Here is a 72089-nt window from a genome sequence, read left to right on the forward strand (position 1 = left end):
CTAGCTAATGGTGTTTTAGGCATAGCATTGATTAGCCTAGATTTCATCCAAGCTTTCCTGGAACTATTCATCCATAGTAAAGAAGATTTTTCATCCTCAAATGCAAATAAGAAACAGTTTTCTTTTAAAATAGTAACTTCCAAACCACATTATCCCTTGTACCCAGAATTTGACAGTTCAGCAATTAAAAAAGATAAGATTTCTTGACTTTTGATAAAAACATGAAATTGAATTTTTTTTTTTWTATATATCTACTTTTTTCAATTCCCCCTTTAACTTTCTTGCCAATAAGGGCAGTTATCTAAAAATTGGACAGCTGAAAAAGACACATAACACATTCAGAACCAATCCACAGTGGTAAGTATCAATGATATTTCGTCTGACTCCATGTGAGAGAAGAAAGACCTAGTTTGCCTGTTCCTAGAAACCTTTTTTATTTCCTTTAGGATACAGAGAACAATTTACATTTTGCAAAAACTGCATCACTATCAGAAAGAAATGAGTGCTACTCACAGAGCGTAATTTCTAGCACAGCTGCTCTGTCACTGTGCAATATTCACATTAGAATGAAAAATGAGTGGGTGATATTAGTTTTGCATTGGAGACTTGCCACTAGCTATTTCATTGCTGTACTCTGAAAATGTTTGTAATTAAATCTATCAAGCACGAGAAATTACTTAACATTAAGCTAGTACAACACGGAGCACTTGAGGAAGGCCAGAGCATCAGATATGCCTATTTCAGGCTTCTTTAGCTCTCAATGAACAGTGTCTAAAGTACATCATTGCATAAGTACCTTTTGTTTGATGAATCTAGACCTTGATTCGGTCTGTCCTCAGATAAGACATTCAGTTACCACAAAGCTGTGTGTTCTGGCTACATAGTACAGAGAAAAGTGAAACAGCAGGTATATACATATATATACACACATACATATGTACATATAAACACAGGTACATATATATGTGTGTGTGTGTGTGTGTGTGTGTGTGTATTTTTTGTACTAGTTAGGTTGTGCCAGGATGCTTTACAATTGAGATACAGGTGATAAAAAAAAAAAATCATGTTCACCTTATGTCCTTTCTGGCAGTGACCCTTTTAAGGCTACGTCCAGTTCATTTTCGGTTTAGCTGGCCAGCTGTTATGCACTGAGAGTTGAAGAAAGACAACAATTAATAAAAGAAGAAATAAATGCACAAAGCTTCCTAATGATTGAAACTCTAGAAAGGTGTTGTTGGTGGTGGTGGGTTTTTTTAGTTTTTAGGGTTTTTTTTAGTTTGGTTGCTTTTGTTTTCTGCCAAGGATATTGCTCTTTTTCTGCTTCTACCATTTGGTTTCTCAAGTCTAGTTTCTCTGTCTCTCTCTTTGATACCAGCAACATAAGAAGAGAGTATAAGAGAGAGAGATTTAGATAGTCCTAAAAAAATCTTGCCCTTTTTCTCTCTCCATGTTCCCAATTTCTACGAGTGTGCAGTGAGAACAACATGAGGGTGAATGGGAAATCTAGAAAGCACAATGTTACTCTGGCTTTTGAGTTCCAGCTTCTCAAACCTATTTCTGTGAAAGAGTTCAATGAATCTAAACTAGCATTTCTAACAAGAAGTTTTAAGTGCTTAAAAATATGGGGGTGTAGGGGCAGGAATCAGAATTTTGCATAATGGGTATGAAATATTTTAGCATTGGAGCTTGTGACATGGACTTATTCTATGACTTGCTTTTGCTTTATTCCCTTACCATCTCCTCTGGGTCATATGCATTCACTCTTTTTTTCCAACAGTTAGGCAACAGCGGCACAGAGAGAAGCCATCATCTGCAACACAAGGTGAGATTTTAGTTACGCCATCAATACGCTCTGCTGCTTAAAGATGTCAAGGTTTTATTTTAAACAATAACTCATACCATGCTCAGCTTGAGGATTTTAAAGGAACGTGTGTTTTCAAAAACATGCTTGCGTGCTCCAAGAGCTAAGCATCTTCATGATGTCTTGCAATGTTAACTTATGTTTTTAAAAATGACAACTAGCACAGGAGTAGCACTAATGCCTCGTGCAGTAAAATCACGGGTGTTTCAAAAGATGAATACGTAAGCATTGATATCTGTAAGGTACTCTGCTGCCTGCATGTTGCTTGAAAGTTACTGGGATATAGTGGGATTTATTTTTTATTTATTTATTTTTTTTTTTGTCATCAGGAATTTTTATCTTTTCTGTAAAAGCAACAATTTGATTGTAAACCAAAGCTTGTCAGGTGATTTAGCTTTCTAAAGAAAAAAAACAATGGGTCCTATACATTCTGATACCAGAAAAAAAAAAGTAAAGAAATCATTGTGATGAATTCTGAGAATTATTTTTTAAATCCCTACTTTTAAAATGTGGTGGTCTTTCTGTGAAAACAAAGTTACACAAGAAAGAAAAGCAGACAGCAAATTTCTACTGGATAAATTTTTACTGATGTTTCCTTAAGTGTCTGGATTATCTGTTGTCATCTCAAACATTGGTTCATACGACCATAGGTTAATACAGGTTGGAAGGGACCTTATCCAGCCCAACCTTCTGCTCAAGTGGAGTCAGCTGTGAACATGTAGCTTTTGGAGTAATTCTCTAGTTTTTGTTTCTGTCTTAAAACACATTTAAAACTAGAAAGCAGCCTCTTTCTTGCCATCAAACTTTAGAAAAATTACATTTTACATTAAAAAAAAACAGGGATGTTTAAGGGTGACAGAATATGGAGGTTTCCCATCATCTAGTACTCTGTTAAGAAGGCAGGGAAAGACAAACTCTCTCAATAAAGAGATATATTAGCACATACAAGGGAGGGCAGGTTGAAGATTTCTGTTGTCACATCTGACCATTGTAGGCATGAAGGCAGTAGGCAAAAAAATTGCTATTGCCTTCAATAGGATTGGTCGCCACATGATTTTATCCTATGAAATTGCAATTGTGTTAGCCAAGACCGAGATCATAATCAAGCCTTTAAATCCAGTCAGAAGAGTTTTGGGAAGAAATAGCATTAACTAATAACTATATTTCAACTGGGGCTGTATTATGAGCAAGAAATAGCAGAGGAATTGGGAAAGAGAAACAAACCATCTCCCTCCCTACTCCAAGCTTCCTCCAAAACAAAATTTTTATTTGCAAATCTGACTTCTTTTAACATGTTTTTGTTCATGTAGCAAGCTTGACTTTAAGCCCAGAAGAGCTTAAGAGTTCCCAAAAAAGAAAGCAGTTCAACAGCAGAGCAATAAAAAGCYAAGAAGGGCCACATCACGTGTCGACCTCTGAACTGAACGTCTACGTGGGGAGTGAGCTAATGCACAAGATGATGAGTAGGAAGTTGCTTATGACAGATGAGCTCAAAACGGAATGGTTACTAGGATTCTCTGGTGCCTACCAGATGAATAAAAACTGTAGCAAAGGAAAATGTAAGAAAATGTTTGCAAAAAAGCCTATTCATAGGGTCTATTAGGTGCGGAAAGTCTCCGCAGCAAAGAGCAGTTGCCTCATCTTGAGGCGCTTGAAAACTGCTTTAACAAAGCTTTAGAAAATACACCTCCAAAACAAACACACACACACACACACAAAAACAGTATTGCATTGGCAGGGGGAAAAGACAGAAAAGACTCTGTGGATCACCCTGTTTCTAATCACCGTGACCTCAGCTGGACGTACCCAAAAACTTTTAGAAAGGAATGCACGTTAACACTTACATGAGGACATGGGCCCCTAGAGAGATGAATGCGTAATTGCTCCAGTAAAGAAACATCATCTAACTAGTCAGGAATGAAGAGATATTGTGCACCGAGCCAGTACTAGTTCARTTGTGCAATTTTTATTTGTTTCTTTTTACTTACCATCAGCAGACTCCTAGTGTAATCTAGGTGACGGACAAGTCTTTCCATCCCAGTTACCAATAAACCTCACCCATTTTAAATCCTTTTAAAGTTCAGATTAACACTTCAACTCAGCAATATTTTGTAGTAAAATTAAACAATGCACTAGATAAGTCTAAATTCATTTTGGAAAGAAGTTGCAGTATATTTCAGATATTTTCTTCATTGAGTATGCCTGACCTCAAAACTAATGACTGTGGTAATAATTAACTGACTGAATTCTTGTTGTTAACACTACTTAAAAATAAAAACTATTTTTTGAGGCACATTAAAATGTTTATCTTTATATCCTGTCTGCTGGAAAAAAAAAAAAAAGTTGCAAAAGAGATCTTGGAAAAAATATTTCAGTTTTTACATGGTTTTAAAAGAGTAAACAACATTTTTTAGAGATAATTCTTTACCACAGGTTTTCAGCAATGTTATGTTTATGATTTTCCATTCAATAAGCACATTAAAATGCCACAGGAGATTAAAAACAACAACAACACTTGAAACCACATCCATTAAACATTTCCTGAGAGGGAAAAGGAATTACTGACATTTTTGTTGTTTTATTTTAATAATAAGAAAGCAGAATGGCTTTGCTTGAATAGCATGTTCTGAGGACTTGTCAGAACAAACATTACTAAGTCCTAAAGTGGTGCTAGTTGACTGCAATTATAGTGCTCCAACCTAAAGAGCTCATTGCATAAACAACATAAACCCACATGGTTAGATCAAAAATTAACATAAAGTCAGCACATGAGCATATAACTATGTCAAACTGCGGCACACTAGTATGCAAGGCGAAGGCCTGGGAATAATATCAGGGGTAGAGTTACAGAGAAAGGCCAAGAGCCTTCCCAAATCCCAGCTCAACACAGAGCCATAGGATGCTCTCTAGCAGATGTCGTGTAGTTACAGGGTATTTCCCACCACAAACTCTGCCCACCAACTCCAGGGTAGACTTAGGACCTAAAACTTGTTGGGACTGAGATGAATGGAAAACAACATAACCAGGAACCTGTCGCTCATGGTATCAGCTTTGTTAAAACTGAAGATAAATGCCTCAAGAGAACAAAACTTGCAATTTGGGATTTTTCTTGTGTTAAAATAAGGGGAAAACTCCCTGCTAAGTGCTCTGCAGCGATATGAGCATTTTTTACTCACTTACAAAATTCAAATTATTTTAAAAGCTATAATAGGGAAAGACTATATTTAAAAGAAAGATCAGGATATGAACTTCTACCCAATCTCAGAGGCAGGTGGGGATTTTTTATTATTACTCTTATTGTCTTTGAGCTTAGCCTTAACAACAAGAGCTATTTTTGAAACTGAAACATGAGCGATAAACGCTTGGGTAGTGAGCGAGGGTTTCCTACGGCACTGTTCCTTAGCTGTTTTTGTTAACATCCTAGAAAATGCCTTTTTTCACTTTTTTTCCCCCTTTTCTTAAATGACACATGCTGTTAGCTGCACCTTGGTGCTCGATGTGGCTGAACCAGAACTGAGAAGAGATGTACCCCTGCAGCTAAATGCAGAGGCRTTCCTAGCGCTGGCAGCAGGAACCTCATGCCTTTGGCACCCTGCAGAGGAAACAGTCCAGCAGAGGCACCTTGGTCTGTGTCTCAGGACAGTTTCTCCCTCTGGGTACRCCGTGGCCAGAGACTCACCAAACCACGCTCTTTTAGGGTCGCTGACCTACTTGGCAGCACTTGTATTCCCCAACGTGCAGCCCAGGTAGATACACATCCCTGACGTGAGTGCAATAGCTGGAATAAAGTACTCCTTTGCTCTTCTTTTCCTAAGAGACCCCCAAGAGCTATATGATTTGGAGCTTATGTTTTATATTACCCAGCCTACACCCACTACAAGTGTTAATTTTTTTTTAATGCCACCGTAGTTCTGTATGCTGCAGAGATTTCATACGTACATGCGTGTCCACAAGTATTCTAAAAATCACTATGCGCATGCATGTACTGACTGCAGAGTGGGCTTTTCGTACGAAAACTGCTCTTAGAAAACTTAGCCAAACTGTGTTTCTTAAAAATCACAAACAAGTTAGACTATACACACCAAGAAATTTAAGAAAAACCCACCTTAAACTCATGGAAGACATCACGCCTACAGCTAAACGTGCACTTAAGCATCTTGCTAAAGTGGGAACTTTAAGATTTGCAAGGAACAGGTATAAAATCAATCAGGAAGTAGAATTTTACTTACTGTTCCCTTTTGTCAAATGTGAGTGCATGATTAAAGTTTGAGGGACAATTTAATAAACAAGTTCAGTAGAATATAAGTCAGAAGAAATGCTTCATCTTTAATGCACATTATAGATTCTCTGGGATGAAAAATTACATTTGATATACATTTGCTGAAATGGTTTGGAAATMAGAATTTTTCCTAACAGTAGAGTGTGACTTTTAGGTCATTCTCCTATGCAGAGAGAAGATAGTGGGCTTTCATTCCCGAGAATATGACATAGCCTTATTTGTGTCCTTAATTGAGATATTTAATTGAATGCACACTGGATTAAAAACATTATTCTATAGGGATCCTGCCAATTCTACAAACGTCTCTATGTCTACAGCATGGCCATTCGAGAACTGTAAGAGGCCTTGATAGCTGATAATATATTCCTCACAAAACTGAATATTGTAGCAGTAAAATAAAAAGACACCCAAAAAATTGGCACCTGCCCATACGTATGGTGGAAATAAATTTTGAATCTGCCCTTTGCAAGTGGCTTCAGCCAATGTTTTGAAAGCTGACATTTTGTCTGYTGCCTTTTGCGTTTCACTAGGCTCCTCTGCACCTGTTTCATACTGTACATACCTGAAATTCTTCTGTATTCTTTATCATTTCAAAGACCGGAACATAAACATCTCTGCTTTTCCTGAAATGCCTGTCAATGTGTGTATATACATCACTGAAACTTCCTAGACTCAAAGGCTGTTTTCTCTTGCCAGACACCACTGTGGGTCTTCCTGAACAGCAGGCATTTTTTCAATAGCAACTTGGAGCTACTAAGGAAGAATAGAAGGTCATTTTCTAAGACAGGATGCCAAGAGGACAGGAATTGAATGGTGCTGGCTGGCCACAAGACGCCAGGCAAATCAAGAATGCAGCGTGGACCCCAGGGAAATAGTTCATGAGCCTGGGGTGTACGATAAACCTGCAAATAAAGCCTTCTTAGGCAACCGTGATAACAATGTGCCACATTCCAGAGGGGTAAAAAACAAAGGTTGCAAGAGTCCTTGCAAAGCAGTGCTCCTATAGATATCTGTGCTTTCAAGGAAAARAAAAAAAAATTGGCAAGCTTTTCATTCCTGGTTGTTTTTTTGAAAACAAAAACAGAATAGCTAAGGGTTAATTCCTCTCAGAACCCTTAAGTAAGTGATACCAGAAAGTAAATGTAATGCTCTTTCACCTTGAACAGGCAAAAAATAGTGTTACTCCAAAACCTGAAAATTTAAACACACAGGAAACACCTACATGCATTTACAATGTGTTGGGGAGGGGGAGGTAAATGCCATAAATAAGCAGGTGATAAACAAATAGTTCTATAGTCTAATACAAATAACTACTTTTCTGAATAAGGTGTTAACTGCCAGGTAGGGAGATTAAGCCAGTCTCTTTAAACTGGGTTTCTTATCCTTTTTGCTTCGGCACTGTGTTGCATTTTGTAGACRTATTGCCTCTTCATTGCTGCTCATAAATTGAGCATAAATGGTCTGAGGTACTTACTCCTCCTTTTATTGCTYGCCTTTGTTCAGTGACAAATCCGTGCAAACAGACAGATTATTAAATGACTGCAGCATCATTAGTTATTGATGCCGGCTGACAGGCCAAGTGTACAGGTTTGGGGGGATGGCGGGGTGGGGAGGAAGAAAGGAATGGGACAGCAAATACAACAGTTAAGGTGGTAGACAAAATTCTACAGTGAACGWATGAAATATGTGATGCAGCATGAGATTTAACAGGAGAAGCGTAACTTATCATGATACAAAGCCAGAAAACAGAAATATATATTAATCTTCTTTGGAGATACCACTTATTGCTGAATGTATACATTCATCACAAAACTATGTTAAATTTGACTCTTGGATTTCACTTCCTCTTACTCAAAAACCTCCTATGCAGTTATTTCCTGTATGGTCCTTTCCTTCCCACCCTCCCCAGCCCCTGATCTTCCTGGATGTAGGCCAGCTTTGTTATTGTTCAAAGATGAAAAACAAAATCTATCCCAGCAACTCACTCTGGCAAAGTCTAACCTAAAATATTAAATTTAAAGAAGAGTGGAACACCCCAGTCCAGGAGCATCCACACACTGTCAGTAGACTCTGCTTGGCAGGAGGGAGGGGAAATCACTGTCTTTCCACTTATTTTACAGTGGCAGAACTCAAAGGCCGGCAAGTACAGAAAACTAGTCATGCTGAAAACACCTAAAAAATACATACTTATCTGTATCTACCTTCTAGGCAAGTAATTAATGAAGTTGCTGTAAGGACGCTATGGGTCCAAGAACAGAAGGGTGGGTGAACCCTTCAGTCATGAACAGAAGTGACACTTCCCTCCCACATACTCCAGCAYGCAGGTAAAGATTGTACACCTCGTCCCCCAAAAATTTCAATATCAAAATTTCATACATCCCTTTTCTGCTTACAAGATCAGTGCCCTGGTGATTCGTTACTGTATTTTTTCTAAGAAAATAAGCAGCTGCTCTATGGAAGTGAATTAGCTTTCATTCAACACATGCTTTGCAAGTGGTTTGATTTCATCCGGTGCCAACCAGAAGATAGACAGTGAGCTTATTTATGAAGGTCGGATCCATTGTCTAGGTCTAATTAGCTGATTATTATACTTCCCATTTTGTTATTACAGATCCTTAATTCTTTTCCTAAAGTGATGTGCTTTAAAAAATTGTTTTCCAGAGAAAGCAGAAGACATTTCTATTCATTCTAACTGTTCAGGAAATTAAAACAGGCCAAACTTTTTCAGCTAATTAGCGTGAAGAACCTTGCTGCTCACTGCCAGAGCTGACCTCTCTCACACTAAATTTCCATCCATACATTAACTTCCTTTCACACTCTTGCATCGCTACCTTTTTTCCACAGGATATTTTTTCTCATCAGTTGTTCATTTACTCGTAAGAGAATATATGCTAATGGGTACACTGAAGTTTGTTCTTCAGATATTGGCATAYCATGCTACTGTTAATGGCATAAGTTATTTCTTGAGGGAAAGGAAGATGCCACTTCAAAAGGCAAACGGGAGTATTGATCTGTGTGTGACATTCCCCCGTACTGCAGAGAGAAACGGTARGAAGTAGGTAGGCAAACAACTACTGTTTCTTTTTTCACTACATTCATTAAATACTGTGATCATAGGGAAAAAACGTGAAGAGTTTTAGAACTTCAGATTAGTCATTAGCCACTGTTTTGCCCAGTAATGAATGCAACTGAACACTTTGGGGGAATTGTCTGGGTCTTCAAATCATTCCTGTTAGCACCRTATGAGACCAGTTAATTAAATCCTTTAAATATTGACCTTTGATATCTCACTTGTTTTGACTAGTATGTAACAGGATTTGTCTATGCAATCTAGGTTAGTCATTCCCATCTAACTCTGTATGTGGACCCTCTTACTTCAGAATTACTTCCTTCCTCACTTTAATTTCATATTATGGAAAATATTCAAAGGAAGCCAAGCCCTATATGTCTTCAAACTTCTCTGCTTTTTGAAATGCTCAAGATAGGGATTGCCCACATACAAACTGATTATGTAGCCATTGCACAGTGCGTTTCATCCTCGACCAGTGCCTGAAATGCTACCACAAGAATAATGATTTACAACAAAATTGATCCTTTCTCTTGAAACTGAATCAATGCACCCACAAAGTGTATATCAACAAAGAATTATAGGTGAAATGCATTTACTAATTTATGCTTTGCTTTTACTGCTGCTTCAGCAAAACCTGGAATGCTTGCCTATGAAAATCCCCGGCATGAAACATCTGTCCAAAACTTTTCTTGGAAAATAAATCAGAACATGTTTAAAATAACAGTAATTCTCCTGAAGGCTTACAAATATTATTTAATATTGAGACAGGGAATCCTCTCTTTACCCATAAGTCACACATGCTACACAGAAGAGCAATTAGGGCTTCTTCATATTCTCCTTCCCTGCCCTTTCAGCCCTACTCTTAAAGTGTTACTACACTGCAAAAATGAGGAACACTTACAGGAAGAAAACTGTTCTACCTCCAAGTCCATTCAACCTATGTCTCCTTTTAGAACATGTTAATAGCTTGTTGTGGCAGTACTGACAACATGAACAGTCATCTGCAAAGCACAAAATCATCAATATACTTCAGAAAATATCTTAGGATCACCACGAAGTTTTGAAATGGCATGGGTTGCCTTCCTTTTTTTTTTTTTTTTTTTTTTTTAAATATTTATTGGCTTATAAATTATGTACCAGTGGTTGAAGATGCATAGCTCACCAAAAATAAATTCAAAATGCTGTTATGGTCTATAACTAAAGCTGTGACACTGCTCATCTAGCCAAGAAATATTGTTAATCTAAGTTATTCTCAGATACTTGCTATTTTCTAAAATAACACTGAGTTTCAGAATAAAAAAATGAGACTAAATCAATATACCCTTTCCCCTTTCTCCACTCTAGCTCCAGCACAAAACATACAAAAAGCATGATACTATAGAGATCCCTACAAAAATCTCACACATTCTTAGTTTGAATTCTCCTATTGCTTCCCAGGAGACTGTGTCTTGTTATTATGAAGAAAGCTAAAAGCAAGAAGAAGTTGAAATTTTACTGTTGTATGCCTGCAAGTCCCTCACCCCCCCGCCCCCAAAAGACAGTTCTATGCAGTGTTGGTGCAAGTCAGTTATCACATTTCTTTATTATAGCTAAAAAGAATCAAAGGACGCTTCAGTCAGCTGACTGCTGCATCTGTCTTTAGAGCACCTGGGAAAAGGATTCCTCTAGGTTAGCCACCAGACAGCAAGTACTCAGCATTAATATCAGGATCCAATGATAATTTTGCTTGTCCCTAGTACTGTAGTAATTTAATTTATACTTTTCATAAAGTTTTTTGAATTTTTTTTTAGGTTATTTAATTTATATTTCAGATTGCATAAAGGAAAAGTGTCCTTTTCAATAGGGTATTTAAATAATCCAGACAATAAAGCATAGCCAAAAGCAAAGCTAGGAGGACAGAAATATTTAATAATGCTTATGTATAAGATCGTATCTGCAACACCAATTGCACCAGGCAGTTATTGACAAATAATTTAGATATTTTGAGGCAAGCTCCACCGGAACTGGAGGGGAGTGATGTAGAGAACATAAATGAAACCATAAAAAAAAAGCATCACTGTAATTCCAATAGGAAGTTAGTGAGAAAATTCCAGGAGGGATTGAAAGCAATTCTAGAGAAGAGTATCCTCACTGAAATAGAGGCTTATATTCAGCCTAGCTGCCACATATACAGCAGGGATATGCCCAGGCACACTTCAGAGTTAAAAAAAAAAAAAGAATCAGGAAACATTAAGCAGAATTTTGCATGTTGCAGGGATACTAGGGATTATGCCATCATTACAATTCGTATTATCCTCAATATGTATGGGACAGTAAATAACACTGTTTTGTATCAAAACAAGCTGACTATAATAAGGAAAGAAACACTTTCCATATTTTTGCTTAATATCGTACTCATTGTAAACAGCGAGTTACAGGAGGCCAGAGAAACCAGAAGGGAAGAGAAACCAGAGCAGGTAAACTACAGCCTTTCAACACATTGCTGCTGCATTAACCACATCAAGAACCCACAAGTTAAAAGGCAATAGAGTAGCACCGTTTACTGAATTGAAAACATTGAGAAACAAGCTACATTTAAAGCTGAGCTCACACCTAAAGCTCGGATGTGTCTTTTATGACACACTACCGTTCACTGTGCTTTCTATATAGCACCTGAGGCATAAAAGCACTATGAAGATTTCACAGAATTCACTGCCATGGGAAGGAACACCCAAAACTAACATTGGGTTTACATTGTGCAGAGCTATTTCATTATGGTCTAGCAATAAGTTTTATGACGCTCCCACCTCCCCTAAGTCATGTGTGCTTTTATGTTCTTGAGATGCCTGAGTGCTCAGCCTTCATTTTCACGTGGCAGTACAAGCTGAGCAGTTCAACCATGCTCMTATTAAATGACATGTTTGTGAAACTGAATCTGGAAAGGGAAATTTCAGCTTCTCTTCTACAATTGTCAGGAAAAGATCAATTGATATAACCCAGTCTGACCCATCTATTATTTAGAGGAAGTAATTGGGCAGATAGTGTTACAATCACTAATACTTTCACACAGGTGCAGTACCATCTGCTTCTGCTCTTTTTGGCATGGTTAGATGTTCAGTTTTAACCTCACAGTTTAGATATATGCTAAAACTAGCATGTTGAATCTTGATGAGCCAAGAGAGACTAGTGTCTAATACTTTAGACACTTGACACAAGACTGTACCTTGCAGACATTCAGTTTAAGACTTCTAATAACCATTTTATCAAACAGCCAAAATATTCTTTAAAAACCTCAGACGCACATTTTTGCAGTCAATAGGGTTTCATTGTTCAGCTGACTCAGGCATCATAAAAGAGATCATTGCTTTCTCTCACGCGGRCATCCAAAGTTAAGGGCAACAATCCCTTCATCAGCTATAGCTGCGTATTTTCATACTGGTCATAGAATCATAGATYGGTARGGTTGGAAGGGACCTCTGGAGATCATCTAGCCCAACCCTCAGTGTAGCYCRTRKGGGGGTTGAACCTGTGACCTTGGCATTAGCAGCGCCATGCTCTAACCAACTGAGCTAAATCAGTTAGCTAGTACTAGGATTTTCAGAGGGGCAATGCTGGACTGTTTGGTCTTAAAAGGGGGGATAGCTGTCAGTATTTATTCCTTTTGCACTTTAAAAATTCAGTCTGACCTTTGGGCAAGGAGTTGTTTTGCAATAGGTCAGATTGTAATTTTCTTCCCTTTTCTTTCTTTCTTTCTTTCTTTTAAGGCAGTATTTCTTTGAAATTTATAGCCACACAGGTTTCAAGTTCAAAATTAGCTGTGTTTGAAGTCATTCAATGAATCTACACACTTCTAAAGTTAATGTTTTGACAGCAGGAACAATGGCCTATCAAACAGCTTGCAGTTTCTGGCATTTAATAAATGCTTGCTTTACACTTGTTGTTTAATTATTGGAGTAATAAATCTCTCCCTTAACATTTATGTAAGGTACCTTCCAGACACTTGATCCACAGACTACGTGACCAGAAGGCCCTCAGCAAAAATAAGAATATTCAGCTATTACACTGAAAACCTGCTAGAAAACCAACCCCTCAGACCTATGCCAAAAAACAAAATTCTATTTTCACTAGTATTAAAAGTTTACAACAGGGACTCTACTTTTTCAACCAGAAGTTTCCACAGCATACCTTAATGATGTTTATAGCTTAGATTTAACATATTTTTCCTGCTTAAATAATTAACTGAAGAGGCACTCCAAAATACTGAGAAGATCAGCTTAGCCTGGAAAAACAAAACAAAACAAAACATACTTTTAAAGAAACAGTAATCTAAAAAGTCTTTTCCAGGTGATTAGCCCACTTGATATCTAAATTGGCAGTCTTTATTCAGAAGCTGGCAGAGTCGCATATAAAGGAGAGACTATCTCAGAAATCTTAAGAGAGTTTACGTAAAATTACAAGGGATCTCCAAAGACTGAACCTTCTCCTCCCACCCCCTTTTTCATTATAGGATGATCCATTTTTATAAAATAGCATGAACTAACCTAGCCTGACATGTGGGTTAATACTGTATCATAGAGCACATCTCAATCCAGATATAAGTTGTCAGATACAGAAAGGAAGGTAAGTGCTGCTATTTTTATTGTGATAGTGCCACAGAGTTTCAATAAAGTCTGGGATTCCAATAAAAAACATGTTTGATAAAAAATCCCCTTCTGCATTTGATCACCTATCATTCATTCTTTTGCTCTGAGACAAGTCTGAATTTCCTCTGAAAAGATTTCTGCAACACTGTGTCCTCAAATCTCTATTTTCTTCTGCAGCTAACCTGCTGAAGTGATCACTCTGTTAGGAAGATACTGGGCAGACAAGTTCATCAAGTCCAGGGCATTCTAGTTGTTCAGAATATCTATTTCTAAAAGACTGTCTCAGAGGTTGAGTTCAGCTTGAAACCTAAATACAAAGCCCTAACTACGAAAAAAGTTGGCTCTAACCTGAGTAGAAGTATTCATTATGAATAGGTGACTGTTTGGGCAGATGAGTAAAAGTATGATTTTCAGGCTCACACTAACAATTTCAGGTATTTCATTCTCCACTGTAATTATTGGTGGGGTTGAATTTCACTACACAAGGGTTCAGAAACTTTCCTGCAGGATATTAGGTCCTGTAAAATAGGTCTACCTACTTCCAATAGGAATTAGTGCATTTCTTGGTCAAATCTGAGACTTGAATGTTGTTTTGGTTGATCTACTTATAAGGTTAATCTTCTTTGGACTGACCAGTCAGGACACTAGTGGTGGTTTGCAAATAAATTATTCTGATTGTCACACTTGATAAACACAGTTAGTACTTTGCAAAGATTAAAATGCAAGACACTGTCTTGGTACTAAAGTGTTTCTTTTTTGAGCATCTCATGTCTGAAATAGGGATCTTGAAGTCCCAGAGGTGGAAAGCCTCTGGGAATGAGATACACAAGTCTACAATCCACTTTTTTTTTGTAATCAGTGAGCAACCTGTTAAACATTATTCTCTCTCTCACACCTCTCACACCCACACAGAGTCACTCTTGCTATCCACAGAATGGCAGAGAAGTAGGGTCCTGAAAGCAAAGGAGAGTTATTTTCTGTATGGTACAGAATAAATTGAAAAGTGGTTAGGTTTATTCTATTTCCACATTCGAGAGCTGAAGAGAAGAAAGGTGTGAGGAAACCTGTGGTACAGCAGTTACTCTGTTAGCCAAAAGATCTGATTGTCCTCAAGCTGGGTATATAAGGCCAATAAGATTCATTAAGACAAAGTGTTCGAAGAGAAACCTGTACCGTAGGAGAAAGGGATGAGAACTGTAGCCTATTGAAATTTACTTTTTTTTTTCTTTTAGTTTCTAGACCTTTTCCTTRCTGTTCACAATGTTTTCTTGTGCAACAAAACAGCTAGTAGTACATATACAAAGACCAAAAGACTGGAATTTGACATCTGCTCACATTTTAATCCCTCTGAATACTCTGCTTCAGAAATGTATCATATTTAGAAGCAGAGGAATCTGATCAACTCTTAGAATGCTAATACACACTGAAGCTCATCCTGGAAGTAAGATAACAGCAASTTTTAATGCAATAGCCTTGCGCTGACAGAGATGAGCTTGAATCTGAGCTGTGTTCTGACTTGAACTAGCAAAAGCAAAAGCAGGAAAAACATCATATTAAAACACTACAAAAAAATCCAGTTTGTCAGTGGTCTTGTAAAAACACCAGAATTAAAGCTGAGCTGCACGAGAGCAGTGATAGAGTGAAAGAGGGAAAGGAAGAAGGTGTAGCAAGCAGAAAGAGAACACCGTGGTATGTCAGACAGAAGGAATATCTCAAGGAAAGATTCCCCTTTTCTCCCAGCTTCTCCAGCCTCCATTCACTTTTATTATTTTCATACTACCCGTCACTGGACAAAAATTTCTGTTCTGGGTTCCAGAAACAACACATTGCCACTCCTTATAAAAATCCACTTCTTACACTAGTCACATAAAGAGCAATTTAATATATTTAACATTTAAGTACTAAGATTTTTTTACCTCTGCAGACATAGTGTTCAAAAACAGTATTAAAACAAAATAAGTGAGGATTATTGTTCAGGTCACAGAACACATATAGAAATTCAGTATGGGAAGGAACGGGGAGAGAAAGGAGGAAGAATAAAACACATGCACAGGCCGAGATCACCATCTAGTGACAGAGCTCTTGCTCTGCACAAGGTGTACTTAACTACTAGACAAGTCATTGCCTCAAAAATAAGTCATTTAACCCTTTTGCTGTAATAACCYTCTAGCGTAAGGATCGTTTCTTCCTTGAGAATTAAAAAGCAATTCAGAGCATGTGATCCGATTCTGTAAAGTTCTTAACATTTTTGTTAGTTTTTACAATCAAAGATAAAAAAAATAAATACAACAACCACCCTTTTCTTGAATTCAGTTTGGTAAAGCACATGTCTGTGGATAACTCAGACAGACTGAGCTCCAGGGTATTTGAGCTTGAGGCACCCAGTAGCGCACACAGCTCCATCGTTTTGTGATTAGATATAACCATTCATAGATGCATGCATTTTGCAGGCATGGAGTTTAGAAAAATCCACAGAATTCTTAAATTCTCTGAACTACYGATCTAGATAACTAATAAGTTATGTATTATCAGAATCTGAATAAATTAATTATTCTGGACTACTCAAAATAGGATTGGAATTTCCTGCACTGAACAGGTGATATCCTAAAAAGCAGAGCAACAGTCACTGTAACTGGAGAAGCATCCCTCGTTCTAAATGAGCTATTGCAAGCGGGCCCTATGGTAATGTCCCCGCAGCCGTATTGCGGCTACTGTTGCAACAGTTTTGATTCAGCCTTCTSCTGAAGGGCAACATCCCTGGATGTGTACCTTTTTGCAGCGTCTGTGAATGAGTGCCAGGAGAAGTACGACAACTCCCTATAATCCACCGTTCTGCCAGCAGAATACATCGCTGTTTGCTTTCCTATTTTGCTACTTACTTTTGTCGTYGCTCTGGACATCACTACCATCATTCAACATGGCCATCCCAATGCATCATCTTCAATGTGGATCTCCACATGTTTAAAACAACAACTCTCTCCTGAAGAAAGGACAAAAAAGATTTGAAATCCAGTCTCTCAGATGAAGCTCATGCCATCTACTTTCTTGTTATTTCAATACATTTTTCTCTGTTCTTGAGAAATAGATCTTCCCTTGCTCATTCTCTTACATGTGCTACAAAGATCWTCATCATAACCCATTGCACCCTTGTCTTGAGCCTTCCTTGCCCTCTTTCTTCTTTTCTATTGCATTTAAGTACCATATTTTTGGTTTTGAGATATTCTACAGCTTGTGCCACTCAAATCATCTTATAAATCATCAAGGCATTTTCACAAGCATTTATTGGGTCAGTCATGTCATTATCCAAAAGCTATTAACTCTTCAAATATTATCATGCTTTATCCCTGATTACTTAGTTACATAGTCTGTGATAATGGGATTAATTATGGTGTTTTAAGAAAGCTTTTTTAAACCCTACTGTTTAGCATGCTAACTAGTGTAACTAGTGTCTATAACTTTTATTTCTCAACCTGTCCATAGATAATTCTTTTCTATAGTCATAGTCTATTTGGGGTAGGTTTTGTGCATGCTACATGCTAGCATAATAGAGTTCCAGTCCATGACCAAAGCTCTAAGCTATCCAGTTTTAAGAATAAGGCCACATATAACTCCTAGATAGAATGGCTAAATAAGAGTAAAATATTGGTTTATGCTTAATGGTTTGTGGACAATAATAGCATGTAATTCCCATAGCATAGGAGGGTACTACAAATTGTACTGAAAGCAGAAGCTACAGACACAGCAAGCTTCTGAAATAGAAAAGCATGTATTGATAAATGCAATTGATACTGATATTGAATTGATATTGATAGATGCAATTGATAAAACACTGAAAGCAGAACAAATCAGGCATTAGAAACAAAAATTCTTTTTTTTAAGGTAGAAACTGTTCGAAAGAGTAAATGCTATGGACACTTTAGAGTGCTCTGAAGTAAAGTGCAACCACARTACAAAAGTACTGTTCAGCTGATATTTAGGACAGTTTTGGTTTTATTTTTTAGAAAAACTACGCTGAAATATACACATTAAATTTGAAACCAGATGCACAGAGAACTGATTACTCTGGTTCCATTTCTACTTACAAGATTTTAAGCTGGTATTATAAAACAGTATTTTGTTAGCTTTTAACAATTCAAAAAGCTGCTGCTGTGCATATCTATCATTACCAGGAATGTTAATAAACAGCATTGTTCTAATATCTGACATTGTACAGGTGAGCAGATTCATGCCCTAATACTTACATCCACAAAGAACACATCTGAAATAAAAATTAGGTCATTACACTGTCTGAATAACTTAAACATGTATCCTATTTTACTACAGATATCACAGAATCAGTAARGTTGGAAGGGACCTCTGGAGATCACYTAGTCCAACCTCCCAAAGCTTTCCTGGTGCTGGTTCTACTGGGGCTTGAACCCAGGACCTTCAGCATGCAAAGCAGATGTGATAACCACTACACTCTCTCTCTRCACTAAAGACTCTGTTTATGGCTCTAATGATCCACCTGCTACTGCCAAGGTTTGGGGGCRCCACTTGCTGAGCAACGGGGMAGGCATTGAGTAAACAGCAAGAATGTTGCCTGAACAGGGGCTTGAACCCTGGACCCTCAGATTAAAAGTCTGATGCTCTCCCAACTGAGCTATCCAGGCTTCCAAATAGACTCCACCTTTACTATGTTTTTGTACACAACTCCTTAGAAATATTTAAAGTAGAAAAYAACTCATACTTTTTAAGGAAAAGAGTAAAAATATTGTATAGGAGTCATTCACACTGAGTAAGAGAARTTCAACCAAATACAGGTATTTTTTAGTATAGAGATTTACTCTACCAATATTCACTTTGCCAGGCTAATCTGTTTTGGTATTAAAAATAACAGTATCTTGTGTGCCCAAGTGAATCTGATTGACAAGCCTCCCTATGATGCAAGGTAGGATGTAACTGGTTAACAGGATCCCTCAGAAGCCAAGTCTTCCCCGAAGAACAGACTTTCTTGCTTTCTAGAAGAGGGACCCTTAAAAATAAAGGCATATAATTTCTCAGGAGGGAAAAAGTGTCTGAACCAGTTTTGAATGACCTGCTTTATCACATTGGGAACTGCCATTGACCACTGCTCTTCCCAGCAAGAGGGCTCCAGTTTAGAAGGGGGGATAACTTACCTGAAAACACCTCCAGTGCTGTCAGCTCCTGTTCCCCTAGTTCCTGATGCAGACACAGCATTTTTTCCACAGACTCTCCTGCAGCAGCTGAAGGTGCTCCAGGAGTCAGCCAGGAATCGCTGTACCTCTAGGGCATCCTTGAGGTCATAGTCAGATCCCAAAGATACCCAGCTGTTCTGCACAAGCAGTTAGCCCCAGCAGAATACAAAATTAATGTAGCTAGTTGCTTCTGGCAGTTACTGTGAAAGCTTATGGTTTTGCACAGTTTGGCATTATACCTTATAAAAGTCCATCCAGATTTTAGAGTCACAAGATTCAGGCATTTTGGATCTCTTCCTCCAGATCTATTTCCTTTCCTGCGTCTCTATCACTGAAACATGTTTTTTATTTTGAAAGCAATTTCAGCTAACAAGTGTGTTTTTTTATTAAAAAAAGAAAAAAGAAAAACACTTCAAGACATAGCAAGTCTTTTTCATACTTTGCAAAGCCCTTTAAGCTTTTCATGAGAAACTAGCCATTATGATGCAATCTATAAAACCAGCACTTTCCATTTACATTAAAGAGATACAGATTTACTGCTGAATATTCTCAGACTGATTTAGTAAGATATAAAGATAAGAGACTTGCATCTTTTATTTAAAATTAGCAAATATAGTCCTTAAGTTAAAATTTGTCAAACTGGCATTTCCAAAAGCTAGTGACTAACACACTCATAGTGAATAGAACTTCCTTGAAAACACATATGACAAAAGCAGGAATAATTAACATCCATCTCCATAATAAATTTTAGCAAATCACACCTTAACAAAAACAAAAAAAAAGCAAGCAGCAAAAACACCCTTACATCAAGCTGATTCAGCATAATTTTTTCCCGAACACCAACAAAYTGTGAATTGACTTCTTAATCTGATGATGAACTATAGAAGTCAATCTGATTTTATTTTCTAACAGACTTTGTTTTCTAAACTATGGTTATGTAGCTGCATAAATAATTACTCTAACTACAAAACACGCACCTACATTTCTGCTTTAACTAGCCACTTACATACATTTAGTTTACTCAGGTCTTCCCTCTCTCTTCYCCCCCTCCCCCCATGGAAACTAGCAGAAATAGTATCCATAGATGTTAAGATAATATATGAAAAATAGAGAATTTAGTCTTCCTCAGAACACACTTAAGTCTAGCACCAATATAGGTCCCACTGAGACACCTGCAGGAACATCATATTATAGCATAAAAGAACATACATCACAAGTTAAATATTTAATTTTAACTTTATTTTGTGTACATTTAAACCAGGTTCACAACGTGTAAAAGTTAGAATATTTTGTACGTAGAAGATTAATGCATAGATTTGTGATGACTTATAAACAAGTACATGCAAACTACAGAAAATTTCTGAAAATATTTTAATAAAAACTTCAAATAAATGAGCATGATAAATTGAATTTCGTTTGTAAATTTTGTACATAAGCCATTACAAATATTTCCTGCTGCCAGAAAAAGGATAAAAACCTACTTAAACRCTCTTAAAATCTTACAACTAGACATGTTCCACTGTTCATCCACACTAAAGCAACCGAGTGGAAACTGTGGAGAAGTGTTAGTTTAACTAATTGTCCAACTGTTATTGCTGCTTTTTGAAGAACTTGAAAGCATACAATGAAAACATGGAATTAAAACAGTTGAATGGAAATATTTAGATCATTGGTCCAATTAAAATGCCAAAGTTAACTACAAAATTTTGTCAAATTTTTATTACATACATAAAAATAATTGTACACAAAAAGGGAAATAAAAAGTTGCTTAAAAATTAAAAAGTTAATAATAGTATACAATATTTACAGCTTAAGTGTCATCCACTAGAGTACTACTACTTTTTAAATTAGAGTTGAACTATTACATGAACATGCAGTACATCTACAATTCAAAATGAATAGCTTTTTCATGAACTGTAATATAGTCCTACACAATGCATAAGTCAACTCGATGTTAAATTACTCCTCTCCATCACTGTTCTTTGTAACTTTGAGCTTCATAACAAAGCCTGGGTCAAATCCTCAGCTTAGGTAATTTCATCAAGTGAARAGATGAGCATTTATTTCTAAAATACAAAATAATCTTACAGAAGGTGTTCTGTCCCCAAAACAATATCTTTATAGAGAGATATTATGCCTAATGAAAAGCAGCGTGTGKGGGGGAGGGAGTGGTGGTGTTATTCTATACATTACTATAGTCAAAAATTGAATTACATAAATACCTGGTTATCCTTTAAAAATAATTAAAAACTTGAAGGACCTTTGAAACTTCACTATCTTTATAAGTGTTAAGTGAATTCTGCGTAAYGACAATTCAAACAATTAAAAAATTCCAGTCAATTAATTAAAAGGAGCTCTTAGATTTTAGCTCTGATGAATATACCTGCAGAAACAGGTTAAACAATGACAATTAATAGGTGAATTAATTTTTTTWAAAAGTTGGCGCTCAAATCAAGGGATGTCACTTAAAACCAGTTAATTGTTTATTTCACTGAAAACAGGTCTTCAATATTTTGCCTTAGAGTTTCTTCAACCCACAAGAGAAGTACAAAAAGACTTATTATGCATTCCCATTAACCGCTGACCAAGAACCTTACTAATATTCATGCAGTAAAGCATTCAATAACTGCAAGATAAACAATCAGAAGTGGAAAAACTTGTGGTCCTAAAAGAAAATATTCCTTCAGATCACTGGAGTGCCTGTTATACTAGGAGAATATCCTAAGAATTACCATAACTGCAGATTTTGAGGTATCTGTGACTATGTTTAAACATAACCCACAAACTGACTCCAAGTAAACCTCTAGGCACTAGCGTGGCAAACATGCCACAGTCTTTCTGAGGTGGTACAAAAGAGTATTCAGGTTGAAGCCTACTTTCTAATCCAACTTTTCTCCTCACCGAAGGATGTGCAGGTAAGTACACAGAAAGTAATGACACCTAGCTAAGATTTTATTGCTACAASAGTACAGACTACTTTTCCCCCCATTGACCTTACATTAAGAAAGAAAGGCCACAACAAATTTGACTTTTAATCCAATAGTTTTTTTCATCTGTGCTAAGTTTGCCTGTACACAAAGCAACAGCTGAGAATGTGAACAGCCTTCTTATCTTGGGCTGGTCCAATACAGAGGTTTAGGAATAAAAAGTATTCTGTCAATATGCCGATGCACTTGTATATTAAACCGTAGTTATACTTCAAATAAAGTCATTATGTTTCGGCTTTTTTTTTAGTATTTTGARTTAGTAAAATCAGCAATTTTCTATTTAAATATAGTGGACAAGCAGCTTGCACCCCCTTGTTTTTTGACATCTATATTTACTTTGGCAACAAGAACTTCTAAGCCAAAAGAATAAAAAGCTGTAACATAAAATGACTTAGCTGATTCTGGTGCAGATATCAGAATTATATTTTTTAGCCTTACAATAAATAGTGAAATCATCACTTGTAAGTAGAGAAAACTGATTTTGATATACTTATAGCTGGATTGCCTGATTTGTTTAAACTGAAAAGCAACTCCTTCAAAAATAAATTGGGCTTCAAGTGTTTCTTTACATAATGTAATATTATGAGAAATGAGATTTGAGAATAAGCCAAGATTTACTTTTTCTGAGTGTCTCATCATTAATTTCAGCCTGGATAGCTACAATACATACAAAGAAAAGATCGCGTACATAGTAGTTGACAGGCCAATACCAAAAAAWAGTCAGTCATACTGGTTTCTTGGAAAAACTGAGAACAAGTCTTATGTTGGTTAATATCAGATCCTGACAATCTGTGAAARTGATGAAACATGTTACTTTTCTCAACTAATATAGGAGAAGGTATTGAATATAGAAGGAATGAAAAGAGAAAATAAGAGTATTTTGTTTGCGTATTTAACACCATGAACAGCAGTTCCTATTGCTGCAAAGATGTTAATAAAAACRGGCTTTTAAAATATTTTAGTAAAAGATAATTCATTTGGAGGTGAAACTCAAAATAGTTTAAGTTCAGAAATCTTTGAATTGTTCAAAATTGCTTTCCTGTGCTCTGTCTCAGCAGCAGTTTTATGGAATGTCCTTTTGACTCCATCACAGCTTCTTATCAAATAGTCTTGTATATGTCAACATTCACACAAAACAATTCAAATAGATATGAACTGATCATAACCAAAAATAAATATCAGTGTACAATGCACAAGGAGGAACACTCTTTTCTTTAGAGTTATATACAGTGCACATTAAAATAGAAAGCTACACTACACAAATTTCACAACTATCATCTTTGGTCCATATTGAATGTTTAAAACTGGTTAAGTTATTGGTTTCTTTAAGAAACTGCAAAGACCAAATCTCAAATTACATTATTAATCATGATTATGTGGATTAGTTCTGCAACTGTAGAATTACCCACAAAATAACAGGTGATATTTGGAAGACCGTCTGTATACGGCACAGATGTAACGGTAAGTGTATGGAACACAAACTACAACACTTTCTAGCAAAGTAACAGAAGCTTCCTTGCACTAAATAGTATATTCACTATTCCCTCCTCCTCCAAAGATTAAATTATGTTAATAGGATGATAAGTTGTGTTGATTTGTTCTCTACGCTACTGAAAATTAAGTGAACAATGTAGAATGTGCCTAGCAACATAATGCAGAATCATGCAGAGCTATTTAAGATAGCTCTAAAAGACCCTGTTTGGTTATCTGCACAGCTCTGTATTTTCCACAGCAGTGCTCCATTACTGCCATTTACAAAGAGATATTTTTATAACATACTAGAAAGAAAAAAGGTTATCCTAGTGTAATTTCATTTTTCTTGGGCAAGTTATCCAAATTGTTAGTATATATTAGGTCTAGAATAAACCTCTCAATCATCATACATATGCAAATATAAATAAAAGGGCATCCACAGCTATATGCATACACTTCACTGACAATGGACAACACTACGTCTAACAAAGGTGTTTGTAAGGACATTGAATGAAACAGTATTTCAAAGATAAGGCCACTTGAACCTCTTTTCACAACTTGAGTAAATATGCAGTAAGTTAATGTCATCATCATACAACACTTTGTAGAAAAACGATTCATCCTCCTATGTTCCTAACAAGAAATAGTTAGAAACAATGTTCTATCCAAAAATGCAACTTTCTCTCTGTTAAGCCACTTACACGTTGTATTATCTGCCTATTCATTGTTGCTAAGCAATACCACCATATAAAGCAGAGACAACTAAGTACCCAACAATGTTTTAAAAGTGATTACAAGGCTTTATGGCACAGGACTTATTTGGAAGAGATTTATTTGACAACTGCAAAGACAGGAGATAAGGACAAGAAGGTAAGTTACAAAGGTAAATGTTTCATTGGCACTGCAATTAAAATAAAGTATGGAGTTCATCAATGACATTTTATTTATCATAAGTTCCTTAAGTTAGCAATACTTTGTTATAGATTTATTTAGTGAAAGATAGCCAGATGTTGAACAGTGATAGAGTAATAACCCTTGTACAATAAATAAGAACTCAAATGCTCAAGGGAGTTTGGAAATTAGGAAGAAACTAGGAAGAAGTGTGAGATAAAGTCATGAAATAATCTAAATTACTGAGTATAATGTTTCATGAAAAATCTGGCTTTTTTATTTAGATAAGCATTTCCAGGTTGTAAACAGAAATGCTTTAATGTCTGTTGAGTAACATACCAGGTAGCCAAATTCATAAGTAAATAGCAAAAATAGAACAAGAATTAAGAGGCAGACTTTTTCTTTTCTTTTTTTCATTTTTTTTCCTTTTTTTTTTTTTTTTTTTTTTTTTTTAGATTCTCTCCTCCAAAAATATAAATAAACAAGGCACATTAGGAGAATTTTCTTCAATTATTTTATTATTGACATTTGACTTAAATACCTGAAACCAATTTTCTCAAATTGAGACAATGGAGAGAAATTTAAATTGCCTTTTACAAATGTAATAATTTCATTGCCTGTTAAAATGCAACAGCAGCTATGCCAAAAAGTTTCAGCAGAAAGACTGAACTATGAAAAATAAATTTTTGAAGATGCTTTAAAAAATTAGAACATGTATTTAACCACATTTTAAAAGTAATTCAATGCCAAAATRTTTAACACTGAAAAGGTTTATAAACTTATTTTTACCTTGTTTTCTACAAAGCCTGTAACTTTGTACATCTTCCAAACAAAAGCCTTAAATACTTCAAAACAACAAAATTAATACTAGCTTTCTTAGCTCTTAAGAACATTTATAGGGAGGCAAATAATGGCAGATGGGTTAATTCATTATAATACTCTGAAGCACTAAGCAATGCAGTTGGATTGCAAGCTGTATTTTAACCATATCCTTTTAGGTGACTTCAACAGTCCTGAAAATCTTTTTGACATTGTAACAGCAATACCTTTGGGTTATTTATTCTTCCTGCCAGCATATTATAACCAACTGTTGCTGCTCCATTCAGTTTCCTTATTCCTCACACAGAACTTCGTGCCCTTTAAAATTTTTCATTTCATAAATTAAAGAATTTCTATTCACCCCAAAACATTTCACATTTAAGACAGTTCACATGCACAACACTAGTGTTCCTTTTAAACTAGGAAAACAAACTCTACTGGAAACTAAGCATTTGAAAATTCCACATATATAACCATTCCACAARGTGTTCAGAAACAAGGAAGTAAATAAATTATAGTGCTCCACTTCCAAACTTTTAAAATAAGGTAACTGTATTTTATTTAATAAAACTTACCATTTTGTTCAATAGAATACTGATATATAACTTACTTTTATCCCTTTGCATTCTCCTTATAGGTGTATTCTCTTAGACTATGTTATACTTTCTTGTTCTTTAAAGAATATATATACAGCGAGAGAGAGGGATTAAGGAATCCTATCAGTACTTAAATGAATATAGGAAGCTTATTTGCAACAAGCAGCCTTTCTGAAGGCTGGTGACCACATGTATTTAAGAAAACATATTTACAAGGAAAGTATCAATTTAACATTTGTTTGTGCATATACGACAGATTGTACTTTGTATCCCTTATACAGTCTCCTTAAACTAGTGAGGTCTGAACATCTCAGATTTAATAGGCAGATAAAAAAATGAAGAAATGCTGTGCAGAGCTTCAGAGAACTGCCATGAGTCACACACTCTACAGATAATACCACTTACATTAGTGTTGCTAAAGCTGTAGCTCTTAAATCCCATCAGTGTTCATCTTCCTTTCAAAACAGAGCAAGTAGTTGCTTTCAATGCTGAATAAGAATATTGAGCATTCAAAGAGATTCTGCTAATAAACCAATATCAGTTGCCTGGTTTACCTGAATTCATGTAGAGTTTATGATCACAGCACTCTTCTATTATTACATTTTCAAAATCTTACACAACCAACATTTAAGAATTAACTTCCAAGTCTGGCACATTCTTTAGGAGCATCCCTTTGTTTTATTACAACACCCATAACAGCAGTGATCCCATCATCAAGCATTAACCTGACTGGCAGCTATTCAAGGTGCTTTATCTCAACTTCACACACATGAATTGCACCCTGCCTATGATCGAGGCACATAAGGCGCAGTGCAGAAGTACAACAGTTCAGACACTAGAGGACAGTCTGCTCACTTGACCGAGCCTCTAGATTTGTAGTGCACATTCCTCATACTTCCTTCCTTGTGCACTAATTCAAGTTTACAAGATGATGAATCGAATCCACTTACAGGAAGCTTCTCTTCAGATTATAGATTTCTTTAAACCAGGTGAAAATCTTCACAGAAGTCTCAAAGTGTTGCAAGAATTCTTGAAAATGAGATAATTAATGTCAGTACTGTCTGTCCAACACCAAAGACAAGAGCTTCCAAGGGAGCCATATTCTTCCCTGCTACTCTGTAAATTCCAGCCACTGCAGCACCTAGAAATCACAAGGGTGTGGAATGAAATTGTTGAGGAAAAAAAGTGCTTAAGTAYGAGAAATGATTTACAGTGTCTATGTATTTATTTCTAGAACATTACAAAACATTGTATTATGTTATAGCATTACATAAGTATTAGCCTTGCTTGTCTTTATTTTTCTAGTTGTTATGAAAGGCCTTCAGGGATGATTTTCCCAACTGAATCAGATTAATTTCAAACAAGAAAATTAACTTTTGAAACACCAGTTTGGTTTAACAAATAAAACAAAGAACTTGTTGTTTCTCTGTAGACTTCAATTTTTTTCCCCATTTTTGTCTTCTGTTAGTTTGAAAAGATAGCAAGAAAAAGCCCTCTAAAGGTTTTCCAAGTCCACAATCTATTTTTATCCAGTTTAACTGTGCTTGCATAAGTCTGAAGACAATAATCTTATTAGTGTCTGTAAAATAATTGTAAACACTTACATATTTACCAGTTTTAACATTTCAGCTGAATGACCAGTTTAGTTCTGACTAAACTGCTAAAATGTTAATRGCTGTTCAGTAAATCAAAATGTGTAAAGGATCATAAAATCTTTCATTGACATCCATGAAGGTGTTATGTGAGGGAATATCTAATCAATATCATTAAGTATTGAGCTCCAGCATATTAAAGAGCCAAGACCAATTTTTTTTATATAATTAGGTGCAAGTTCCCATTTAAAGTACAACACCAAAAGGCTAGGATAAACTAGAAAAAAAAAAAACATAGCATTATAAACAAAGCCAGTTACTAGTAACTCCTTCCCATTGCCTTTCACATTCTGAAATTGTATTTGAGGAGCAAAAGACACAGAGCAAATGGATAGCTGTGATGTCTCAGAGCAAAAGACCAAGCAGAAGACATACTTTGCATAAATCCATCAAAAAATATTACACTAATGACAAGCAACATTTTCCCTTCAGATGACTTCTGAGCCTTTTAAAAGATACTGGGCTTTTCATTGGAGAAAGAAACATAGACTTGTTCACTACAGCCCTGTTTCTATGGGTAAAAATCTTATTCAATCTACTTCTTGAAAATTCCCCTAGAAATAAGTTTTCTGTTTAATACTTTCTGAATTTTCTGTACAGTGCTTACTTTTCTTGTCTAAAGATGACACTGGACTCCATGCTCTCTATTTCAAAATTAAGAAAAATTTCCTAAAGATCAAAACTCTAACTATAGACTTTCAGCATGTAACATCTCAGACACCTTTTAACTGTAATTAAACAGTTTCAAAGATCACAGAGGCTTTTTCAGGCTCAAAGGGAAACTGAAAACCAAGCACAATTTTTTAAATCAGTGCAATAAATTAAAAAAATGGAAATTCCTTAGTTTTGAACAGCTCCCAATGGGACTTGTCTGCTAAAGTGTTCATAAAGCCCACTAGTTATAAAGAAATACATTAAGTCCCAACAGATTTTCTGCAAATACAATCCATATCTGAATATAATCAGACATATTTTAAAACTTGCATTTTTACAAACACTTTTAGAAGAYGAATTCACTAATTATTCTGGCTATAACAGCATCCACATAACTATTAAGATTACTAGGTTGATAAGTTTAACATGTAAAGTATTATTTTGTCTAAAATATTTCATCAGAAAGTTAGCCTTACATTATTTCACTCAGCTACCTTGTATAAGCTTTTTCCTTTGTTTCTTGACTATCTGCTGTCAAAAACAGATTGTTTAGGCAGAGCTCAGTACTGGCCTTAAAATTATTTTGGTAAATGCAAACCACTCAGATTTAGTAAATTATGTCATTTCTACTCTCCCAATAACTAACAAATTTGACTTCCTAAGAAAACAGATTTTCTGGAAAATATTGACATTAAAAACATCCAAATTTGGTAGTTTGATAATTATTTTTATTTATACTTTTCAAATAACGGTACATAATACAACCTATAATGCATAACCCAGCAGAATTGGTAGAGTCAAAATATAATAAAATAGGCTGCCAAGCAGGGGAATGAAAATGTGTAACCAAAATAGGAGGTGGGAGGGGAGGGGAAGGGAGAATTGTATGTAGTGGGGGGGGGGGGACAAAATAGACTCTTTGGGATAAAATATAGCTAAAAACGTTAGCCTCAAGAACAGCTTAACATTTATCTGTTCTTGTTTGCTTCTTGACAGTAGCCACTGCTATTCAGTCAGTGTTTTACAGCTTCTTTATAGCCAGTAAGCTTCATGATTTCTAAAAGCCTAACAGAAGATTTTCTTGGTTTTCTACATGCTGATAGAAAGATTCCCGTAGTCCAGAAAGTTTGAAAGATCTATCATCTGTAAGATTAAACTTGTATTATTTAATAATCTATATCACACTCATTCAGCTACACATAAATGATGCAGAGGATTAGAAATACAAACAGAAAATGAAGCCAATTTGCTATTTCAATTTCTTAAGCACTGGACTGGGTACACTGAAAAGATTAAATACTTCAACTTGCATCAGTTTGCAACACAATAGCTATTAAAAAAAAAAATCTTTCCTTTAGTATTTCATCACTTTATTTTGTCTTCAAGAGCTCCCCATGGATTTTCAGTCTGAAACAATCCAGTGTGGTCCAGAAACAAAAAYAGCAAAAGTAGAAAAATATTCAGCTACCCAAGTTGTGATGCTCTGTGCAAAATCTTTGGAAACAGCATGCAAGCATCATCTAAACTTGGAGAAATTCGGACAAAATGCATTATTTACACAGAAATAGTACCACTTACCTGTTAAATGTTTTGACCTGTAAAACTGGATGCCATAAAGCACAACTGCATTGCTCCTCTCTTTATGCATAGATAAATGAAATGTACTTTCATCTGAGAAAAGGTCAACCTTCCCCACCACAAAATATGTAAAAGTCTCTGCTTAGATATCTAGTATGATGCTTTCTGTCTTCTGCTTATAATATTCAGAAATAGTCTTGCCTTTTGGACCTCCTAACAGGACCATTRACACATCAATCAGAAGACATTTCAGTATCAGTGTAATGTGCAACATAAGACATTTCATACATGTCATAGCTTAGCAAAAAAGGTAGAATTTTATGGAACCATACAGTAGTAAAATGATGGAAATTCTAGGTTGGGAAATAAACAGCAATGAAAATGCCCTTTTCAGGAAAATGTAATAAACCTTAAATTAGCCTTTACTATAATGAAACATTTTATAACATCTTCACTTTTATTTATCTTGAAACAAAACTAACAAGAAAGACTTTCAGCAACAAGGAGAAAACAAACTGTTACAAGTCATCTATGAATGTGTCTAAAGACAATGTAACACTAATCTGATATTCTGGACAGTTCAAAGAAAGAGGGGAATGAAAGGCAATAAGGCTTGCCTAAAGACTTTGTCATGGTCCCTAGCTTTACAGTTCCCAATTCTCAACAAAAGCTTTACTGTCCTTTAAGTTGGACTATTGTGTCAACATTGAAAATCTTTCAGTGGAAACTACTGTTCAGGTTTATAGGCTTTAATCAACCCATCGATTTTAACATTGAGCTCTCCTTAACAGCATTGTTTTGAGCAACACATTGCAAGCTTCTTTCCTATGAAATTAATGTTCACTATTTATTGATTTTCAACAGAAAGCTCACCACGCTCCTGGATGCTTGGAAAAGGTAGTGTTTGATCTAAGTGATACAACTAAAGTGGTATAATGAAGACAAAGACTGAATAAAGTGACTCAGTGATCTTTAACTGACAYGCATTCCAGTATAAACATAAATACTAAAATTTGGAAATGTGTAAAAACAGCATTTGAAACAAACAACTGTAGATGGAAAAAACTAAGCAGCATTTCCTTCAAATTGTTCTCAGCAACATCACTCGCAGACTACATTTGGTGAGGTGTAGTGTTTCTGCATTTAGTTAATTACTAGCAAAATATTTCTGTTTTCTGCAATGTTTTAATCATGACTATAGATTTTTAACTATAACTCTATGGACATCATATTAACTCATCTTTCAGCATACTGCTTTAACATAAAATGCATTAGCATCTTATCTGTGGACACAATGTCAACAAATAAAATCTGTCTCAAGTGATGTGCAAGAGACTAACACTATGAGAAACTTTAAGACAATTGCCATGGAACWTTATATCTAAGACAACAGCATAGCCTAAATGTGTCAAAAAGTCTAATGGCATTTCTTCCTCTTTCTTCACTGCCCCAAATAAACTAGAAGCTACCATTATGGCCACACAAGACAGGAAAGTTCTTTCAAATCCGTAAGCTATGCGTAACTATTTGGTCTGTTCTCTTGCTGACTGGCATGTGTAGTTCAGATTGTTACAGTCATTTGTTAAAAAAAAATTTAAAAAATCACTACGTTTTTGCGGTAAATCACTATGTAGTTTGCATCTTCATTTTTTAAAAAGAGCAGTATCCTATTCAGATGCRGTTTAGGGGTATTGAAGAGGTTGTTTTGATCAAAAACCCTTGGCAAAACATCTGTAGCAAGTACAACAGGGCAGGACTGCTCTTATAGATCCCCCAAAGCTATTAATTGCTGAGTATACATCTGTTGAACAGCTAAAAAGTTTCCAAAATGAAAGAACAGGAGTATTTTCTGCTCCCTGACAGTTCTATAGTAGTTTTATCTTTACACAATAGGAAGAGCAATTCAGCTGGTATTTTCAGACACACTGCTACATGACTAAGGCAATTTTAACAAACAATTACCAAACAACTATAAAAAGTTTTTTTTAATAGCTGAAAAAAAAAAGTGAAAAAGCGAAAAAAGACAGACTTACTGGTTATCATTGCTCCAGTTACAGAACCCAGAAATCCAATGCTGACCATAATGACAGAAATCAGCCTTCCCTGCCTATGCCTCTGCAGCATCACAAACATTAATACTCCCACAGCACCATGGACAAAGAGAGAGGAGAAGAGAGCCCAGAGGAAAACCCAGTACCACATCTCTGAAAGAAAGCAGTCAATAAAGGGTTAGTAATTCTGAGCAGATAATCATAAAGCAAGAGATACAGAACTACTGCATACAATCAACATTAAAAGTAAAAAGAAAAGCAATACTGTCTTCAGGCTTTAAAAGAACCAGTGTGAAAATACCAGAACATGCTCAAGATATTTTTTCCTTTTAAGAGTTCTATCGTAAAAGGAATAAAAGTCTACTATAATCAAAAAAACCTCTGGCTTTTATTTAAGAATACACTTAATCTCAGTTTCTCTAGGAGTTATATTGGAGTGTTCCATCACATTAGCTTCAAAGGAAAACTAATGAAAACATAAGTTAAAAAATTTTTAATAAAAACACTATTTTTAGTATGAAATTTCAGTATGTCTAGCTGCTTGCATCTAATTGCTTAGCACAGAATTTTACAAATAGTAAATAGCAGTGACTACCTAAGCTAGGACAAAAGACAATGAGAATGCATGGAATACAAACGTGTTTCTYCAAAGCATGCCACAGACATGATCATTACTTTGAAAGAAAAGAGTGGAAAGCATCAATGAATCTACATAAGAACTAAATAATCTTTCTCACACAACGGTAATTTTCTAAAAATAGTTTGTACAACTCAAAGGGGTGAGAAAATACCCCAAAAGCAAAGTTAAAAACTAAGTTTAGTCACTTTTTTTTTTTTTTTTTTTTTTAAATCAACAATGGTTGGTTATGGTTTGCTAAGTATCATCATAGGATTCAGGAAACTGGGCTGCATTTTTCTCATTGACACAATCCACAAAACTGTTACAAATGTTACAATAAATGTTTTAAATGTTATAAACTGCTAATAAATTCAGAGTTTCTGCAGCAGTTCCCCCTCAAAAAAAGTCATACTGCTTCCTTAAACTTGAAGTACCCTGCTGTTTTATCAAGTGAGTCTGTATTATTGGAACTTGATACATATCAGTCTTTGAGCAGAAACATAATCCAATTAGTAACAATAAGTTGCACATAGCAGATGAACAAAAATGCTGTGAGAAGATGCTAAGAACTGTAGTCCTTTAAGCCCAACAATCATATGATCCAACATTCACGGTACATACTCACAGTGCTAAAAAAAAGTTTAAGTTTCTGGTTTAGCAGCACTTTAAGAGTAGACTTATCCTTCCCCCTTCACACAGGCATAAAAGGCAAACTGTGTCATAGAATTTACAATTTCTCTAAATAAAAGAACCAAAAGATTCTCTAAGGAGACAGCGTAGGAAGGTGGGTGGTGAACATACATGCAGGTAATAACAGCTGTAGCTGAAGATTACCCTCTCTAAGTGCTTGGGTACACAGACATGTATATTGAAGGTGTCTCCATCCCTTCCCCTTGGCCCTGTCCCAAGAGGATAAGGACTACACAACTACCCTACTGAACGCCACACTCTTGGAAGCTACTATGATAGCACTATGATAGCGACAAGAGYACCAAGCAGTCACACTATACAAAACCTTTCTACAGAAAGGCTGATTGTTGATCTTGCCTACCATCTTCATGATGAGTTTCTGACGGGAAACACTCCTGCAGTCTCCTAACAGGTCTTTTATGTTACTAGCGTAGATATGGTGTCCTTGTTGTTTTTGGTTTTTTTCTCTAATGGAAACAAACAAGCAAGGAAATCAAGCGAAGGATCTGCCTCTCTAGAACCTGGCAGCCCTTCTAGCCCCTGAAGCATGTAAAGCCCCTGAAGCATGTAAAGCCCCTGAAGCATTTGGCCACTGGTAAATAAGCCAGAGAGGATAAATAAAAGTTTATTTCCTGGCAAAGGTAAAACAGACTCAGGAAATGGATGCCTTTGGTTGGGAAAATAATATCAGAAAGAAACACTATGGATGATCTAGCACAAGGGGCTGGATCTCTTCTTCTGGCAAACATTAAAAGCGCTATCAAGTAAACCCTTTCACTGGAAAATGTCACAAAAAGCAGATTCCCAATAGATATTTCATCCAAATCACAAAAACTAAGTTCATATCCCACAGGGGATCACTTCCTTGAGGACTGGGTAATCTGCTATTAGACATGTTATAAATTTTAGTTATGGACTGAGCAGGCTGTAGTTCAGTAACAAACTGAACAGTTTCTCAGGTCTACACTGCTTTGGACACACTGTTGATAAGAAAGATCACAGGAACTATACCCCACTTTACCATCTGGATAACTCAGAATAATAAAAATTAGAGAAAAACACTAACATGGAAATCAAGATGCATCTATAAGTACCTATGTCTCCTCTGCACTCTGCATGAACTTTTGTCCAAGTTTGTTGAATGAGCGTAGCTGAAAGCTTTTCTCTATAAAGGTACTTGATGGGATTATGAGCAGAGATTAGCAGATCCTTTTTGTTCATCCCTCCTCCCATACATCCTTGTTAAAAATATTGATCTGCTGCAACAAAAAACTAGTTTTTAGAARCAATGAAAGATAAAAGTTTCCCTGAACAGCAAGCAAAATACAACTTTGCCACTTGCCATGCTGAAATTATTCTAGTGTCTCCCTCAGTGCAAAAAATTGTCAATCTGGATGGATGGAGATGGAAGCAGTACAGCCAGCCTTTTAAACAAACTAGAAGAGGCTTCCAGCACCATAAACCTAGAAGGCAACTTAGTCATTCTTATTCTGACAGATTGAGGGCAGAGAGTTGATGCATGGGTATTTCTGAGTGAAAGAGTTTGAAGTTGAGCATCATCTAACTCCAGAAGTGTGAAGAGAGATGGCCTTAAGAAAAAGAATGCTGGAATAACACTGAAGGAATCAAAGCACATACTGGGGATAGTATTCAAAGACACCAACAGAGAATAAAGGAGCAGAACTTGGGTTTCAGGACAGCAAGGGTCAAGGCCTTGCTTGTTCAAGAATAACTGAAGATTTATAATGCCTATAATCCTGAAGAAGTAGGATTGAAGTGATTTAAAAAAATACTGATACAATTATTCTATGTTTTAAGATATACAACTTAGCATCGTGATCATCACTGCCAAACAAAGCATTCTGACAGAATTACTCAGTATTTGTGTAGCTACACTAATTACCTTGCTCTTCTGATGATACAAGCTGCATACAAAGAGTATTAGGAGTATTTTGCTGGTGTGATAATAACGACTTAGCTACACTTGGCAAAGAGTACCAAATACAAATCTAGCCTTGGTTTATTTAGTCAGTTCCTTTCAAAGCTGTCGTAAAGAAASAGGAATAAAATAAAATTTTGAAAGAAACTTCCTGCCTCTTTGGTCTACCATTAAAAAGGTTTTGGAGCTTACTTTTAACATAMTCAAATTACTTTAACCAGAATGCAACTTATTCATATCAAAATTCAGCAGTTTCCAAAAGAATACACTGACTAGGAACTAGAAGAGATTCAGGTTCTTACCAACTTGTGAGAAAGTGGCATACAATCTATTGCATAGAAGCCACAGCTGTTCTAATAAGGACAACAGAGATCTGTATTTAAGCCTATTTAAAATCCTAGGCACTTAAACTKAAGGCAAATTTAAAAATGGTGGTTATGTTCCTTTCCACCAGCTTTACTTGAATAGGGTTTTAATTCTAGAGTAGTTGCTTGGCTCAAATACTTTGCAATTCATGCCTTGTCATGCCAGATTCGGAGTAACTCTTTGTTAATTTAATGATTTATACATATCATATGGCTCTTAAGGCACACAATCTCAATATTAAAGTTCAGACTTTTTCTTAAGGTTACAGAATTCTTAAAGGATGCTAAAGTTTAGAATAACATTCATATCACTTGTAGTTCAACTTACACAATTTGAAGTTGTGCTACATTAACTGCTTTATCTCAGGTAAATAAACACAGAGTCAACACAGTAACTGTGTAAACACTAATATTTACAATAGTTATAAACACATATATCTGAACATCCTGTGTTATTGCCACTTAGTTACAGTAACAATGCAGTACTTGCCTAGTCCTTCACTTGCAACATTTTCTTCCTCTGCTTCTCAACAAGTATTGTCAAATTAATGATTGCCTATAACATTTCATAACCCAAGACCAACTGATTACTCACAAACCAAGTATGATCTCTCTTGAGATTCTAAGCTATGTAGCCAGCCTACCAACATTAGCTATAGAAGTATCTGTGCTGTGAATCTAAAGATACACATTACAGTCAAAGTTTCAGAGTTTACTTTTAACATATTGAAATTACTTCAACATATTCAAATTACAGTTATCAAGGCAAAACATCAAAATTTAAGAAATTATACAATGTTATATTTCCATAGATTTATAAACTAAAGCACTCAGATTGAGAAATRTCAGGATATTATACCTACAAGCTTAACTCAGCTCTTTATATATTACAGTATTTTTTCATCACTGGATTCTTTCCTTAATTATTGCMTTAGCTGGTACTTTGGAAGTTACCAAGACTACACTGTTAAACAGTCTGTTGTTTGGAGACGCTGATATTTCTGCTGTATTAACTGGAGAAGAAGCACTTAATGGWGGGCATTTAAATCATAAATTACAGACTAGTCACCTTGCATAACAGGGACAAAACYACAGTCTGGACTATTGAGGAACAAATAATTATACAATAAAGGTCAGGAAAAATATTACAGGCATGAAGCATCTTCTGTGTGATGTCCATAACCTCTTACAGATTTTCTTTCATCAAATTCAAAACTTACTGCTGTGCAGTACTTTTAGATCAAAGATATTTATTGTAAATAGTTATGGAGTCATGACTTCATTATCTTGGGACACCAAGGAGGCAAGAGGAARATTGATTTTGGAAGCCACGCAGTACCATACAAGGGCTTTTGTTTGTTTTTTCTCCTCCTCTTAAGAATTGCAGAGGCACATAGAAGATGACATTCCCCAACTCCTCCCCTTCACCTCCCTCCCCCAAGTGGCTAATGCAAAACCCACTGAGATTAGAAACTTAAATCTTTGGAACCTACAATAACTAGGCACACACAAAGATCTACAGTAGTTATGCAAAGAGTAGAAATATTAAAAACATCTGTAATACGGAGATAGTCTTTAAACTTTTTTATTATTATTATTATTACATATTCAAACTAGGATGTATTTTTGGTTCACATTTGGCTATTGTCACACTTGTCACCCTAAACCCTGCTCTATCACTAATACTAAAACACAACCAGTCCACATGAAGGGGCTACTGTTGAGATTTGCTGGAGAATAAAAAAATTGGGTGACATAAAAGCCTCCTCTCCCATGTTCACTATATCCTTACCTCCATCTTCTGCAACAATGCTCCTCTCCCTCCCAGGTTGCTTCCTAGGTTCAGCTATAAAGAGCAGTGCTTGAAGCCCTAGCTGTCATAGGGTGAAATGCACAGGTGTCAAGAATGAAATTTCCCAAAGTACCATGTGAGACTACAGACAATGTGTTAATATAAGTTTTTTTTTTTTTTTTTTTTTTTTTTTTTTTTTTTTTTTTTATGTTAAACCTGAATCTGGTTTTTGGTATAAAAATAATGGTTTGGCTTCTTAGTAAGAGAAAGAACAGAAATTAAGCCATTAATGCTCAAAACACTTTCTGGTTTCACCTAGAGTTCAGATCAGCTCCCTGTTGAAAATTTTGGGGAAAAAAATGTTTTAAAGAAGAATGAGTGTGCTGGTAGTTTCACAGCTTTGTGCAAATACAGTCCACATTGTTTATTTAAAAAAGACAAACTTATACTTGCACAACTTAAGACCCAACTCCAAAGTTCAAAAATAAACACAAAGTAGTCTTAAAGGATATTCAAGCAATATTGTAGTTTCATGAATCTTTTATCAATACTCAGAAAAAGTTTCTTATACTTTACATAGATAACTCATTTCCTCATGCATCTAATAAGATGTTTAAGTAAACTCATTCACACATCTTTTCTTTCACCATGGAAAAACAGAATTTGTCTTTGAACAGACAGATTATATGATGAARGTCAGGAAAAAAATATTACAGGCAAGTTCTTTAGAAAGGATTTACATAAAATAAGTTTCATAACAACTATTCATTAATATCAAGTACTAAATGAAAAATAGCCTCCTAAGGTATAATCAATAACATTGTGTCTTACATAAAAGATGTTCACCCAGTGAAAGTTATTTTTGTTGACAGTTCACAAAAACATACAGCACGACAAATTATGGTGGAAAGGATAATCTGAATTCAAGTATTGATTCAGAAACTATAGGGCATCTGCAAATGACACTAATGTATTCWCCAGCATTACAGTGGATAACTATTATCTCCTATTCTTTAAAGTGAAAAAACCCAACCCCTCCAGCATTAAAAAAAATAAATAAATAAAATAAAAAAGCAACTCTTCATTATATTACAAAACCAGCAGGAAACAGTGTTTTTCTTACTTAACACATACCATTTAATCCCATACAAACACCTGTTTTGCATAACACTCTAAGAAAAACTTTATAGAGGATGTTTGCCACAAAGAAAAGTTAAATCCATTGTTAATCTTTTCCTTTAGGTAAACACCTCGCATTTTTACAGAAGCATACAAGAATAACTATTCAGAAAATGAGCCAGGCTASTACTTGGAAACTTTAATCAGACATTCATTAAAAGTGAGTGAAAAGCTCACTGATCAAATTAAAAAAGTATGACCTTTTTCTTTTTTTTAACATTAAAAAAGTCTCCTAGAAGTTAAAATAACAAGATGTGCTGAAATAGAACCTAACACAATCAATTTGTATTTACTACATCTTAAGCTTTAGCTCCTCTGTTTCCATCCCACATCTTCCATCATTGATATATTTGATACTTTTAACCATTTATCATTAATATAGACAGTAGATGACATAGTACTTTTTCATGAATATCAGAAACACCTACCCATTTTACTCAACATTTTCTATTAAATTTGTTACTCGCTAGTACATCCCTATACAAAGTAGAAAGAATTCACCCAGTAACACCCCCACTAATATTGGCTCGTTGCAAGTCCAGAGTTAGAAACTTACGCTCTGTTTAAACCTGGGCAGAAAAGGCAACCAAGAGATACATCCTCCACCATATGCTTTTGAAATACTCTCACAGTGCTCCRTAGGTCCATATCCTTTTTCATTACAAGACTCAGAGCAGCAGGAAACCTATTCTTGCCAAAGCTARTTAAAGCTTCCTTCTCTTAGCAAAGAAGGAAGACCTGACTTCACCATCRCCTTTGCAGCTTTGGTTCACAGACCTTTTCCAGCACAGCTCAGTCTTCAGAAATTCCTGACTCTTTGAGTTATGAGCATTTGTCAGGAAACATCTGCCACCCTATTAACGCCCACAGTTCTGATTGTCTAGGGGCATGCTCAGGGTGAAAATAGTAAGTTAAAGTCCCTGCTTCTCCCGCACGTCTCATCTCTCTGATTTTTATGACTTTCTCTCAAATGCTAAAGAATGCATATTAATGAAAACACTCCCCCAGACACACTCCAGCCTTCCATACAGATCTACACATGCACACACACGTTCTATCACTCTGTTCACACACAGGTATCCATCAACTCCCGCACATATGCTCACTCCCTATACCGTAAGCCTTTTATTATGTGCATACATACAGAAGTGTGTGAACACGCTTACATCCTCAATTCCTTTACTCATGCAGTCTTACCAGATTTTAGGCGTGAATATCATCCCTCCCAACACACAGCACACAGATGGACCGCTCTACTTTCCCTGGACAAGACAACCCAAGCCCTCCACACAGTCATTGCACACACATTTACAAGCACATATCGAAACACACCAACATATGCATACACACTAGATCTCAGGAACCTAAACGCCAGCCCTCCCCACACAGGTGTAATCCACAGAGTGACCATCCTCCCCGCTGCACACCGGCCCTGCACACACACGCCCTCTTTTGTGCATACAGACGGCTCGTTTCCAGCCACACCGCCGCTCCCCTAGGCACGCACACCGTTGGTATTATCTGCACACCTACATTCAGAAGCGCACATGCACGCGTGCACACGGACACCCAGGCACCTCCGCACTCTCACGCGTGTCACAGACCCCCCCCCCCCGCGCACACACACACACACTCTCCCTCCTCCCTGCACCCCCCCGCCGCCTCCCGGCCGCCGCCCAGTTACCGGTGAGGCTGCGCAGGACGGTGCCGTGCGCCCACAGACTCAGCACTTGCTGCACAGACAGGTTGATCATGGAGTTGTCTCCCGTCTCCACCTTCATCTTAGCGGGRGGCCCGGCGGCCGCTCCGCCGCCGCTCCTCACCCGGGGGGGGGCCCGAACAGCAGCGGCGCCCTGAAGACGCGGAGGCCCGCGGCCTCTCGCCGCCGGGCTGCGGGGCGGGCGGTCAGCAGCGGCGGCGAGGAGGAGAAAGAGGGCGGGAAGGTGGCGAAGGAGCCTCGGCGCGGCGGGGGAGACATCGAGGACGGCGAGAGGGGCAGAGGGGGCAGCGGCGGCGGGAGCCGGGCGGTCGGCCGGCCCCTGGCGCTTCCCCGCGGCTCAGGGGCAGGGCCGGGCGGCGCCGAGGTGCGAGCCAGTGGCGGGGGCCGGCGGCAAGGCCCGCGCGGCCCCCATCGCCTCCTGCTCCCGCAGCAACGGCCGCCGCCGCCGCCGCCGCCTCAGCAACGGCATCGCCGCCGCGGTCTCCGGCATCACCTGGAGAGCGGGGCGGGGCGGCCGCGCGGCTCCCTCGCTCGCTCACGCGCGCGCGGGCAGCTCCACGCAGCGGCCGCGCCCGCGTGCCGGGGAGCGCGGGGAGAAGCGGCGCCTGCGGCAGGGCCCGCGGCTCCYGGCGCCGGCTGCTGCCCTACGGGAGGGAGGGTCGCGCGCACGCGCAGCGCGAGGCGAGGGTGGGGGCCGCGGCTCCCTTGGGTGTGGAAGGGGCAGGGTCCCAGGGACCGTTAGGTAGCGCACGAGCCGCGCTCCTCTCTCTGATTGGCCCTCGCCATAGGGACGGGCTCACCCCACGTGCCCGTGGCCCCGCCCCCTCGCCGCTCCGGGCGTTAGTGCCGTGGCGGCCGCGCCGCCCCCTCGCCTCCCCTCGGCGGTGCTGGCCCCGCTCGCCTGCTCTCTGCGGCGGGCCGGGACCCCGAATGCCGTTGCCGTTACTGTTTTGAGGAACAGAACGCAATATCTGTTCCAAAAACTCCAGAWTGCGAGTTTTAGCCTTTCCGTGGCTCTCGCCCAGGGGGGCTCAGCCCACCCCCCCCGGCTCCGCTCCCAGCTGTGGGGAGAAGACGAACATGGCGAGCTGGTTATAAGACAACGGCAGCGCGCCGCGCAGGGCGGACGGGACAGGGGCAGGTCGAGGCAAAAAGCGGCAGGAAAACAAGGAGAGGAGGTGCGGGAGCGGCTGAGCAGCCTGCCTCACTGTGGAACCCACATTCCCAAATCTTAATACTCCTCTTCTATAACCCCCCACACCCCCCTTTATCCTTTTCTATATYAACAGTTAAATTAGCTGTAACATATTGTCGAGATTGCGGCCGGGTGTGGGCAGCTGCCTCGCGTGGCAGGCTGCCCCAGTGATACAGTTTCCTGCATGGTGCCAGGATAGTTCTTCAAATCGCCGAGGCTTCTCCGTCCACACGCACTGCTTCCCTCCAGCCGCTCTCGCTCTCACCTCAGAAGCATCAGCTCTGCCACCACTGAAATGTCGTGAGGGGAGAATTTTGCTCGGGAAGCCTGGAGCTGTCTGAGTTGAAGTGACAGAAGCGTGTGCAGCAGAGGAGCTGATCCTCCTGAGGCAACATCCAGGCAATGCCGCACAGCATTTCTGTCTGCTCTGTTGAACTTAAGAGATGTACAGCTAACACTGTTGTAGATTAAACCCCTCAGAAGTTAGAAAGTACCAGAAAGCTTGAGCGAATTTTAATTCGGTAACCATACTTCAGTCCTAGTTCTTGCTTTATGCACATATAGTTAAAAAAAATGTGATCTGTCGTTAGACACTGCCTTTTTCAAAGCATAGGATTGATAGTGCTTGCGAATTTAAAGGACGGTAATTCTTTTCTCTATTCTTAAATATATGGCCCTAAGCAATATTTGCTGCACACATTTTCTCAGTGTAATTCAGTTGTGTAATTCAAGCCAGGGGTCCTACAGACAACAGTCTCCTTCATTACACATTTTTCAACAGTGCTTGCAATAGTACTTCATAAACATTATTTTRTGTCAGCATACCTTGTGATGCTAAGGGTTGAGGAGGTAAAATAATTTGCAATTTATAGATGAAGATAAATCTACTAATATCCTGTTTGATACAAATGACGTGATTTTTCAGCTATACTGTTGTATGCCGTTTAGTTCAGAGAACAGCTTCCATAGACTTTTGTTTATGAAGCAGACAGTGCTTAGCATTTCTGCAAAAGGCATTGAGAAACACACAATTAATAACTTCCTAGAAGACTCCAGGTGTAACCGATTTAAGCATTATATCACTCAAAACAGAAAGAATCTAACTGCCAGGCTGGGTCCCACTCTCATGATCAAATGAGGTTCTTCCTCTTCCTACAATCCTATTATTTCAGCAATTTACAGTTGTGTAATTCAAGCAGGGGTCATACAAACAACAGTCTCCTTCATTACACAACAGTGATTTATTCTCAAARCAGAATTATTCCATACTCTCAGAAATAATAGCATGCCATTTATGTTGCAATGCAAAACACACAATGAGGAGTTTAGAAACAGTTATTTTGATTTATTCTTTTTAACTTCTGCATGATGAACTTTAAGAGAGCAAAGATTTCTCAGTGCACTTTAAAACAATCTCTAAATGTGACTGTATTGTAGAGCATTGCTTCATGAACAAGGATGCCTCTCAGGTTGCTGTGACACTCATCAGAGGAACACCAAGATAAAAGTAACCTTTTTTGAACATTTATAACAATTTTGAACAATTAATAAACCCTATTGGAATTTACTGTCAGATGTCAGAAGGACAGTCTATTAGATATGAGACATGYATGGAAGTATGCATATACCTCTGTATGTAACACTTCACTGGTGCCCAGTCACTTTTCAGCCTTCATACTGACGATTTTTGTGTATCATCCATGGAAGGATGCACTGGGAATACGGGTTGTGGATTGCTTATGTCCAGAGCTTGTTGAAACACACTCCACAAAGCTTATTTTTCATGACAGAGGTMCAAAGAACTCATTCACCTAGAAGGCAATGGAATATTGCTATGAGGAATACTACTGTAGTTCCCAGACTTTTATAATATCTGCTGGGGTCTGTGCTTTGAGGCTGCACAGACTGCTCTCTCCCTAGAGACAGAGACTCTGGAAATCTTTTAGGCCTACCCAGGTAGGCCTGGTGTAGGGCTGATTATTTGGTGGCGGAGCAGGGACTGCAGGACACCTCTGTAGAGACACCTCTCTAGAACAGGCTTTCCTCCCCAGAGCGAGCCACTGAAAGGGCAGCCCAGATTCTGCTGAAACTAACTCCACCAAAGAGGTTGCCAGACTGCAGGTAGGCAACATCCTAATCTCAATTAATTGATCATTTTCTGATCAAAGGTAGCTGAAGCACTTAAAAAAGCTCTGTTCACAGTGCAGAAGTGATAAAGGGACAGAGACTCATCTCACAAGGGGCTTCTCATTTATTCAAATTCTCTGCAGTCCCATCATTCCTCCTTTTTGACATCTACCTCTGTTCTTATGTTTCCTCATTTTCTCAGGTTATTTTCCTTCTCTTCACTGGATCCCACAGTGGTTCCACTAACACTCATTGCTCTTTTCTTCCCTTCCTGCTGGTCTGCTACAGCCCACACCATGACACTCGGTGTAGTACCTGGTCCTACCTTTGGYCTCCTCAGTGTTTCATCACAATCTGCTTTTCAGCTCTGGCAGCCTCCTCCTTTTCCTATGCTTTCCATAGTTTTCCACCCAGTGCTTCTCCAAGTAACCTATAATAGATCTCTCTCAATACTGCTTTTCCTGTTATGTTTGTTTGGGTTTTGAAAAGTTCTTATTTTTCCTGTGTTTTCTCATTTTTTGCATCCTGTCCCATGCCTTTTTATTATCTGCTGAATAGATGAGCTGGACACAAGTTTGAAATGCACTTTTTTGTTATATAAAAATAAGGCTGTCCAGATCATTTATGAAAATACTGTAAGAACACTGACACAAGGAAAAAAATGTGGAGCATGATAATGACATTTCTTGACACCACCCAGCTTGGGTGAAGATGTAGGAAGAACTTGAATGAAGCAGCAGAAACAAGCAAAATTCACTCCTACAGTCTGTAACTTTACACTAGTGGAGACTGATGGCCAAAATTCTGTCTTCRGAAAGAGCTCATCAGGGAGAAGTTGCTAAGACCTGAAAGTATTAYTTCCCTATGTTATCACAGGGATAATTGTAAGGGCTTATAGACAGCAGTATATGGAGCAACAGCAGTGACATCAAGGGGTGCCAAATGGGGGCCAAGTGGTGAGGCAGCATGGCTTAGGTGGCTGCTGAAGCTGTGACACCGAGGGAGGATTAGGCTGAAAACAAGGCGAGCAAGACAGTGATGGCTGGAAAGATCTCAAGGAATAGCGATCACAAGAGGCAGGGCTGTAGATAAGGCAGAAAAGTGTTGGGGGGGAGGGGAGAACATGATCTTAGTATTTTTTCAGGTGCTTCCTTAAAGTATTCAAGATGAAAGTGAAGAACTAGCGCTTTTGTAACGGCCTGGTGAGACTTCATCTGAAATACTTCACACTATTGTGGTACCTTGTGATCAGGAAAAGGAATTAAAGCCATGCTAGGCACAGAGAAGGACTTTTGGAAAGATGAGAGAATGTATCGCAGAAGACAGGACTGAGAGTTGTTGACTGTTTTCGCTTGGCAAAAGGAGGGTTGCTAAGCTAAGAGGGGGTATAATTGGTGCCTATAAAYACCCTGCAGAGGTAACCACTAGTGAAAAGAAGCTATTTAAAGGACAGTGTCAGGAAAGGGAAAAAAAAATAAAAAGAACATTGTATAAATTTATAAATCGACCATTAATGCAGTTACACTAGGAGAAGGTTTCTAATCAGAGGGAAAAGTTCTGGGTAGAGTTTTCCCTAGGGGGAAGGGAAAGGGAAAGGGGAAGGGGAAGGGGAAGGGGAAGGGGAAGGGGAAGGGAAGGAAAGAACCCCAACAACACAAAACCCCGCAAACCTCCAAGACTTGTGTTCATATAGAAGTTTATTGAGCACAGAAGCAGAGTATACGGAGCGGTTTCCTGCAGTCCCGGAGGACAGGTGGTGCCTGGAGTTTCCTTTCCAGCGCTGTGTTTCGGGGGCTAGAGCGCTAGTAAGAGCAGAAAGCAGCACTGCACGGGCGGCCGAGCTGCCACGGCGGCCGGCGCCTCGCGCTCCCGCCCCCGCCCCCGCCGCGGGCAGCGATGCTGCGTGCGCACGGCGCCCTCTGCCGGCCCGCGCCCCCAACGGCCCCGGCGGCGCGCGCGGCCCCAACGGCCCCGGCGGCGCGCGCCGCCCGACACTCCAGCAGAAGAGTTTGAATAAGGAATAAACGTCCAAACCGTAAGTGCAGAGGGCTGTGATGGAAATTGCATTGTTATGCTTAACCCCCTGGCAAACAGGGGGGAAAAAGTGACTTTTGAGCCATCTCTTAATTCAAATACTGACTGAAAACCAATCATGAGCCTTCTTCAAGCTGAATTGTGATTGCATTTAAAAATTGTATCACTATTATTAATAAACCTTTGAGAGACCTGACTACGCACTCAGCTAAGCTTGTAAGACATAACTAGATAAACAGGCCTGTGATAATCAGGTCTTTAAAGCTCAAGCCTGCCCTCAGAAATATGAACACAGAGACRAAAAAGTCTGCAGCTAACTACTGAAAATTTGCACAAGGATTAATTTTTATTCCAAAAGATCTCACTTTCTTTCCAGCATAACTTCTATTCCCTATTTCCCTCTCTGTATTTTTGAGGTTTGGAGGATTCTTTGAGCTTCATGAATGTGAAACGCTACAAAAAGACTGTAAACTATAACTTTTCAAATGCGGAAAAAAATAATTTTACAGGTGGAAAAGTAGGGTCAGCTTATTTTCTCTGCCCTATAAAAGAGTAGAACATGTCTGCATAAGCTGTTTAAAACTTCTATTATTATTTTCCAAAGCTGAAGGAATAATGATAAATTTGATTGGAAAGCTTTTGGATGCATCGTTTTCTGTTAGAAAAGGCAATATTGTTTAAAATGAAGCAACATGTGAAATCAYGTCTCTTTAGGGAAGTGAACAACAATGATGATTCTGCGTTGCCATGTTTTGCAATAAATATTTCATTTTTGCATTATGAAGTCAACTTTTTGTCATGGTAAATGGTCAAAATCCAAACAGTATATTTTGGTCCTCTTTTTTACTGAATGAATAGCCTCAGCACAGTTTGGCTACCCAGAAATCTCTTTTCCACTTCAAAGATTTCTTTTTTTTAGCCAATGATTCAAGTTGTTGACAAGACAGTACCAAATACAGATGGCAAATTAATACCTCAGACATTAGCAACAGCTTTTTGCATACCTCTCTGCCTTTAAAACCATCAATTTATGCCCAGCAGTTACTACTCAGTCAGAAAAATTGGCAGCTACAGTTAGTTGTGGTTTGAGAATTGGGTCATTCAAAGATACTTGGCCTTGTAATCTCAGCTCTTAAAAGGCTGAAATGCGATCTAAGTCCCTGGTCTTGATGATGAATGAAGGTGCTTTGACAGCAATGCAGGAGAGGAAGAAAGTGAGGTGATATCATAGGCTGCATATTGCCACTCCTCCCAGCATGAATATAGCCTCACATGTTGATCTAAGCCACGGAAGACATTCAGAGCTGGCTTCCAAGGCTGTAGAAAGTATTCTTGCAAGGCGGGAGACGGCAGTGCGCTGGAAAAAAGACTTTTTGTCATGTGCCACTAGATGGAGCTCTTTATTCTTAAAGATCTCTGCACGGTGAGCTAGACACTTAAATTTAAGACCTGTGCAATTGTAGGTAACATCTTCCTCCCACTACCATGTCTTGAGTGAGACGTGTAGTGTCACTCTTACTTTTGTAGATGATAAAGTCAGATGTTATTTCTCTATGGTATCTGTGAATGATTAAGTTAAAATCTCATTTTTTAATTAAAGATTTGAAAGAAAAAAAGTCAGCTTTGTAGTATCAAAATATCCCTCTGTAAAGGTCATTGACTTTAGCAGATAGTTTGTATGCATTAAAAAACCTTAAAGATTGGACCTATCAAGACATATGTATAAAAGTCCMACTGACTACTCTGAAAAGATATGTGAAGTGATGTTATAAACAAACTACTGTGTAAAGTTGGGATCTGAAATTGTGGAAAGCAAGATCACCACACAGGAGAGTAACTGTTTCTYCTACCTTCTTTTGAATACATACAAGAGTGTACACACCCATGTGCACACACACCCATGCATGCACATACACATACATCACCTCTGCTACTTCTTTCCAAAGTGTTCACTCTCTGTGAAGATCTCTAAAGTGATCATTTCTCATGATTAAGAGCATTACCAGTGTTAAAGACTGAGTTACCATTTGTATTTGCAAGTAGACTTTAGACTGTTTGCAAGTAGACAATTACCTGCGAAAATTGTCTTCAGAACATACTGGGAATGGTCTAGAGAAAACAAGTATCTTTCAAAACAAGGATGAAACTTCACTCTTCTGACAGGATTTAAGGATTATGTAATAATGGGGAACAATCCCTGCTCCTCTGTTCTCTTCAGTATCACGTCAAAAAGGTAATTTTGCTAAAATGCAAAAAGCTTCCTACAGATCTATTTCTTTTATTATAGTTTTTTCCAATTATTTTTTAAATAAAGTACCAGACACATGAGAGATCCGTGTCAAGAAAATGATGCATGATAGTCAGATGGGATTTCTTGTATGCTTTGATCATTAGCTAGCAAGGTCAAGCAAATAATTAATTGTAAAATACTGTATTATGAAAATCTGGAAGTTTTTTTTTTTTTTAAGAGAAATTTGTTCTTTCATTAAACTGTTTTTATTTAACCTTCATATAAGCACATTATTGTCTAGACAGTGTATAGGTTTAAATATGTAGCTTGTATATACAATCCTAAATACTGGGATCTTTGTTTTGCAACACATATTGGCATTTCTTTTATAATTCAGCATTCAGAAAAACTCAGCTTGCATGTTTCATTGAAATTTCTTGAACTTCAACCTGCACAGCTACATACATGCAAGTATTTATTTATTTATTGTCCATAGGATGCTTAGACTGAGCTTTACCCCACGTCTTGGTTGCAGTTCAATCAATGAACTTTTGAGCAGAGAGAAGATGAAACATGAACAAAGCAGGGCTTTTCCTCCTAGCTCCTAGCTTCCTCCCGCAACAAGGCAATTGTACCTCACACAGAGAACTTCTGTGATTTGCAATAACACGGTAAGTTCCTAAACAGGTTCTTCTCTCACCCTAATCTAACATACATTGAAATAAACTGGAAATATCAAATTGATTTCAGTGGATTTCACAGTCAACTCAGAACATCAAAATTATCTTTTTTTTTTTTTTTTAAATCTGACAACTAAAACTACCTATAGTAAGACTATGCATTACAGATATTTCTAGAGATTCAGTTGCTGTAAGGAAGAACATTATTCCTTTCTGTCAGTGAGGACCGCTGGTACATATTTTTATTCCTGTATGCCAGAGATCAGTTTTATCTTGATTAGCCCACCATGTTTGCAGTGCTGATTGACATAACCTAATTTATCAATATATAGTACTTCAGATAATATATTTTAGGATTTTTTTTTTCCTTTTTTAAAGAAGCATAACTATGTTGGCATAATTTCTGCCCTGATTCCCTTAGCCCTGCCACAATCCCATAAAATTCAAGATCTGGCTCTTCTCTTGATTTTAATTTATTGGTTAATTTGAAATTTTTGCCACCACCACAAGTGTATATCATCYGCTCAGACCACTGTGAGGTTCCCATTTGAATTCCTGAAATTTTCAAGCTGTTTTAGCAGGTCTTTGAATTCCTGTCATCCCTTCTATTTTCTTTCTTGCTGCACGTGTAAGTTAATTTTTTCTTTTTGTCTACCCTAATTCATTTTGTTCAATATTGCAAAGCATACCTTTGAAAAATGTATGACATTTTTATATGATTGACTAGAACTGTGAACTAGGACAGAAACATCTGCTTTTACCTGCAGATTGTAGGGGTAATAGTGGAAGATAACTTTGAAGTTACAAGAAAGGGAATTGCTTCTTCTCAACTCACTGTAACATGGCGGGCTAATTTCACTCAGTGACAGAAGATCCAGAATTTTAAATCCAAATGTTAAAAGTGACAGGATTTTCAAACATGTTCTAACCTGTCCTTAAAGGCTTCCCTCGATCCCATAATCTCCTGAAACAACCCYATTCCAACGTTTCTCCGTCTTTTTCATTAAAAGTTGGCATTTCAGTGTAACCAGTTTTGGATTGTTTTACCATCGACCTGCCTACACAAGAAGGATTCACTAATATAGCACAATTTATTACAGAAATCAGCACAGTCTCTGAACAAGTCTATGGAAACATACCTTTTGATGCAAATGTGGCTTATATTGGTTTAATTAAGCCAGCTCTCATTTGATACAAGCTAACATGAGCTGATAATATACCCAAATAAGAACATCTGTGCAGTGTTTTGCCTCTGTTGTCACCAACTATGAATGGGTTTAAAATTCTCACTGTTTTACCAATATAACATTCTCTAATAGATATTCCTTAAATCAGTTGTAAACAGTACAGTACACAACACAAACCTCACATTTTAGTTTGTGAATTATTTTTGTCAATTTACAATATGCTATATCTAGAATACTGATTAAAAAAGTGTCCGAGGAAAAAAAAAAAAAACAAAGGCATATGAAACCACACATACTTGTAATTGTTAAACCAGTAAAATACGTTGCTTGGATCAGATCTTGATCCTTCTGAAAATTGTGTGTTTATGATCCATTCATACATCCAAGAATTTCTTCTTTGTGTTCATTTGTACTGTTGGACACTTCAATAATACTACTTCTAAAGAGAGGAAAAAACAGCAGCATAATTACAGTACATAACAACGAACCAAGAGACAAAATCTCTTTCTAGATTAACCTCATGTTGACAGGTAAGTCACACAATTAGATTCCCATTATACAGTGTCATAGTTTGTGAATAGTCCTCTTGTCTACAGTGGGTCCCAGGACCTGGATATTACTCAAAACACAAAATAGTCTCCAAATTGTACTTGTAAATCCTTTGGGTTTTGGTTTCTCCAATAAGAAAACACAGATAGCATTACTTGTGAGGCTTAATTCACTAACAGTTTAAAGCACATTGAAAGATTCAGACAGACAGCACTGAGATTATAAAATATTGCTAGAGATAAATACTTCCAAGGCAGCTTTGTTATTTTTCTGGCTACCTGCCGACAGGGCTTGGCAAGCAATTTAATACTGCTAGTAGTAGAAATATTTGAGCTACTGGATTTGTACACTCTACGTGATTAAAAACCTAAGAAATGGAAAAACAAAGTGAGTACTTAATAAGGCCCTTTCTAACACCCTGACCAGAAGCACTCTTTCCTATCTCTTCCAAGTGAGCTATCATGATACTCAATGGATATTAAGGAAAAGGAAGAAAATTTAGGTGAGGACAGAAGGTGTGCTTTACCACCTAAAGGATGGTCAGTGCCTTATCCTTTATACGTAGGCTCTGCCTCCCTCTATGATTTGCCAAAGAAATCATCTCTTTCTTTGATGGGGGGGAATAATTTGCAATTTGGTTGTAGAGGTTGCATAGATGGTAGAGACTTTAACTGAGAAGTCCGCGCAGAGCAATAGTATTTTGGCTACTCATTGTCTTGGGTCCAGAATCAGTCTAGCTACATTTGCACAGACCTGTGTATGGGAGCAGGAGCTCTACTTTCTGCTTCTTTAATTCTTCTGAACTGCTAGTTCAAGGAATAGTGCTGGCTGAACTCAATGAAAATGGTCTACATCCACCTGCACAGAAATACTGTAAGTCAGGCACATTTTGCAAGCCAAACATACCCTTTTTCACTGCCAGGTCTTGTGTCCAAGCCCTAATTAAACAGAGATGCAATTTTACAATCGGTTTAAGCACATTTAAGGCTACACAGGCACTGAAAATGACACACACCCCCCCCAGGCCCTCCACTGAGCCTGCAGTGACAAGGCTGTGCACTGAAACCAGACTAGTAAACTGAATAGTCTGAAAACTAATTTTCCTGTAGGAGAGAGAGTAGTAGTTAGGGTGGCTTCATGCTTTCAGGACATTTCTAGATGGATCTATACATCTGTATGTTCTAAGTCTTTGCTTTAAATGACAACAACAGAAGAAAAAGAAGATACTACAAAACTTKTTGCTGCTAGGAATGTCAGGATCTGATCCAAAGTTGCAAAGGGTATTTCCAGCTTAGATGATGTTACCTTTTGACTGCACCAATTGCTATGGCCCTGTCCTAAAAAGAACTCAACTCCTGGTCAGATGATAAAGACTATCATACAAACATTTTTGTTTACCTTTTGTTTATTYGATAAGGAGCAGGAACTGTATAGTAAGATTAACACATACAGGTGGCAGTTATCACAGAAATGACAACACAAAATGTAAACATAAGTGAACATCAAAGTTAAACAGATTTGCTTGAAAATGTACACTGAATAATGAATCCACTTTTTACCAATCCATGACTAAAAAAAAAAAAAAAAAATCAAGAATAGTCTTGCAACAGGAAAAGAACAACAACTAATTTGGTAAGTTGTCTTCTACAAATAATTTTCCTGTTCCTACTTTGGCATCAGGAGAAAATCTGATTAGTTTCAGTTAGACTTTTGCTGTCCTGTCCTCAGATAATATTTGAGAGCTGAGATAGCAGGAATGAGTATACAAATTTTGTACATTTTAAGAATATTAACTGAAGCCAGGAATAAACCATTCTCTGATGGAGGTYTCAGACCTGCTTAACAAAAAGGAAAACTGAAGCAAATACTTTCCAAGGGAGATATACACAACAGAACCCTTCCAGGCTTACATTACTTGATCATAAAACTGGCCAAGAAGAGATTAAATTTCATTTACTAGAAGAGATTATAAAATGAAAATGTCTCAGCATTCTTTCCCTTATCAGTCAGATTCCATAACTGAGAATTAGATTACAGTTTAGTCTTACAGTCTGTGTACATATTCCACCTCACATCTGAAAGAGGAACTTGGTGAATTTGCAAAACAAGGAGAAACACACATTAGTCCAATTCTCTGTTTGTGTCAGCCTTTAGGGGTAAAGCAGTGCTATGTGTGAGAACATTAGGGAAAGGGTTTTAAGTGTTGGTTTCCACTTCTCACGACATAACATGAAAAAGTACTCTTTCTGTTTCTACTTTTTAACATGGGGACAAACAAATACAGCTCCTGTAAAAAGCGCAGCAGCAACATAAGTACTAATAGTATTACAGATGTGTTGCTRAGTCCTACTAATGAGGGACTGGACATCATCTTGATTATGCCAGCATGAACCCTGGCACACATCCTTCTAGACAGACTGTCTGTCTGAAAAGGAAGTCAGAGTAAGTGGCTTCTACCTTTCTGCAGCCAGAGCTACCAAAGGAAACCAGTGCTGTTCAGAAACCGGATGATGTTAGCTGAAGAGGGTTGTGCTGCCAGGGTGCAATGATTCAGCTCTGTCTCCTGGCAGCCACTTTGGCCGGAGCTCTTCTGGAGTGTTGCCCAAGACTTACAGCTGCCCAACTTTCATCCATTCTCCTTTCCGTTCTGCGTGACACAGTACTGGAAACTTGATAATGACAAGACTTGCCCAGGTTAAGGTGTGCACTGAAGCTATATCTTAATGTCACTGGTTGCCTTCTTTTTGGATGTATTCCTCCCTGCAATTCTCCAAAGCTGTAAAGAGCACTTTCTGAACCTCTCTGTCACTTACAGCTCATGCTTCTAAATGTTTAGAGGCAACCTACTCCCTCAGACACCAGTTGAAAGAGTCAGACTCTCAAAGTCTCTAGAGTGACTATTCCTAGGTTCTATTTAAAATAGAGTTAAACCATCCCTTAGTTGGAAATTTAGGCTGTTCATATAAGTTTCCAGTAGATGCTGCCTTGGCCATAGTGTCTTTTTGTCTGTATTAATTTTTTTCTGGCTCCTGCAAATAGAGGCCATTTTTCCTAAGCTGGGGGCTTGCTGATTATACTGTGATTTGCTTTTGCAATTGTGGAGGTATAGCTAAGAAGAGAAGTTCACTGCTAAGTGAGATCAGTGCAAGATTAGAACATCACTCAAATTTCCAGCCTGAGCCGAGATCTCATTGGTGGATAATACAGGCAGGACCTGACACCTAGAAGTGGTGAATTATATCCAATGCTCTTTTATAACATAACAAACYAGTTTTTCAGAAGGATTTCATGGCAAAATGTAATGGTAGTGATGGTAGCTGTGATGAGCTAAAGGACATATGCAATTCAAGAGAGAGGCAGAGATAACAGCAATCACCCGATAAAATTGAAAGACAACATTGTTAAAAAAATGCAAGAAAGAGAATTACTTTAAAACAATGTTTAAGGTCTGTGCAGAAATATACCTGACTACATTACAGGTGACATTCTGTGTACAAATGACATGAAAATTGCATGCCTATCAGTTGTCCTTTGTATACAAGAAGGATCTCTTTGGTATATGCAATTGTTCCATTTGTATATGCAGTGATTATAAGCATTTACTTCCCTTTACACCTTCCAAGATATTCTTCTCTACAAGAATAATATTGGTTGAATGGGATTGAAAGTCTACTCTTTATATAATCCGGTACAGAACAAGGACAATGTCTTCCTACTTGGACTCGCAACAAATTTTTTTACTGAAAGGTAAGCTACCTTGCATTTATAGCTGTGTAAGAATGCATTCACAGCCTGTTACTACAGGCTAACTTAGAGGCTGTGAATGCAACTTCAGCTTACTCTGYGGTAATTTGTATACTCTTCATACTGATCCTAATGACCACAGCTAAAACATAACTGAATTTTCATAGGTAGCTAAGGAATCACAAATGAACATTGGATCCTTTTCAGCTATAACTTGAAGTTCCAAAATTTAATTTCTGATGAAGCTAGTGAAGTCAAGATCTCCAGGGAGCTGGCATCTTTACCTCCAAGTGTTTTTTCTACAGCTCTGTTCCAAAAATACATGGATCTGTGAGTTGCTTTAATCATACTAGTGCAGTTGAACCTGTTAAAGCTCAGGCAAACAGGATGTCAACTGCAAGCCCAGCAGGGCGCTTTCAGAAGCTCAGATTTCTTTAAATTACAAAAACATGCTCTTTACAAGGAACGGCAGATCTTTAATGTCAATGTTTTATAATCCAGGTCACAGTTTTTTCACTCTGTATTTAGAATATCAATCTTAGCTTGGTAGACATAACACTGCTGTACAGATGTCTGATGTAGAATATTTTGCAGGAGTATTAGGTAGCATAATTAAATTGTAGCATAATTAAATTATGACTTTTGAATCAAGGCCAGTCTTACCCTGTTCATGTTCAGTTATATTATTATGCTTTAGAACTTCATTTAGAAATAGGCAAGATTAGTCCCCTTTATATTGTTTTTCAATGTGCAGCATAGACTATTGTCACTTTGGGCACTGGTGCTGTGATGTGAGAAAAGCTGATCATATCCAGACTCAGTAAGAGCAAAGTATTAGGTAAATCTTAAAAGAAACAGAAAAGAGACAGGCAGAGGGAAGGAGAAAGACCTTCAGGTGGTATACTTTATGTTATGTTTCATCTTTTACTAGAGATCATACAGTTACACAAGGTGATGGGAGATGTTTTGTAGCCTCTGGTGTACGAACTAAATCAATGTGTCATCTAATATGATGCAGGGGTATATTCTAAGAATTTGATTGCAGGGGTATATTCTAAGAATTCAAAGGAAACGTAGAATGCATGTGGTAGACAGTTTCTGACACCTCAATTACTTCACTCTAACATGCTGCAGTATTTCCAGTGATGCTATTTGTGAACTAAGCAACTGCTCACTGGAGCTTTCCCTGCCAAAGCATTAAATAGTGGACTTCAATCCTCAGTATTGAAATATGTATTTCAATATATTTTTTCTAAGGTGCTAATTGGAAGAACTCAAGAACAAAAATAACTGACAAAATATTGTGCTGTTGTACGGCCAYCTGGACAGATGAGTTAGAGTAGCTGTGTTTGTTTTCTGTAGAACACAGCCACATTTAGCCTTTTCTTTCAGGCAACTGGGACCAATGAATTTTAAATAAAATTGTYGGCAGCTTTAAACATAGCCGGATAAGAAATACAAAGAGGCCAGTTCCAAGGAGGCATTACTTAGAGTGTAATCATGTTCAGACTCAGTTTTCACAAGATTATTGCAACATGAACTGTGATCACATAAACCCAAAGGGCGAAATTCAGCACCAGCGAGAGTAGTCCAAAGACATACTAGTCAGTAAGTGGTCCCAAGTAAGCCAAAGGGCTAGGGCTTAGATGATATACAAGTATTACCTAGGCTTTAATCAGGTTCTCCACATAAGGCTGAAATGTGATCCTCTATGAGGACTGAAACAAAGAAAAACAAATTTCTGAAATTGTTCTATTTAACATATTGATTCCATGTCTTGCTGTTGTGGAGCCTGTGGGATTTTACATGAGCCATGGTTTCAATAAGAAGCTCTCTATGGCAAGTCTCAAAGTTACCTTAAACACAGATGCCCTTTGAGAGGATGTCAGATGAGCATCACGTTTGATTATTGAGCTCTTTGCAAAACTAACATCACAATTACTATCACTAATACACCATTTGTAGTCCAAGTATGTGTTCATATCACTGTCATAATAATTCTACAAGCCTAACAGCACTCTGTTTTCCACTCAGCACCTACAAACCTATAACTTCAACTGTTCTAATGGCAATCTCCTGAATTTACTCTGAATTCATCTGTTTCTCACACCATACCATTGGGCACCACCATTTACTATTTTAACTCTGTATCATTCAGCTGCAAGTCATTTTGACTGCTCTGCTGACTCAACCACATGCCACCAGTGAACTGGAAAAAAAGGTCAAATTTCAAGGCATGCTATCTATATCTCTTGGGTTGGAGATATACAGTAGGTCCAGAAACGTGTGCTCTGCCTTAAGCATTCTGTATTACTAGTCGGAAGGAAGTGATCTTACATAAGTTAGCACAGTCTTCATCTAAAAGATTATTTTATTTTGCTTTTTGGTTTACTTAGTAAAGGCATTGAGTAAAGGCATCGAGAGTCTCTTTCAATCACAGAGACAGAAATGTGACTGAGTAATCCTGCATAGGGTTTGTGGCTGGCATAGCAAATGAGAGAGAATTAATGTTTCATTGCCTAAGAGCCCACTAATGCAGCTGTAATTAACAGTTGCATGCTGGGATGCCAGACAGTTGTGATGAAGGAAACTTAACATGCGTTTAGTGCTGTTTGTTTTACAAGGCAGTGTTTTAGCTGGGAAAGTGACAAGTGTTTTAAGCTCACTGGGAGCCAGCAGTACAATTTGATTTCACAGACAAGTAACATTAGATCTTAGCCCAGTGGATACTGCTGGCATTGCTGATTGCTGCTTTCTAAGTACACAGATTCTGTCATATACCTTTACTTAGGGCACAAATTGCTTTCTCACTTGATCGGTAGAGTGTTATTCTAATCTCACAATATTCCGTACCTGTCACTGTAAAGAGCACCAAACACTTTCCATATCCCTTGACAGTTCTGTAAAGTATGGTCTACAATCTTTTTTCCCCACAAAATATTTATACTTCAGAGCAATTAGAATATTTATTAGTAAAGAACTGACGTTTAACCAGCACAGTAACTACAGAAAGCACACTGAAGTTATGAAAGACACTTGAACAGTCTGTGCACATGATGCAGCAAAAAAGGACAGTCAGGCAGGCATTCCTTCTGTAAGACAGAAATTTGCTGAACATCTGCTACATGTCTCTCAACTGCAGAGCTCAGAAAATCAGTTTCTACCTTTGGAAAAGGAGAAGAGAAGGGATAAGCATGACTCATAAGGATCTTGGAATGTGTTTTAGGAAGTAAACATCTTTCTGATACGTACAACCCATCTGCAAGCAGAATCAGAGCTCTATGCCTTCCTAAGGCCTTTATTCCAAGTTCCAAAAGGTGCTTTAAATTTTTTTGGGATGGGATATCAGTGCATCATCAGCTGCCCGTTCTGTGTGATTGTATCCAGAAAAGCCTCTTGAGTGCTCATGTTGCATCTGCTGGTGCACACAGGGGTGTTCAGCAGCCTTCCATTTACTTTGACAGGAAAAAATATTCATCATGCTACACCACAGCTGGTTACAGTGACATATCTGAAAGGCTTGTATATGACAGCACAGTCAGGAACATCAGCCAAGAGTCTTCTTGGACCAGCCTTACCAACAAAGAAAATGCTTCAGGTAACTACATCCTAAAACTTATATATTACTAGGAAAGGAGAGGAAAATAACCTTTGTTTAGGCTCAAGGGAGGAGTTCGTGTTTCRACATCTAGACAAAGCAGGTTGAAAGAGTGAGGGGGACTCCATTACGTGCTCACAAGAGGCAGACTCTGTGACAGTTTAYTGGTTGTAATTTTTTTCCTCCATATTTTGACTTCATTGCTGTTACTGTTTAAATATCAACAAGACGCATGTTGACACAGGTACTCCAGATACAGAAGGTCTTGCTTCAGTAATCTGTGTTTGTTCCAAGCAGTGCCTTGATTTATGCATGCTGTCAATTAATACCCTAACTGCACTGGGACTATTTTTAGAGCAGGATTTAGGATGATCAAAACCTGTGATGTCTGGTCCAAAGGATCACTAAGTAAGTACACCTAAAATATGCTACCAAAAAAATAGGCCGTTAGAACTGTAAGAGCTTTTTAGTTTAGCTGGCCTTATTTTCTAGTAGCTGGATATTTACAGCTGCAGTTTTCTACTGTTTTTAGGTTGACTTAAGAGGGAATATCCTTTGCTAATCTAAGTAATAGCTAAATGAACTAAATCATGTTTAAAGCCATATCACACTTTCTCAGTCTGGGCCTTCAGCACCTGCCACCTGTTGTATTAAAAGAGGCAAAGCTGTCTAACTAAAGTAACCATAAACTATGAGGGAAGGCAGAAGGGAGGGAGTGTTAAACCAGCCTACATCTGTGATTTCTATCATGGGCAACATCATTCAACACTTCAAGGAAAAAGAAAGCAGGGAGATAACTCTGTGCAAGGACACCATAAGATAAAAAAAAACTTCAGAATGGAGTGTACTGGTTAAGAAAAAGTCTTTCCTCTGATACAGTCCTTGTTCCCTGATCTTTCTACTGCCAAAATAGAAACAGAGACAAAATCATTCACACAGGTGGTGAACTTACTTACATGAGGAGTTTGGTGTAAGAGTTGGGGCTGGTAGAAGATAGCACAAAAAAATACAAAGCCCATTTCATAGTGAAGGTTGCACATCACAATACTCTTTTCAGAGGAGGGAAAAATGAAGGAAAGCCTATTGTCTCTGCTTTTGTACATCTCACCCTCCCTCAGGCATTTACTTTCCAAGTGTCCTTTACAGTTGCTGATGGTATTAAAAGTGCTGAGCAGATCATTTACCTGGCAAATGCTTGCCTGGGAGAATATTAGCTTTTACCTCTTTCTAATAGCGGCCTAAAGTCCTTTCTACTGCACTATCCTGAACTCCTAAATAAAATACCAATAGCATTACAGTCAGTCTTATCAGCCCCAAAGTACTACTAGTGCTAAATAATACCTACTTCATGACTATAACTTTGCTGTTTCTTACCATTTTTGCTTTGCTAGGTCCATTTTGTTGACTGGAGTCCACTGTGACACTAAGTTCTTTTAAAGTACTTCTGCTCTGAGGATTTTAGTCCAAGAACTTAATTATATTCTTCACTATATTGACAGAACGCAATGAGTAAGTAAGAGGATGCATGGCACAGTCAACTCTGGTCAAAGGGTAATGCAAGCTGCCAAATCAAGACTGCAGAGAAGTGAATAGTAAGTTTGGTCAACTCAGCTAAGTTTCTTGTACTATTCTGCTACCAACGTTCTACCAGATCCTGGCTTAGCCCTGCTATTACCCCTCAGAGCTCATGTTTTCCATAGCCCACCTCAACAAGAACTGAGGGAGGAGATTATTTCTCAAATGCATATTCTAAGCATTAATTAAACACTAGTTTGCAAATGTTAATGCATTACTTGAGATCTTCTTAGCATCATCTGAGCAATAAGTGTGTTTTTTATGTTGGCTTTGAGAAATAAGAAACTTTGTTTTTAATGGCTTGCTAAGCATGAGAGGTTTGAACCCAGCCAGAAGACTTACAGCTTTGAAATGTGAAGTACTAACCAAGGTCACTTCTGCAAATATAGCCCTTTATTTCTAGAACTAGCAGGAAACGTTCTTCCCCATTTGTAGGTAGAGACTGTTATTACACACAGTACTGTTCAAAATCTTCTCAAAAATCAAACCTCTGAATTTTGTAACTTTACTGCCCTAGAATTACATAAAACATGCTGATATTAGGTAACACTGTAACCCATCTTCCCCAGTTTTAAGTAATCAGAAACATAAGGAGGCTTACAAAATCTTTCAGATACATGCCAACATAGCAAAGAAATTATTTAGCTTTTCTACTTTTGAAGAAAGTCCACTTTGCATGAGTAACAGTCTGTCAGACTCCTTTTGCAGCTCTTAGTTACTTATATCCAACTATTGCTTTTTTTTGTCCCCTCCCAATCCAATCGCTTGAAACAAAACATTAAAACCATTGTAGGCATACCCCATTCCAGACTTCCTTCGGAGATAAGACCAACACAGAATGGTTGAGGTTGGAAGAGACCTCTGGAGATCATCTAGTCCAAAACACTGCTCAAGCAGGTTCACCTAGAGCACATTGGACAGGATCACCTCCAGGTGGGTTTTGAACATCTCCAGAGAAGGAGACTCCACAACCTCTCTGGGCAACCAGTTCCAGTGCTTTGTCACTCCCACAGTAAAGAAGCTTTTCCTCATATTCAGGTGGAACTTCCTGGGTTCAGTTTGTACCTGTTGCTTCTTGTCCTATCACTTGGCACCACTGAAAAGAGTCTGGACCCATCCCTCTAACACCCTTCCTGAAGATACTTGTAGACATTGATAAGATCTTCTCCAGGCTAAACAGGCCCAGCTCTCACAGCCTTTCCTCATAGGAGAGAGGCTCCAGTCCTGTAATCATCTTTGTAACCCTATGCTGGACTCTCTCCAATAGTTCCATGTCTCTCTTGTAGTGGGGAAAACACACTTTGCAAGACATGCAGACACTGTACAGATTTAAATATTGAAACTTCTTCCCAGAGGTACAGCATTTTCATGGTGAAGGGCTTCCTTCACCCCCATTTTAATCTAATGGGCTACAGTGGAGAAACCTTCCCTAGAAGTATCTTGCTAAAAAAGGAAGGCTTCTTTCCCCCAAAGGAGGGTCAATATAGGTCAAAACTCAGTTAAAAAAAAAAATAATAATGTCATAGAGCATGGGTACCCAATGCTCTGTCATTTTGTGATTCAGATGCATTCTGAACTGACCTGAGATACAGTCTTCAAGTGCAGTGAGATTGCTGCTGTAGCCTTAGATGGCTTTTGCAAGAGTCTAATCCTGGATACACATGGCATTATCAGAACAACAATTAAGAAATCAGACAGGAGACATAGGCCAAGAATAACCTGCCCTGTGATGTTACTGGATGCATACATGCATGCAGCAGGAATGCTTCCTAATCACTAGGAGCCAGCACAAATTGCTGTGTGAAGAGGAGGGTTCACGATTCCTTACATGCATTTTTCCCCACACCTACAACAGCTCCATCAACTGCAGTGGCTTGTGAATTTTGCTGGAAACAGTCATAGACTGTTTCTTTTCAGGCATTCTACAGGTATCCTTAGGGCACCATCAAGCATTATCGCTCCAGAAGGAATGGCTCTAGGTGTTGGGTTGCTCTAACCCAACACCTATAGCAGAAAGGGATACAAATTTGAACACAGTTCTTTGTACGGGAGGGAAAGGGAACACACAGAATGCACCTGTTTCCCAGTCAGGACATTGGTTGCCTTCATAACATACTCTCTCTCACTGCCTATAACATAGCACAATCCAACACAAAACCACATACCCCCTCCTAACAGAGGGTAGCACCACAATGCTAGGATTGTACCCAGCTTCCTCTACAAAGCCTGTTTCTGTTCTACTGCAGTGGAGTGAGACAACTGTTTTGACCCAGAAAGTAGCTTACTTATTTTGAAGGCAAGGGAAAGGATTTCTGTAAAGCATGGTGTGTTTTCTTCAGTCTAGTCTTGACTTACAAGTCATTAAAAATTACCTTGATTTTAAGCAGGGATTTTTCCATTCCCCTCCCCCCCAAAGCATGCTCTGTCCCCTCAGGCTCACCATACAGCCTCAGAGAGTCTTCTGTTTCCAGTAGGGTTTATGCTGGCAGAGCACATGAAAAGCAGCCTTGATGGTGGGTGGCTTTCTGCTGTGAAGTGTGACACCAGCCTCCGCCTTCCTCTGGCACTCACACCTGCTCCATATAATTCACATCATACTCCTAAAAAGAGTTAGAAAAACCCTTTGATACAAGTTCATCAAGGTCTTATTCAGCCAGAGGGACACATATCATTTACTCACAATGAACCTGCCAAGAGACCAGTCTGCTTAACACAATGCACTGCAGTTTTGCACCAGTGGATTTTTAGCTGAGAACCAAACAGGTGTAACATATCAATCAAAATACACCCACCACATCAAACACAGGCACCTCCTGAATAGTAACAGGTCATGAGAATTTATAAAGCTCTCTATTTGTGTTTTACTGAATGCAATAGATAACATGCATGCAGCAGATTGTTGCATTTCAGCCAAAAAAGAAAGAAAGAAAAAAAGTAGTAAGAAGAAGGAAGAACCTGGACTGATTCTTCTCACATTCAAGTGAAAAAGAGTTTCGCTGTATGCTTCAAAGCTGTTTGGCCCACACTAATGCAGAGGGATTTATTTATTACTTTCCTTCCTTCCTTCCTTCCTTCYACCCTACCTCATTAGCTACTCTTAAGATCAGTGAAACACAGCAGTTCAATTAGGGGAGGGAGGCAGGCAGAAGACAGACCAATATGACAGGAATGAAAGCAAGTATTAAAATATTTTCCCAGCAGTCATTTTAGGTGTATCAACCTAACATCAGTTTACAACTAATACTGAAGCAGGATGACAGGATTCTGATTGATATGTTCTGTGAATATAAAATAAAACAAGGATATACACATTTAAATATTCTTAAAGTATCAGGTTGAAATTGATGCCAATAATAATTTGAATAAGGGTCAAATTCAGTTCTGACTAATATGTGATATACCACCACAGGTTTCTGTAGGTTCTCCAGAGAAGAAGCTGACCCAGTGCTCCTGCATTTGCAATGCAGAGTACCTCTAGACTTGTAACTTTTTTCTCTTCCTAAAAGATTCTTGGCTCATTCAATTAGCAGATGTAGCACACTGCATGATCACACCTAAAACGCAGTTAAGAACTGCTTCAAAGTGTCTATGTCCAAAGAGGCCCAAATTAGAATAAGAATTTCTTAACTTCAGAATTCTTAGCTTTCAAACTTCCTGCCATTATTTTAATTAATAAATTGTGATTGTTAAGAATTTGGGGGTAGTGGAGAGAGAAGAAAAAGCACTAACTTTTCTTTCCTCCACCTTATTCCTTAAATGCTCATTGAATCTTTTTTCCACTTCTCTGTCTTTCTTCTGTAAGATCCTCACTATATCTTGGTCCAAATGTCTTTACTTAGTAAATTTAAGCAGTTCTTCACCAGTTCTGAGTTCCACTTTCCTCTCTCATCTTCTCAAGCAGCTTACAACCCCAAATTTCAACAGGGTCCCCAGACTTTCTCCTCATGTGCACAGAATTGTCTTTTGCTTCCTCCTCCTCCCTCATTTAGCAATTTCTCAGTCTTTCTGGCTGGCATATTTCTAAATAAATGAATATATTTCTAAAACCAAGTCTGAGGCATGTGTCCCCTACCACAGAGAGCATTTAGTCAAGAAGCTGATCTGATAAAAGATACTATCATTTCTCAATCAAACACAGACAGCAGAATAAAGATGCTTACTGAGGAAAAATAGTGAGGCAGTCTTAGCAGTAACTGCTGCTGTTTATTAACCTTGCCTAGTCAATAAGAAACAAGTTAGTTGTGCTCGGCCAGTTTCCCACTGATGTCAGGGAACATACACAGCTGGCTGAAATGAGCCCTTTCTCCCAGATGAACATTCAGTAACGGATTTGCTGCACCTAAAGCAAAGCCTTTTCTCAAAACTCATTTTAAAAAAGCAACGATCACTTGTCCACACCCCAGCGATCTGCGTAATTGTGTTCATGACATCATGTCACCATGTTTACTAAGAAAGTGCCAGATGGTAGTTATTGTTTTAGAAAAAAAGCACATACATATATCATAATTATATTCAAGGTATTCCTGTTGAAAACATCACTTCTTTAATTTAGTAGAGGATATTAAAGTTTGTTAAAAAAAAAAAAGCTCCGAGAAAAGAGCAGCAGATGAGTTAACAAGTTCACCTGCTGTTTTACTTAAAAACACTGTCTAGTAAGAGGTGATGTGCTTTATAAAAATGCATATAAGTGATGTAATTTGTAATTGTTTCATAAGAGAGGGTATAAACACTCTGAGGAAGGTGGTATGGCTCTGAGGAGAGGGCATGACTCCAAGGTAGAAGGGCTATACTCAGAAAAGGGAAAGGTTGTCTCTTTATAAAGGATAGCTGCTGAGCATCAGAGGAAGAGAGAAGAAAGGCAGCCTCATAGACCCTTTAGGTGGCAAGCAGATCATAGAACATGTTTTCTACCTTAGGTATTTAAGATGCAGTTACTGTTACAGTTTGGGCTATGTATTGCAATATAGGATCAGAATTAGATTCCTGCAATCAATTGAACAAAAATTCAGGAAACTGGAAGCAGAGAAGATGGCAATGTGAAGAGTATTCTTTTACTTTTCTTTAAATGATGCACATGTAACTGAGAAGTATGACACTGTTTATGAAAACACCTCAGTCTGATGCGACATCTGCTATGGACAGGCAACGAGTGTTTCCCTTCCATTTGCAGGCTGTAGCTTATGACTAGCACTTGCTTTGGAGTGGTATAGGGCTGTCTGCAAAAGATTTTGCTCAGTTTAAAATTTTGGAATTTGGCCTTTAAATTCCATGTTTTTGTGTTTGTATAGTGGACCCAAACATTGGGTCTGAACACAAGCTTTTTTGAAGATTCAGTAGGTTATCTTTGTTCTTTTCTGAACTGAACAATCAATTGCATACTAATCTAATATAAATAAATAGATAAATAAACTTTAACATCCCTGGAGTAAAGATTGCATCTTCGAATGGGTATTTAGCCATCATATAGAGAGGGGCAGTCTTTCTAGTGTCTGTGTGTACCTTCATAATTATATATTTAACTACTTTGAGCCAGGAAGAGTTGTAACAGGACAACAATTTCAGGATACTCACTTGTTAGCTGGTTAAGATATTCTTCAGAGGAGTGAGAGATAAGAATTTAAGTGTCCTTGGGCACAAAAGAGATTTGAATATATTTATCTCTCCCTTCCAAAACAAATAGATAAAAAGCAGCCAACATCAGTTCATGCAGAGCTCTGATACAGGTTCTGATCATCTGACAGATGYCCCATAGATGAGACACCGAAAAGAGGTAGAAGAATTTGTGATCTCCTGTGAATACCCCTCTGCTGGGGCTCAGAGATAGGTTTCCACTTCCCCTGGAACAGCAAAGAGGTTCAGGGAATCTGCATTTAGACAGAAGCATCTAAAATGGCCATTACGTATCTGAATCCTTTTGGGAAGAGCTCTGTGGCTTTTGTTGTATTCCTACCTACTTCCCCGGAGTTAGGCATATGCTTGCTAAAATAGGAGCTGAATAAAACTTGAAACATTTTAGTTTAGGCATATGCTTGCTAAAATAGGAGCTGAATAAAACTTGAAACATTTTAGTTTCCTTGATTTGGTTTTTAAGAAGGAAGGATGAAGAGAATGTGTCCTGTTTAATTAAAGAATTAAAAAAAAGAAGAAAAAAGCAGCTCTGCATTCAGCAGCATCCTGTGCTCTATTTAGCTCTCTTCTGTTTCTTCTCAGATAATTACTTGCTTGAATTGCCAAAAAACTACTCTGATGGACAGCTCTGAGGCAAAGGCCGAGCTCTGTCCACTTGGATTGCTAGTGAGCAGCAAGAGGCTGGTGAGTGTATGGCGGGAGCAGTGTCTTTGCTGACAGAAATGTAAACTCAGACAGACGAGACTGACACTGGGCTACTCTGATACTAATATCTTACTCTGAAGTAAGATATTAGCACTTTAAATATTATTTGTAAGGGAAAAAGCAGCAGCGGGAATTCACTGGGAACAGACTGGCTGTCCAAACACTTCAGCAGCATTGAGGGTGAAGAAAATCAGAAATTGGAAAAAAAAAAGCCATGCTATATCTGACATGGCTAATGACAACTCTTTATGGTACCTCAAAAGTCACATATTTGGCTTCTCTGTCTCTTTACCAACAACTGAGTGATCAGATCACTGCCACTTAGCTGTGAAACTTTGGTAGTGCTCTGACAGCATTAGGCGCCAGGGTAGGCAGAACTGTTGTGTCTGGCTCCAGGAATTCTGAATGAACATCCCACCTCTGCTACAGTATTCACTGCCCAGGATCTGTGGGTGTAGGTATACGGTTACTCACCTTCTCTCATTTTGAGAATAGATGCCACTGTCTCAGGAGTGGTACCTATCATCCCTGGCAGGCATTAGCTTATGTTTTCTGTTAGAGGAAATCAAGGGCAAGAAGACAAGGATATAACTAGGGCTTAAGAACTTGAAAGTCACTAAAAAAAGAGATTAACTCCATCTGAGTTTAAATTTGATATTAATCACTTAATTTAGACAAATGGAGAAAAGAAAATTCAAATCATTTACTTACAAGTACATTTACTACTACAAAAATCAGGTATTTCAGACATCACCGAGCCAAAGCAACCCATGACATAGCTCTGTTTTTCATCAGTTCTTGAAAAAGTTGTGGGCTATGAGGGATGTGTGTGGGTTTTGTTTTTTTTAAGTCATATATCAAGGACTGTTGGGACTAGAAGTGGTACTAAGTCTTGTTTATTCATTCAAGGAATGAAATTTACTACAGAGGAGGGGAGAAAGAAAAATGAGGTAATTTCTCTCACACCACCATGCTGTAGACACTTGGCCATCCAGACTTTTTCCTCTGTAGCCAAAGGGAAACAGAGAAACTGCATCTCCTCTGGAAGAGCCAGATCACTTTTTGTCTCCACTGACCTGAAAGACAGCTTAGAGAGACAAAGGAAAGATGGAAGAATTTAGACTCAAAGTCTAAACAGAATATAGCTTTCTGAAGAGCCCCAAGAGCCAACAGCCACACTGACAGTAGTGGTAACTCCAAGTGTCCTGAGCCTGCTTTTTTATCTGCTCCTCTTCTCTGCTCCGACAGAAACAAATTATGTGTAATATTTTGGGAGCTATTTTCTGTCACGTTCCTGAGCTTTAAGGGACTTAGATTTTCAAGTCTTTACCTACAACTGTGGTAACTGGGAACTTAGACACAATATTCTGGACCCATGAAATAAGTAGATTACAGAAAGTGTAGCTTTAAGATTTATTTCAAAAAAGCACCAAGTTATTACATTGAATAATCTGCAATGAAATAATGATAGCACACAGAAGAAGTCTGTTTCATTAGCAAGACAATAATAATTAAAAAAATACTGAATCAGTAACCTCCCTTTAAGTGACAGCTTTCTGTTCTCATAGAAGACTTCAGTTTGAGTACTGGTTGAGATCACAAGGTGTCCATGTACAAGGTTTTCAATCAATTCATTAGAAAGCATGAGGAAGATGTAAATGACATTTGTTTCTAGCAAGAAGTTTCAAAATAATATGACTCATTTTTTTTTCAGAGTATTGAATAGGATTATTCTTAAAATAGGAACTATGGGAGAAAAGAGTTGTTAAAGGACAGAGAGTTTTCACAGTTTGCAGCTTATTTTATCAAGGAAGTAACCATGAACAAAATGATCTCAGTATACTTGAATTACAGCTACCTTTGCRTGTAATGCTTAGCTCATGATCCTACGTGCCAAATACTGTGTCTGCACTGAGAGTACTTCGGTGTACATCTCAGAAGACAATTCCTCTTTGTCCTTGAGTGTTATCAAGCTTCTGGCCTGCCAAAATTCTTACCACTGCCTATTCAACCAGCCCTGAATCACACACCAACAGTCCAGACTTGGTGAAGGAGACTTGCTACCCCACCTCACCTCAATGAACCAATATCCTGATTTAGGTTTTGTTCTATTCTGGATGTTTGCTTCCGTCTGCCTTATCTTCATTGCCACACGGTAGTGTGAAATCTGTTGGCATGCGACTGAGTAGTACGATGTCAAGTGTAGCAAACAGCCTGAGAACAACCCATTTAATAAACTACTCAGCAAATAGGTACAAATAAGGAAGGAATTTGAAGAAATCAGGAATTCCCTGTGAAAGAATCAGAAGTACTAAAACCTGTCCAAATTTGGCAAGTAATATTTTCCAAATCAAAGTAGTGTACTAACATGGAACATTCGGACCTTGCAAAAGCAACCCCTCCCCCCAACTGCAGCGCTTGTCACAGACAAATCTGACAGCACTTTCCACATAAGTCACTACCATTATACTCCTTTTTCAAGTGGAGAAAGAGAGGCTGGTCTGCAGAAGGTCACTCTGCAAGCCAGAACTGGAGCCAAGAGCAGAACAAAGGTCTTCTATGTCTCAGACCAGTAACTTTACAGTTTAAAAATCCAGACACTCTATTTTATTGGAAGGGGTTTCCAAGTATAGATTTGTACTTTGAATGTAATGTTTAAAGATTCAAATTTTAGAGTTTTTTTTCCTAATCAAATTAAAAAAATAAACTTCATAAGAGATTTTCAGTTTCTTTAAACCAAAATCCATCACACCTCCTGTAATTAATCCTTAAGTTCATCACAAAAGTAACCAATAGTTAATGTTTAAATGGTCCCATCTTCCTTCTTATGAGAATTAAGAAAATAGATCATATTATTACAAATATCATATTATTACTGAACTCCACAACAGACAGGCATCAGACACAGACCTCTTGTAGGAGGAGACACTGGAAGAGTCTATTTGGTGCCATTCTGCAGCTAAAGGCTGGTTTGTGAGCTTACAGGGTGATGGAAATAAAACAGTGTGCAACAGAAAGAGGGGGAGACAACAGGAGCAGGGACAGGGCAAATTATTACACCATAGGCTGCCAAGAATATCCCAAATATGGCATCATAAACAGCCAGTGACTCCTCTTCTCTACCCAGAGCTTTTCTCTGGAACAGACTCCTGTAAGATCAGTGTGAGCAAGGAAAGTAGAGAAAAGTATGACCAGGTAGATGGCTTGAGAGGTGAAAGAAACGGAACAAGACTCATCTACTATATTTGTCCTTCTCTTCAGCTACTGAGAGCAGGAACACAAAATAATTGAAATAACTCTATGAGATCTGCTGGTAAATTTTTAATGATGACTGCTTTGTTTCACTGAGTACATATTATACAAGTCTACAGTGGTGATGATCCAGAATTGCATTATGCAAGCAATGTATTCCATTTTTTGTTATTCCTTTAAAATACGTATTTCCCATGAACTTAATTGGTATTGCAACAGTTGTCTAAATAGCTTATTATCACTAGATCATCCCTTAAGTTGCATATTTTTGTGTACTGTTTCCATCTCTTCCAGTCCCAATTCTTACCACATTAAACCAATTTCCTATCAAATATTGATTACAAAAAAGGAAAAATCCCACTCTCCCACCTCCATTAGAACTTAGCCATCAGCTTTATAAACGGTCTTACTCTGATCTGTCTGAGAAACAGTATCTGATGATGCAACATGTAACCCAGGTGCACTGTGTGGCTACTTCCATTATGAAAAGTAATCAAAACAGATTTTCTTGAAATGGAAAACTGAAATCCATGATCCCCTCTCAATTAAGAACTATTAAAAAGAGCAAATGAAACTTGATTTTCTGAACCGTTCTGCTGTAAACAGCACTACAGCTTGCATACAGAGTTTAAACATGCTCTTCTATATCATTAAGTCCACCTTCCTCAAAGGAAAGAAAAATAAGGAGGCATCTCTATGCTCCGTGGGCAGCTCGTGCACCCAGAGCTGCCCAGGAATTGTCTGAAAAATAACAAAAAAATGAAAATAAAATAGCAAAAATAAAATAAAATAGCAAAATCCTTCCTTCTGGTGCACAACCCAACTTCAGAGGGGTTAGTACATTTGTCAAAGTATACAAACGAGTGGTCTTAGATACATATTTTGATATATAAAGTAGGAAATGCAAAGATTTTATACAATTGTGGTCACATTCCTCCTCTTGACATAGCAAGACTAGCTGCTGTGCCAGGGAAAGTTGTCAGCATCAGAAAAAAAGAGACTGCTTCCTCCTCCAGAAGACAAGCACCATCCTAGCAACAGAAAACTATGATTTTTTCACCATGGCAATTATCACACTTACTTGTGTGTGACTCAGTTGTCTCAGCAGTATTTACCTAACCTCTCTGATTAGACATTTATAGTACATTTTAGTACACCCACATAAATAGATGGACCTTAGCCAGTGTAGAGTTCAAGGACTTTGCCTCCATCCCTATGCTTTTATTGATAGTTACAGCAAACAACACCTATCAGAAATTTTAACCTCCCACTAAGAATGCATAACCACCAGTATGGGAATCTTTTTTTCTAGTGATCATCAGCCTTTGAGGGAAGAGCATATGAAGAGGGGAGAAAAAAAACCAAGAAAGAGCCACTGCTTCAACTTCTCACTACTGTTTTCACACTACTCTCCAAACACTTCAAGACAGAGAGTCTTGCTTTCTCTGTGACTGGCTCCCTTTCAGCTGGGAAGCACTTGAATACTGCAGCTGGAGATATCAGAAGACCTTGGACCAAGAGGTTACCTAGGGAATGGTTAGACTCGTTTCACAGCTTGAAGCAACCCCTCACTAGGGGCTTCAAAGCAGAGACTGGAAAAAATTCTAAGGGCTTCTCATGCACAACTTCCAACTCAGAGCCCACATAGAACACAGGAACTAGARGACTTCGCTGTTATATTGACAGGGAACCTTGTCACTAATTTCCAAAGGTTCTGCTGTGATTGGGACAAACTCTCGCTTTAAGGCCATCCCAGGGCAGTGCTATTCCCAAGAGCATCTGCAGATATCCTACAAAACAGCCTCACTGCCAACTGCTTTGTGTTGCTGCACTAATTCCCTGCCACTGCAAGGGTAGCTATGTGGCATCGTCAGCCTGTGAAAACCAAGTCCCTTTTTTTGTTTCTTGGTTTTTTTTTCTTTTTTTTTTCTTTTTTTTAATCATGGGCATAATCATTATTTGGTGGTTTACACAAGTCACAATACATGTTTTCCTAAAAGATCAGGACATTCCTTATTGGCTCTAGCAAATAACTGTCTATCATCAGTAACAGTATTTTGCAGCAATCCAAGTCAAGCAAGAAGCATTCCCCTGTCCTAAAGGACTCAGAAGTACAGCCTTGCCCAACTCAACACAATGTTAAGCAAACTGTGAATGTTTTGCACTTGTTGGTGCATCTATAGACAAGCACAAGTCTCATGGGGATTTCCTTGCCTCTCTGTAAGATAGGGACTGTTATGGAGAGGGCAAAGGCAGGACAGTGGTTCAGCATGACACAGCTTTGAGGTATTTTTGAAGCCTTCCCCCAGTGCTTGTCTGAAGGTAGTTCCAAATCAGCCGAGAGGGCTGCTCAGCATGCTAGAGAACTGGGGACACTGGGGGCTGCAACGTATGATGCTCCCATGCCACATATAAGAAAGGTACTGGAGACCAGGGTTTGGCACACCACCCTGGGAGCTGATCCTAGTGTATTTCTGACATTTTGCAAAGAAAATGGGATCTCATTTCTTTTTAAACCACAGAGTTCCTGCAACCCTAGTTCCCCTCTACGTCTGTTAACTCAAGAAAGTAGCAAAGCAGAACTAAACTGATTTCCACCGTGCTATGAGGACAGAGAGTAATGCAGGTTTTTAGAATTATGTGCGAGTTTTTGACTTGAAAAGTCCTCCAAATCCCTGTCCAAAACCAACTAACCAAAAAATTCCATAAACACATTAAAGCAAGTTAAAAAGGATAACATTCTTTCACCTTATAATATTTAAGCTGGTGTTGTCGTGTATGAAATCAGAAGYGGAGAACAGTGACTCACCATGAGCAAAGCAAATCAACTGGAGCTTAAGGCAGGTTAGAAGAACTAGTTAGAATTTTAAGAACTGATTTTGTTTACGGCACAGTTATAAACCTGTTAATGTCTAAAACAAGAATAAATGTAATCAGAAATATGTAATCAGAAATAAACAGGCTGGCAAGAAACACTTCGAAATCTGATATTGGTGCTACTGTAAAAGTAATTTCCTAAGAACAATGACAGCAGGAGGAAATCAAAATCTATTCCACTCTGCTTAGATTGACCTGGTAATTATTAGTTTCATGCAATGCATTTCACAAATTTATTCTCTGAGTCTGTAGATTGTCTGTGAATAGCTATCAAACAGTATTTTTTGAGTGAGTTCTCTATTCAGAATGATTTCCTCCCAAAATTCTAACAAGAATCCTGAGCTGTATATCCTTATGTATGTATCATTGTAATGAATAGTCCATATTCAGAGTACAAGCCAAACTTGTTAAGTTCAAGTGACCTGATCGGTCACATGAAATTGTTTCTGATTTTTTTTTTTAACATGTAGGCTGCATATTGGAAACGACTACTCATGAGTTTATAATTTTTTATTTCTGCCTATTCTTTAACATTGTATTTCTGCAAACATTTCTGCTGTTGGTAMGTGGACTTAAAAAATAGCAAAAAGGTCATAATGATCATAATGTTCACAAGTTTTCAGTTAAGAAAATCCTTTAGACTTGACTGACTATAGACAATAAATATATCCAT

General features: G+C 38.0%; 1 protein-coding gene and 1 non-coding gene across 2 annotated transcripts; both read right to left on the reverse strand.

Annotated features, from left to right (window-relative positions):
• Positions 1 to 18411: 18411 nt before the first annotated feature.
• Positions 18412 to 18484, reverse strand: TRNAK-UUU (transfer RNA lysine (anticodon UUU)). Its single transcript has one exon. It is a non-coding gene; the product is annotated as a tRNA-Lys (tRNA).
• A 5308-nt stretch (positions 18485 to 23792) lies between these two features.
• TMEM170B (transmembrane protein 170B) lies at positions 23793 to 40565 on the reverse strand. Its single transcript, XM_085299916.1, has 3 exons — positions 40000 to 40565; positions 31714 to 31884; positions 23793 to 26937 (listed from the first exon to the last, which is right to left on the reverse strand). Exons 1-3 carry the CDS (start codon positions 40094 to 40096, stop codon positions 26807 to 26809), a joined length of 399 nt encoding a protein of 132 aa, XP_085156042.1. The 5' UTR covers positions 40097 to 40565; the 3' UTR covers positions 23793 to 26806.
• Positions 40566 to 72089: the final 31524 nt, after the last annotated feature.

Source organism: Rhea americana, unplaced genomic scaffold (genome assembly GCF_003343005.1).
Source record: "Rhea americana isolate MKP2758 unplaced genomic scaffold, rheAme1 scaffold_156, whole genome shotgun sequence".
Classification (NCBI taxonomy): Eukaryota; Metazoa; Chordata; class Aves; order Rheiformes; family Rheidae; genus Rhea; species Rhea americana.

Coding starts and splice junctions, on each gene's coding strand:
- TMEM170B (XM_085299916.1), bottom strand. CDS start 40,096: ATGAAGGTGGAGACGGGAGACAACTCCATGATCAACCTGTCTGTGCAG. Junction 31,885..39,999: donor CGTCCTGCGCAGCCTCACCG/GTAACTGGGCGG, acceptor GCTTTCTTTCAG/AGATGTGGTACTGGGTTTTC. Junction 26,938..31,713: donor AACTGGAGCAATGATAACCA/GTAAGTCTGTCT, acceptor TGTGATTTCTAG/GTGCTGCAGTGGCTGGAATT.